The following is a 72,089-nucleotide window of genomic DNA, read 5'->3' as shown; positions in this document are numbered from 1 at the left end:
TATATATATATATATTGTGGAAAGATCAGCTTCAACACAGACAGACACAAACTCACAATGTCCAAAACACAGTTTTCCGTTCTGCACAGCACAGTGCACCAATCATTCACAGTCCTTTCTTTAAATCTCTTTTCCTTTACTTCACTGCCATCTCTCGCACGCTCCATCCTCTTCCACCTGACTGAGTGGAGCGAGGCGGCCTCCTTTATACTGCCCCCAGAAGTGCTCCAGGTGCTCCCTGATTAACATGCAGCAGCACTTCCACGTGTGTTGGAAGTGCTGCATGTGAGTTCAGCTCCTCTTCTGGCAGCACGTCTGGGTCTCCACAGGGTTGAGCTCTTCAGTTCCATATCTGTGGCTGTAATGCAATCCAGGGGTGCTGCACCCCAGGGAAGATATTGCCCCTCTCCCGGTCCTTCCCTTCTCTAGGCGTCCCGGTGGGGTCGTCTGCCACAACATACATTAACATAACAGAGACATGCACAATAATAAATAAACAACACAAAATGACATAAATAAATCACAGAAAGAACAAAAACAAAAATGTAATCAATGTATATACAATAAACAATATGCACCGTAATATTCAATAGGCAATGAAAACATTCAATTAAAAGAAAAGTTCTGAATCTCTGGCTGAAACATATCAAACGGTGATAACATGAAAAACAAAAAATTGCACCATTGCAACAAATAAATAGAATCCAAAACATTCAGTTTCCAAAGAAATGCTTTTATTAACTATGGTGCATTTCCAGACCATCGTAAAGGTCAAAGCTGGGTTAAAATTACTTCTAAAATTAGCAATGTTTCATTATTTATCACCTTCTGAAATCAATAGTAAAAACTGCTCTGCGGAAATTTGTACTGCTGATTTCTCTCACATTAAGTGCGCATAAACATGATAAGATCTCATAATTCTTAGGAAGCAAATCTTAAAGTAGATCATCCAGGTCAACTTGCTGATCAGTGGAAAGTCATTATCTAGTGTATATTTTGCAAAATATTTGTAGAGAAAAGATAGCATATTATACAGCCCATTTGCATGAATTAATTCTCGTATTTTCAAATGTACTTTTTTTTTTACCAATGTCATAGACATGAAACCAAAACGACTTGAAATATATGCCTCAGAAGTAGGAGCACAAAAGCCCAGCCATTTGTTTAAGAAGACAATGTAAAGGAAGACATTGGCTCTGTTTAAGAAATCAGTTAGCATGAAAACCTGCTTTTACATTGGGCTGACCTTAAAAGCAACTACAGTATCTTTATGTCTTAAAGATAATGCTGACAGCTCTATTTATAGTTGTGGGCTTGTACATTATAACAGACACAGACAGTGATACTATATTAACAGACTGCTTATTCAGATCAATAATGATATAATTCAATGCAACACTGGATACAAGAGCAAAAATGGCTGGCAATGCCATATTCATACCATAGAGTTCTGCTGCCAATAGTTTGGGCCACAAAAGCTCTCTTGTGCTGCTAAGGTGTATGTTGTAATTATAACATAAAGTGTGTGAAAGCTTGGGGACACCAGAAAGCCCTAAATGCCAACACACCAAGACAGTCCTGGATTCGAATAAATGGGTACCTATTATATAAAAACCTCACAAAAGTTATTTCTCCTCCTAACACCTCTCCTCTCTCCATCACACTACCCTCCTCCATTTGGGTGTTGCTCATCCTCCTCCCAGCTCCGACTCGCCTGGACAGGGGAGTGCAGTTACTTTTATTGAAGACCCGGGAGTACTTCCAGTGAAAGGGCTGTTGCCTTTTGGACTACTGGTTTCTGAATGGGTGCTAATGTCGAGGGCTGCTGCCATCTAGCGATTGGGGGGAATAAACACCCCCCAGGGACAGTCCTTCCCTGTCCTTCTGTTTTATCCCGGCCAAGGAAGGTACTACGCACATGTCTAGTTAGAATGCCTGTCCATTTGTCTGAGGCTTCCCGCCCAGATAAAGAACCATCTTCTTTTCTGGCTGGGATGTCCATCCATCCATTAGGAAGCCTTGCCTGGGGCGACATCCTTCCTTCTCTCGACCAGGAGGACTTTCTGTCCACTCGGGACCTCCTGTCCGGGTTAAGGTACCTTCCCAACTCCTTTCCAGGGTGCCAGTCCATCCTGTGTACTACCTACAAGTGACTATAAAAAGTATTTACCTCTTGCAAGTTTTCACTCTTTACAGTTATTACATTAAATCAGAGTGGATTTAATTTGGCTTTTTTGACACTGATCAACAGAAAAAGACTCTTTAATGTCAAAGTGAAAACAGATCTCTGCAAAGTGGTCAACATTAATTACAATTTTAAAACATCCAACAATTGATCACAAAAGTATTCATTCCTATCATGTCAGCATTTAGCAGAAGCAGTTTTGGCAGCCATGACAGCCTTGAGTCTGTGTGCTCAGGTCTCTATAAGCTTTACACATCTGGATACTGCAATTTTTCCATGTTCTTCTTTGCACCATTGCTCAGGCTCTCAGCCACAAAATGGCACTTATACAGGCTTTTTGTAGTTTTCAGATAATAACATTACAGCTTCACCACAAAGATAATAATAATAATAATAATAATAATAATAAATTGTCCATGCTATCAGAACAAATGACATGACAAAGTCTAAATATTCGATTCCAAAAAGACTCAAACATTCTCCTCCAGCCTTAATCTGAATAGTGAACAGTTAACTGAGAAGACAGCTAATATATCTATAAAGGAATCACAAAACCAACAGCATGACATACAGTAGCTGAAACAGGAAATTAATGCACAGACAGATTTCAAACTGTGGTGAGAAGGCACACGTTGATATTAAGGGGTCATTCAACTGGATGAAATGGCAAGCTATCATGCTGTCACTTGAAGCCCGTATTTTTGCCATCCAAGATGAGTCGGTGAAAACTAAATACTCCATAGGACAAATCCTCAAACAACCAGAAGAAGATAGTTTGTGTCACCTATGTAAAAAATGCAATGAAACCATCCATCATATTGTCAGTGCTTGTGAAACACTGGCCAATACGTCCTGTCTATGGTGTCACAACAATTTGGTAAAATATATGTGCCATGCCAAGGCAATGGTGGAAATAAAATCCTGGAAAATCCTACATCTAAGATTCTCTGGGAGCTCCCGGTTCAAACAGATGTCACGGTCAAAGACAGCCAACCAGCCATCATTTTATATGAATCTATCCACCAACAAAACTTTTTGAATAGATATCTCAGTGCCGTCGGACTCTAACATCGGTCCAAAAGAAGAGCATAAATTAGAACACTACCATCAGCTCCAAAACAGATTAAAGGACTTTGAAAAACAGACAGCAGAAGTAGTCCTTATCATCCTAAATGCTACTGGGATTATCATTAAATCCATCAAGCGATATACTGAAAAGATCTTGACCAACATCAACATTTCTATTCTATAAAAACAAGCAGTGATATGCACGGCGTCCATCGTTGGAAGATTCCATGGCATAGTGAGCAGTAATTAATAGCAGACATTTTCCTTTGAGCCACCCTAACCCTGACTAGACCTAAATTCTAGAATGTACCCCCATCCAAGACTTTCAACTATGCTCTCTCTCAAGAGGTCTCATGCTTGTTAAAAGCCTTTGAGATCCAAGGAACTGAAATATAATAATAATATTCAAAGAAGAAGAGAAAGGAAAACATAATAAAATAGGATACTGCGCTAAGCTGCAAGTAATTGTTGTCACAACATCAAGAATATTGCTGTAATAAGCACTAAGATTGAAAGACCGATATGCACGCACAGATAACAGGCACGTTTATTTAGCAATGAATGATTCACAGCTCTACTTTAAGAAGTTTCACCTTCCTGCTGTTATAGCCAAGGGAAATACCTTGAAAAGTAACATCGATCTCGATAAAATTAGTCTGTTATCGTGAGGAGACAATTAAAAGAAAAATAACGATATTGCACATCCTCTCTTGGCATCCGTAAAATCTTCCAAAAGGATGAATATTTTTTATAGGCCCTGTATGCTGTGATTGCATTGCTATGCTTGTCTCAGTTACACTGGGTACTGATGCATTGCAGATAGACAGTTGAAGAAAAATGCAATAGAATATTCAGTAGCAATCCTTCCAAGAACTACCCTTCCTTGATATCACTGTGGGTGATTACGTAATGCAGCAAAAGGACTTAAGTGGGCTGTGAGATACCTGTGTTAGGTTAACTGCCAGTTCTATTTGATCTCATGTGTGGACGCAGCAATAAGCCCACAGGAGTACCCCATACTATCAGAAAATACCCTGCATCCCTGTGTCTCTGACTTGGACTACACGAGTTTTAGAAGGTTCCTTTAAGTCTATCATTCTCACACCAATGGATGTATTGATTATTGTAATTGGAAGCTTAAGTATATGTTTGGTTATTGCAGCAGAATGGAATTAAAACCTTCTGATCTTTCCTTATAATTGCTGCATCACCCTATAAGTGGTTAGTCAAGAAATACAAAAATGACCTGGTTCAACAATATGAGCATATTTATGCTGGTCAATGTACCATCCTCCTAAATTCCCTCTCTTTGTCTTTAGTATCTATAGTTTGGGTAGGAATATAAATAACAAGCTGGTTAAGTTTACAGATGATAATAAGCTATAAGGATGGTCTTATAATCTCAAATCCATTGAATCATTACAGACGAACATGGACTGCATACAGACTTAGGCAGACTTGTGCCAGATGAAATTTAATGTCAGTAAATGTAAAGAATTACAAATAGGAAGTAGGAATGTTAGGTTTGAATACACAATGGGAGGTCTGAAAATTGAAAGTACACCTTATGAGAAGGATATAGGAGTCATAGTGGACTCTAAGCTATCGAATTCCAGACATTGTTCAGAAGCCATTATGAAGGGTAACAAAATGTCAGGTTATATAGCACCTGGATGTGTGGAGTACAAGTCTGAGGAGGTTCTGCTCAAGCTTTATAACACACTGGTGAGTCCTCATCTGAAGTACTGTGTGCAGCTTTGATCTTCAGTGAACAGAATAACAAAGAAAGAGAATTACCTGAGAATTCTTCAGCATAACCTCAAACCATCAGCTAGAAGGTTGGAAGTTGACACAACTAGGTGTTCCAACCAGGGCAAGTCAACCCATTAGGTGACACCCAAGAGACACCATTTATGAAACCATGCTCCAGAACTGCCCACAACCCCCTACTACCCCACCATGCTATAGAAACACAGTGGCACATACTTCAGACACTAAAGTGGACCCAAAGGTCATCGATGTTTGATAGATAGATAGATAGATAGATAGATAGATAGATAGATAGATAGATAGATAGATAGATAGATAGATAGATAGATAGATAGATAGAATCAGTATTTCCTGTGCTATCCATCTAAGACTGGCTGAAATCTAAATAATCAATGTAGACCTCAGTGTAAGGTTTGAGGAGCACCATGCAATGCATATGTCTCTGTTGTATGCCATGGAGATTGGGATTTATATGGGATTTGTAAAAGCAGTTTAAATGTTTGTGATGAGCCATCTGTTGGAATGACAAAGGTAATGCATTTTATTACTAAAAATGTTTGTGATGTACCAATTTTAGAATGACAGTGATATAAGCTACTGGACGGACACACAGACACTAAACCATTTATTAAGGTGGACATATTTATAGAATTTTAATAATTTTATTAGAACAAAAATTGAATGCACAAATAATGAATTACAAGCCAATTATACAGACACTGCTACATCTTATTTAAATAAAATTTGACATCCTCCAACCTCCCCATTAAGGTGTACTGCATATCTACACTGCAAAGAGAACTATGACTTTTTTTATTATCCCAAACCCTTTCCGTGTGTTTTGTCAGGGTAGAGTACTAGGCTCCAGCAGACCCCCGTGACCCTGTAATTAGGATATAGCGGGTTGGATAATGGATGGATGGATGGAGTTCTAGAGTGACCCTGTTTTCCCTTTTAGACTCTTTATTCTGTAGATCTGAACCGAATGTCCCAGTTCTATCTGCAGCCTCTGTAAGTTTACTCTCACCAGCCTGGTCACCATCAGGACTGACTGCTGTTGTAGTTCATCACTTTGAGCTACTTTTTGTATGAAAATGTTGTATATAAATAAATGTTGTTGTTGTTGTTGTATTACTTCCACTTTCTTTGACATCTATAATCCCGGGCAGTTAGACAGACCACCAGAACAGGCTGGAGAGCAAGTTACTTTTTATTCATAGAGTAATTTAAGATTTCTAATTGTGGTTTAAATCCAAGTGGTGTAAAAATGTTGTCAAAATAATACAGCTTGAAATTAAGTAGTTCATTTTAGTGCTTAGTCTACCAGGTGGCAGTCTATCTTAGTATGTTGATTGGTCTCTGGTCAAGGTGGTCCAGAACGGTCCTTGGATGAGTTGGGGTCTGTTCATGTCATGTCATGTCATCTCAGTCACCAGCCTCCATCGTTGGCCTTTCATCTCAGTTCATGTTCTGCTGTTGCTTCTAAAACATGTCCTCCATGTAGAGGCTCATAAATTCTACAACCAGATTGATGCAAACAACAGAGCCCACAGCAGCACTTAACAGAAGTTCTCCTATAATCCTGTTGGGTCATAAATGTGCCTGGGTAGCTACTGGCTCATCCAGCTTCCCTGCCAGGTTTCCCATTTTAAATTTACATGTTAATAGAGATTAATTAAAAATAACTTTTATATTAGATATTGGTTGGCATGGTAGTGCTGTAGTAGCGCTGCTGCCTTGCAGTAAGGAGACCTGGGTTCGCATCCCGGGCCCTGCCTGCGTGGAGTTTGCATGTTCTCCCCATGTCTGTGTGGGTTTCCTCCAGGTGCTCTGGTTTCCTCCCACAGTCCAAAGACATGCAGGTTAGGTGCATTGGCGATTATAAATTGTCCCAGGTGTGTGCTTGGTGTGTGTGTGCCCTGTGGTGGGCTGGCGCCCTGCCCAGGGTTTGTTTCCTGCTTTGTGCCCTGTGTTGGCTGGGATTGGCTCCAGCAGAACCCCATGACCCTGTAGTTAGGATATAGTGGGTTGGATAATGGATGGATGTTAGATAATACCCTCCATTACAGAATACTTACATTATTATACAGAAAACTTCTTTTTAGTTTATAAAATAAGACAGTTGCAGTATACTGGACACATTAAAATCTGTTATTCCAGCACCCCGTGCTCTGAAGGGCTCTTAGTGTTTCTGCACACTTGCAGTTTCTATTTTGCAACCCTGTATTTTTTATTTTTTTGCTAGTACTATTTATGCACTTGTTACATTATCACTAGGCTCGATGGTTCATGATAAAATAGAAACCACAGGCTGATAATGCAATTACAAATTGTTTCAGCAATGTCTGCTTGTTTGCTACAGGAAGGGGATTATTTCCGTAGTTGTTAACAATTGGTGAAAAGAGTGTGGCGCATTCTGTTAGCCTTCCATCCATCTGTGTTCTAACCTGCTTATCCAGTTTTGGATGACAAGAGATGTGCCTATGCCAGTGACACTGGGCACAAGGCAAGAACCAACATTGCAGGACCCGCTGATACACTCAGCCACACTCACTCATACTGGGCTAATTTAGAAATGCCAGTTAAATTAACATAAATGTGTTTGAGATTTGTGAGGAAACTGGCAGAACATTCCAGGCAATGCCTGGGAGCTGAATACCAACCAAGGACTATGGAAATGAGAAGCAGCAGCTCAGATCACTGCATCACTCAATTCAGTAACACTGTAAGAATTTTTATTTCTCAAACATCCATAAGATTTCTTTTTCTCAGCTACATCAGAGTTGAATTGTGTCATTTCAAATGAATGCCCCTAATTTTGCTGTAAATTTGACTGTGAACATAACTGAAGGTGAGGAGGAGTCAAAGGAATGTATCACACATTTACTGTAGATGTATTGCTTTGTGAAGTCGTGCATTAGCATACTGAAATTAGCCATTAGACGATGGGTAACGCGTGGCTATGAAGGGATGCACTTGGTCAGCAATAATACTCAAATAGGCCAAGCAATGATTGATTGGTATTAACAAGCCAAAAGTGTGCCAGGAAGACATTCCCCACACCATTCCATCACCAGCAGCAGCCTGGATTGTTGACACAAGGCAGGTTGGATGCAAATTCTGACCTTACCATCTGTGTCCCTGAGCAGAAATCGAGATTCAGCAGACCAGGCTACATTTTCCCAGGGAGCACACACACACTCCTTTCCAACAACCTCATGTCCCCCCAATGCTCTCCCAATCCTTCTACTGACTTCACAGGATGAGTCACCAGACTCATGAATGTCACTGCCAAGGTAAGTAAACCTCTCGGCAACGTCAACACTCTCTCCGCAGACATACACACTGCTGATGGCTGTGCCCAAGAGGTCAGTAAAGGCCGGGATGATGACGGTGATGTAAAATTTCAAGTTGAGCCAGGCCACCTTTTGCAAGAGTGTATTTCAGAAAGATATGACTTCCATTAATCTTCTGAAAATCAAATGAAAGGCCCAGTTCCAATGCTGTCTCAGATTACCCAGAGGGGTATTCTTCTGAAAGAATTCGTAGAGTTTGAAGATCTTACAGTAGTAAGAAAAAGTATGTGAACTTGGAAATGACCATACTGTATTTATGTATACATTTGTCTTAAAATATCTAATCTTGATCCAAGTTACACTAATAAGCATTTACAGTTTATTTTATTCATACTGTATTGTCTTTTTCTTGTACATATTGAATACATCACTAAAACATTCACAGTGTAAGTTGGAAAAATTATGTGAACTCCTAAGCTGATGGCCTCCACAAAAGCTAACTGGAGTCAGGAGATGATAAACCTGGAGTCCAACCAATAAAGCAAGATAGGAGATGTGGCTTAGAGATACTCTGACCAAAAAAGACTCAAACATGTTGAATTTGCTGTTAACAAGAAGTAGCTGCTAATGTGAAGCACACCTTGCAAAAAAGAGATCTCGGCAAAAAGCTGAAAAGGGTTATGAAGTCATTTCAAAATGTTTACAGTAGATATTCATCAGTCTACAGGGCATACGTAGAGAAGATTTAGTACTGTGGCTACTCTGCTACTCTCCCTAGAAGGGGGAACCCAGCTAAGATGTCTCAAAAGGTACAACACACAATGCTCAATGAGATACAAAAGAACCCTAGAGTAACAGCTGTGATAAAAGGTGCAATATGAGTGCCGACCCAACACAGGCTGACACCGGAAGGCACACGTAAAATAAATAAACTTTTATTTTCTTCATCTGGGGGCTACATCTTCCCCGTATCTACAGACATAACACAAAAGCACACACAAATCTATTCTTCTTTGAATCCTCCACTCCTCTCTGGCAGCTTTGTCCCCCTCCTCCCGACTCTGGCTCTCAGAGTGGTGGCTGTTGGCTACTTAGTCCACCTGGAAGTGCTCCAGGTGATTGATCACCCATTTCCGGTGTGGCTGAAGAAGCGCCCAGACTGGCTCAGGAACCCCTGCAGCATTCCCTGGCAGCCACCCTGGATTCCAGCAGGGCTGTGGAGAACTCCCTCACCCAGGGAGCCCTACGGGTATCTGAGGCACCACTGTCACCCAGGGGCACTGCCCCCAACTGTTCTGGGGGAGGTACTGTGCAGCCCATGGCTGTTCCCCCGGACCAAGTACAGAAGGGGCGTCCTGGCAGGGCATGGGCCCTGGCCGTTTGTCACACGGCTAAAGGTTTGAAGGAATCATGGGAAGAGGTTAACATCTCTGTTGATGAGTTTAAGACATACAAAACATTGAACAGGAATGGTGTCGATGGCAGGACCCTGCTCTCCAATAAAAAAAAACAAACACTGCTGAACTCCTGAAGTTTGCCAAAGACCATTATACTGACAGTTTTGTGAACTGATGAAGCTAAGGGTGGGTGAATTGTTCAGGAGGAATATGCAGCACTACACATGGTGTAAAAAGGGCACCACATACCAATTATCATGAAATCATCATCCCAGGGGTGATGCAGAGTGGAGAGGGCTCGCCATCAATGAAGGGAAAATAAATTCTCATGGTTATCAATTGTGGTCGAGTGAGGAATGACAAGCTGGAGAGAATAAATGTTAGGGTGCCAACGAGGTCATCCCTGTTTTATTAAAAAAAGCTTTTCTTAAGGACAAAAATAAACAGGCACTCTATAAGCAGGTATAAACTAAAACAAAAGTAGATCACTGCTTAGGAAATAATAAGGCTTTTCCAAGGTAGCTCATGAGGATGAACCTCTATCCTGCTGGGTCCTCTGATTCTAGAATAAAGTCTCCTTCCTCAGCTGCCCTCACTGGGCGTCTTCTTGGTGCTGTGAAGGGAAAGAAAGAGGACATGGTTAGCATCAGTGCCTCCTCCCACCCCAGGGTGCTCTTACGTACCTTAGATGAGCCCAGAGGGTGTTTCTCTGACATGCATGAGTGACACAAGGTATCCTACAGGATAACGTAAGGGTGGCTGTCTGCCAGCTGAAGATCAGTAGATGATGTGTGATGCAGCAGGACAATAACCCTAAACATCAAAGTAAACCTACTGCAGAATGACTTCAAAAAATAAAATCAACCTGAAGAGGGCCACTCACACCAGACATCCTAAAAATATGGTTGATCTGAAACAGTATTGCAATGAAGCATGGTCCAGAATTTCTCCTGAACGTTATGCAGGTCTGATCTGTAGCTACCCGGATGTGCTTGTTTGAGGTTACTTCTGTCAAAGGAGGTTCAACCAGTTATTAAACACAGGGGTTCACTTACTTTTTGCAAAGTACACTGTAAATGTTTGATGTGTGTTTTCAATAAAGTCATGAAAGATTATAATTGTGTGCTATTAGCGTAAGCATCTCCTGCTTGTCGATACACGTAACTCAGATCACACTTTATGACTAGTTAATGCCAAAAACCACGTCACTCCAAGTGGTTCACACATGTTTTCTTGCCACTGTACCTATATGTTTGTCACAGCTAGTAAGATGGTGAGGGAAGGCTAGGGAAGCTGGCCATGTGTTATTTAGAAAAGTCCATGACTTTTGTTTTGCTCTCTCTTCAATCTTCAATAGATAGATAGATAGATAGATATAGCTTATGTGTGAGCTTTGCCTGTCTCTCAACAGGCATTGTATGCAGTCTTTGCCACTCACCTTAATATGATCATTCGTTTATTGACAATTAAATACAGTACTCTATCGTAACTGTGCCTGGGCTCTGCTCCTGGACCGTTTTCCTACATACATTCTTTGGGCCAGTCCATCTTAGTCTGCTGCTTAGCAATTGTCATTGGGCTGCAATCAAATAATGGAAGTTATAAAAAGAATCAAAGGAGGACATGGGCTTTCCTTCCCCTGCTCTAACATTATTCTTTCTATCTTTACAAATGGCTTATTTTAGTTTTTCCTGTTTCAGGTATTTTGACATACATCAATATTTTAGATGTCATTCTTGCACCACGTGGTTAATAAATATATATTATCTTTTTAGCTCCCTACACTTGTTACTGTTGTGAATGTTAGCAGTCACTGTTGCCCCTTAAACCCAACAGACAGACACTCTGGACACAAGTTAAAAGCACCAAGAAGTATTCTTTTAATTATTTCTTCTTTCCCATGCTCCAAAGCACCTCCACCACAACGAACACAATCAATAAACACAATAATTCAATACTCTTCTTCTTCTTCACACCTCCCAGCAAGCTCTGTCAACTACTTCCCAACTCCAGCTTGCTTGCTGGGTCTCCACCAGTCCTTTATATTGTCCTTGACCTGGAAGTGCTTCTGTCCTTCCATCCATGTGACTCGTCAGCACTTCTGGGTCAGATGGAGAACTGTATTTTTCTTCAGCCTGGAAGTACGTCTGTACTTCTTTCCCCGTGACTTTGGAGTACTATGTACACAGTAGGGACTCCCCAGTCTCCCTGCAGCGTCTCCTGGCGGCACCCACGGTACCCAGCAGGGCTGTGTTGCTGAAAACCAAGTCCCATAGTGCCCTGCGGGCATCTGGGGCACCACTGCAGTCCATGTAAGCTGCCATCTATCATCCTGGTGGATGCAGTATCCCTGATAAGCTGCCCTCCCCCATCCTTCCGTTACTGGGGCGTCCCAGCTGTCCCTTACACCGGTTAATTCTTCAATCTCTGTGCTTTTCTTTGTGTCGCACAATCAGCTCAAAGTTAACTTGTCAAGCAGGCTTAAGCTTGCAAAGAGATTTGAAGAGTTGGAACTGAAACAATTGATAGAGATGAAAAAACTATTAAGACTGCTTATTAATTGATGTAGATAAATACGTATCTACCTCTGGAAATCCAACTAGGGGAAGGAAGAGGGCTTTTTTTTCTGTCAAGGAACTATAAATGTGTGGAGAAAATGTGAGAATCCAGGTCATTGGTGTTGTGATGATGCCTGCTACAAAGCTCAAAAAAGTGAGCAGGCCTCAAAATACACAACTCAACCATCTATTGCAGCAAGGATCTGCAACTAACGAGTGGATCTCACCACCAAAACCCAAAAGGCAGTGTTATGGCCTGCACAGGCCCAAAACTGATCTTTAAAGTCAAAAATATGAAAGGGAGAGTATTTACTCTCTGTATTTACTTTCATGCAGTCTTCTCTTTATGGTAGACTTGGATATCGATACGCCTATCCCCTGGAGAGTGTTGTTCACTTGGCTGGCTGTTGTGAAGGGGTTTCTCTTCACCATGGAAATGATTCTGTGATCATCCACCACTGTTGTCTTCTGTGGACGTCCAGGTCTTTTTGCGTTGCTGAGTTCACCAGTGCTTGCTTTCTTTCTCAGGATGTACCAAACTGTAGATTTTGCCACTTGTAATATTGTAGCACTTTCTCAGATGGGTTTTTTCTGTTTTCGCAGCTTAGGGATGGCTTCTTTCACCTGCATGGAGAGCTCCTTTGACCGCATGTTGTCTGTTCACAGCAAAATCTTCCACATGCAAGCACCACACCTCACATCAACTCCAGGCCTTTTATCTGCTTAATTGATAATGACATAACGACAGACTTGGCCCACACCTGCCCATGAAATAGCCTTTGAGTCAATTGTCCAATTACTTTTGAGCCCCTGAAATGAAGGGATTGTGTTAAAAAAATGCTTTAGTTGCCTCACATTTTTATGCAATCGTTTTGTTCACCCCACTGAATTAAAGCTGAAAGTCTGCACTTCAACTGCATCTGAGTTGTTTCATTTAAGATTCATTGTGGTAATGAACAGAACCATCCATCCATCCATTTTCCAACCCGCTGAATCCGAACACAGGGTCACGGGGGTCTGCTGGAGCCAATCCCAGCCAACACAGGGCACAAGGCAGGAACCAATCCCGGGCACGGTGCCTACCCACCGCAGGACATACCTGTAGTTAGGAAATACCAATTCAATTCAGCTTGTGGGGTTTATTAGAACCTCCCATAGACTATGCACTAATATATTGGCAAACATTTAATATAAGTTACATACAGTAACTAGCAAATGGCTCTTACAAAATATATAAATGGCTTCTTCTCCTTACACACGGGTATGAGCAGTTAACCAGCTGCAGCATTAGGTGGTCCCATCTCCTGAGGCGCCACATAATGAGGGCAGACTAACTAATACATACATTAACATAACAGAGACATGCACATTAATAAATAAACAACACAAAATGGCATAAATAAATCACAGAATGAACAAAAACAAAAACGTAATCAATGTATATACAATAAACAATATAAAACGTAATATTCAACAGACAAGGAAAACATTCAATTAAAAGAAAAGTTCTGAATCTCTGGCTGAAACATATCAATCAGTGATAACATAAAAAAACAAAAAATTGCACCATTGCCAAGCAGGAAGAAAGTAACCCCATGTGGAGTTGAATCAAATACGTTTTAGTGTTCTTGACCTTGTTACCATTCTGCATGAACTGTACTGTTACAGAAGAATTAACAAAAGACTTTAAAGATGATGGGGGTGAAGTGAGTGCAGTTCTTCTTCTAACCCTCCCCTATTTCACTTCTCTTCTTGGTTTCCTCATGTGGCACTTGGTGCCTCTGCTCTACTGCCAAGCTCTTTGCCTGTCTATGGACAAGTCATCTCTGAACATGGACCTCTAGAGTCATCGAGTAGAAGGGTCCTTTCATCAGATTGGTCAGTCTAGCACTGACTCAGCTGTAGAATGGCCAATGGGGGGAGGCGGCTTGTTGGCCGTGGTCTGCAGGACTCTGACTGTGTCAGGATTGTCTGACTCCTTTTCTATAATGTGATGGTGGGTCTTCGATTAGCTGATAGACAGATATTGCTGTTCTTCATTTATGTTAATTAGCTTTTACTTTGTTTTTGACGTATTTCAATATATCTGTATCCCCATATGTGATAGTTCCGCATTTGGTGAATGGCGTAATCTATTCTTGTATTGGGCCTTGAGTGCTGTTGCAGCGCTCAGCGTTTGCACTTGATGAGGAGCGCTGTGTAAGAACAAAGTAGTCTGTACTGATGTATTGTAACCCTGAGGTAGCCATGACAGATCGGCCATCTAGCTCTGTGAAGAGGATGACTTCTGTTCTGTTTTGTGTATTGTACAGGTTGTGAAAGATAGCCCAGACAAAGACAGACACTGAGACTCGTGATGTCCAAAACATGTATTATTTATTTTAATTTCTCAGCTACACACAATACTGTGCACAATCCACAAACTCAGTCCTTTGTGCTTCTTCTTTTCAGCCACCTCCACTCCTCTCTCTCAAGCTCCATCTTCCTCCTCCCAAATCCGGCTCCCCAAATGGAGTGAGGCGGCCCATTTTATCCCACCCTGGATGTGCTCCAGGTGTTCTGTGATGGTTTTCCGGCAGCAGGAAGTGCTGCCCTTGTACCCGGAAGCACTCCGGGCGTACACAGTTCCTGGTTCGGCAGCACTTCCTGGTGTGGCAGAGGTGCTGCCCCCCAGGGCTCAGGAACCATCCAGGTGCCCCCTGGTGGTGGCCATGGACCCCCACAGGGTTGAGCTTCCCAGCTCCGTATCCATGGCCCCTGATGGAATCCAGGGGGGCTGCCCTCTTGCGCCCAGGGGAGTTATTGCCCTTCTCCCAGTCCTTCCCTGCTCCAGGCGTCCCGGTGGGACAAGGTCCCTGGTCATCTGCCACGAGGTATATATCTCATTTTTTGACAACCATTGCATGCCCAACCTATATGTAATTGTGGTGGATTGATTGCTAGCATATAAGTCGACAGATATTTTGTATGTCTTTAAATGTAAGACAGACAAAGCAAATGTAAAATTATATCATGTTTCAGGGGGCATATTTTACTTTATTGGTGAGAACAGAGGTGCTTTGATGTTCAGCTAACCAACCTGCTAACCAGTTTAAAAGATGACACATTGGGGCGGGCATCCCAGGGCAAGGTTACCTACATGGGAGGCCAGTCCATTGGAAGCTCAGACATCGTGTTCCCTACCCTAGCCAAGAAGATGGCTGAAGATGCCAGTTTGGAACTAACTACACTGGCGTCCCAGCAGGGTCAGATCGAGAACAATACCTGGCTGGGAGGCTAGTGTGATAGAAGAACCAGGGGAGACAGCTGGTCAGGGCTTCATGCTCCCCTGATATGTCAGGTGGCAGCAGCCCTGAGAAGCTCTACCTGTATGGACACTCGCAAGGCATGCTGGGAACTGTAGTCCCATGGAAGAGCCTTCTTGAGTTCTGGAGGTGCCTTCAGAGGGTGCTGTGAGGGTTTATGATCCCTACTTTCGGGGACTTCTGCTTCTATTGGGTTATTCCCTAGCACCGGAAGTACTCCTGGATCAAAGATAAAGGAATCCACACAACTTCATCCAGGTGAGTCAGAGTTGGGAGAGAAGCTGGGAGAGAAGCGGGACAACACTCGCCTGGAGGGTGTGGAGGAATAAGAGCAAAAGAAAGAGAGAGGAGAAGAGAATATTTGTGAAGAACCTTGTTGTAGGGTATGTTGGTTTAATAAACCCGTTTTATTTGAACCCAGGACTTGAGTAGTGTGGTTGTGTTTGGGATTTAGGGTGCTGCAGCATCCCCTACTGGTCACACCTGCCAACCCCCTCAACCTTGTCTTCAGGACTGATTGAATGTGAAATTGATGGTGGGGGTGTGTGTATCAGACCAGCTTGGCAAGGGTGACTGTGCCTGGATTTAGAACATATAAGCCACCCCCTGTATGAAGGCCATAAACTGCCTAAACAAAGCAACTGGAAGATGAGTTGTACCAGAGTGCTTTTATTGGTAGATGACCCTGGAAGGGATAGGTAAACTAATTGTATTGGTCTGCAGTATGTTTGTTTATAATTGGTTTTGAATCAAAGGCCATTCTATAGCACAGCACCCCACTGGGTCATGATTTGGGGTAAGAATGGTTTAAAGTTGGTCACCTTGCCTTCAACCCTGCCCCCTTGGCCATGAAGAGAAGACCAGGATGAAGACAACTCTACCTTGGCAGCCATACTGAGACAGGCATGTGGCCTGTTTCAACACTCAATTCAAAGACCATGTGGTAGCAAAGAAAGCCAGACTGAAGATGAGCAGAGAATTGCCTATGGACCCAAGATGCACTGCTGCGTAAGCTGTAATGGTATGGTTTGTCAGCAAACACATTTTAATGTGCTACCTTAATGTTTTTTGGCCATTTCATCAACATTAAATAGCTTAACTCCTGCTTGTTCTTTTTCTCTGTCTAATTGTCTGAGGTTCAGATAAAGAAGGGAAGGGAGGAGGAAGTGCTAAAGTACCTGATCACAGACTGGTAATTGTATGGGATTTAAGACATTTTATTAAGGTGTACATCAGGTGTCCCCAACACCGGTCCTGGAGGGCCCCGGTGGCTGCTGGTTTTCATTCTAAACCTTTTCTTAATTACTGACCTGTTTCTGCTGATAATTAACTTCTTTTGAATTCATTTTGTTTTACTCGTACTTGAAGACTCTGACCCCTTAATTGTTTCTTTTTCCTTAACTAGCAGCCAAACAATAATGAGATACAAAATGAACCAAAACATGACCAGAAAACTGTGCCCGTCATACCTTATCAGAAAATAAAGAAAAGTGAAGGTCTCAGGAATGTTGATCTGCTCAGGTCCCCAAAACATTTTACCAGTGTGCTATTAGGAAAGAGAATATTTTGGAAATGTCTGCTATTGCACAATGAGAGCAGCAACGAGATATGGAATTAAAGAGCAGGTTTAATTAACAACAAGAATCAGCGCCTAATTAAGCAACTGGTTGGAGTGAAATTGGTTGGAGTTTGAGGCCCTGACTTAGTTGGTCTTCTCTTGTCTCACTCACTTCACATCTCATTTCTGTTTGGGTGCTATTTAAGGAAAGAAATGAAGTAATTCAGAGGAACGATGAAGAAATTCAGGGGAACAACTCTTAAAATACAAGTCAATTAAAATTAATTCAACAGAAGTTAATTAGCAGCACAAACAGTGCACAATTGTGCCACCATAGGAGCCGACAGGCCAAAACTGTAATAATTGTATACTTCACTTGCTTAAAACAACATGTCTGTCACCTTAGAAGGAGACACTGCATTTGTCTTGTATGACTGTGGCAATGTGCCATCTGATGGACAGGTGTCTTGCTCTGCCCTGCCCTGGCACCTGTGTCAGTTATACTGGGGTGGTCTGTGGACCTTTTAATCTTAAGCTAGTTAAGTGGGTATGAACAATAAATGAGTTTAAATGAGTAAAAGAAAAATAAACTCAAACTAAAGTCTGTGCTCTCTAAATTGTACTCTCCATGAAGAAATTAAAAAATTCAACAGTTTGTCAGTTGAAGCGCACCTTATCACTCAGTACTAAGCAAACCGAGGAGCTGACAGCTCTTAGTAACCAACTGTGCAATTTCATTTAAAAACTTTCGAGGCATTGCAGTGAGCAGCAGTCATGATGAAGTCCTTGTGAATGAGAACATCTCCACAGAAACTAAAACAACCATTGTTTTCAATCATTGTCAGGTAGGCCATGTAGTGATGACTGTGGGGTCGAGCCTTGTGACCACCAATAATCTTATCTCCGCCTACATTAATAAATATGATAAACAAACAAAGGGCATTGATGGGCAACATTGCTAAAAAGTTCAATTGAACACTGGACAACGATGGAGAAAACACATTCACTCAAGTTACACTCCAGGCCTATTTGGACCTCAGGATCATCCAGGGTTCTTGTCTTTTAACATATTTAAGGTGTCGTGCACCAGAGAAGGGAGACATTCACAAAACAGAGGATATCATGTGTGAGTGATTCCACACTAGGATAAGGGTTTGAAAACATTTTGAACCCAAAGGCCTCCAAAATGTTGGTACCATCTGGTCAGAGCCCCCTAACTAATATAAAGCCAAATCTGCAGAGTGAATCTTGATTACTACTAACAGTGATGACACTGCATGATGTAAGTAATAGTAGACCTATGCATCAAAGCATACGTGACTTACCATCGTATGATATCTCTAGATCAGGGCTTCTCGGCCTTTATTCTTGGCATACCATCTCCAAGAACTGAAAAGTTTTGAAGCACCCGACTCGTCTTAAGTTCAACTCAAAGTGATATCTCTTCATCTCCTCCCACCACTTACCCTCAAAGTGCGTTTGGAGATTTTAACAAGTGATTACAGAAAGTTATTTTTTGTGGCTGTGTGCCTTTAAACTTTTCTTATGTGCGCCAAATATTTTTAAGGATTATTTTTTAGTGTAAGAAAAGTAGTGTGCTTTCATAAAAGAGCTAAAATCAGAAAGTTGAAAACTCCATCCATCCAATATCCAACTCGCTATATCCTAACTACAGGGTCACGGGGGTCTGCTGGAGCCAATCCCAGCTAACACAGGGCGCAAGGCAGGAAACAAACCCTGGGCAGGGTGCCAGCCCACCACAGGGCGTGCACACACACACACTCACACACCAAGCATACACTAGGGACAATTTAGAATTGCCAATGCACCTAACCTGCATGTCTTTGGACCGTGGGAGGAAACCGGAGTACCCAGAGGAAACCCGGGGAGAATATGCAAACTCCATGCAGGGAGGACCCAGGAAGCGAACCCGGGTCTCCTAACTGTGAGGCAGCAGCGCTACCCAAGCTGAAAACTTCCGTACTTTAATTAATTGAATTAAAAAAAACAAATATGAATTTAGATAAAAAAGCTATATGAGACTTCAGTTCATAAAAATCCATATTACTAACCGAGAATGGTAAACCGGATGGCATAGACGCAGGTACACGGCGATGGGACCATGAGACGTACTGCGCAGGCGCGTACAGCGCGCATCTCATAAACCGCACGCGAAGTTGTATCCACCGTGCACGAAGGAGTCACGGCCCAAAAACGAAAGAGTTCAACTGACGTGAATGAGAAATGAAGCAACAACGCGCCCATGGCTAACGACTACTGACAGCCACTCAAAAAAGAGGACTCTGCGCTGCAGACCAAATTCAAACGGAAGAGGCCCCACGGGTCTATAAAGTACGGAAGGCTCAGGCGTCAGCGCCATATTGTGAGTGGCACTACTGCGGAGTGAAGTTAGGAATAATGTGCTGCTTGGGTCGACTAATGTATTTCAGGATACCCAACGCCGGGGGTAGGCGAGCGAAGCGAGCAGGGCCCTTGTATATAAGACTTCAGGTTAAAAAAGAAGAAAAGAACTCCGAGTCAATTGTTAAAGCTGAGCCCTGAGCCCAGACAACTAGAAGTCACATAATGAGACATTGTCTTTAGGCTCTTTAGAGACGAGCTTCACTTTTGTTTGTGAAGTTCAAAACACCTACGTTCCTTATGTTGCTCCATTCTAGGCATTATACTTCCATCGGAGCGTTCATTGACTGTCAGCTCTCCTGCACACGGCCACAGCTAAACCAAAGCCGAAACCAAACCTGTTGTGAGTCACAAACTAGTTGGACTGACATGTCACATGTCACAGGAGTGTGCCACCCACTGCCTCCAATGAAGGCTACAACTGAAAATAGCTGGAAAAGCCGCATAATAAATATAACATGGTCTTAAGTGCTCTGTCTGCACACACCCACTCCTCCTGTACCCCCACCCCCAATAACCCACCCCCATGCTCTAAAGAGCTGCATTTACTTCTGGCTTATCCTGGTGTCCTCCTCTGACAGTCCTCAGCCACCTGTGACCCTCTCCAGTCTGGACCAAAACCATACAACATTAATAACCATAAAATGTTTATTGTATTGTTAACAACTGTCTTTCCTGATTGTATATTCTTCTGTATTAATTCACAAATATCTAAAAATATTATAATGTTAGTTGGACCAGACTTGAGAGACAGAGAGACAGACAAGCTGTGCAGGCTGCTCATGTGGATGGAGGGAGTGAGAAAGATGGTACTCACTGGAGATGCTCTCTGGCGCAAGAATCCCACAGTCTCAGCCTTGGCGTGGTTCCTGGGTGCTCTTGACCTTGGCATTGACGAGGCTCAAAGTAGTGGAGCACGAGAGGCAGCTGCTACCCTGGACTCCATTTGAGCAGAGGGGGAGTTTTCAATTTGACATTGGCCATGAACACATCAGAGGAGACCGAGGCTAGCTGGGAGAGGCAGAAGTGCAGCAGGAGCTCTAGGAGACACAACGATGGAGCTGAAGGGCAACCCAGCGTGGAGACGTCAGTTGGGCAGCCATGTAACCAAAGGTCCTTTTAAGTCCAAATCCTCATCATCGATTTTATTTATTTCTTGTATCCTCAAATACCACCAGATACCTACTGGTGTACCGCACTGCTGGTGAAGTGCTGTCCTAATCTATAATAAGAGTTTGAAGTCAATCAGTTCTTACTGGTACTTCACCATTCTGGCCTTATGAGTTCCAGCAGTTAATGTATGCCTATGGATGAGTACTGACCTGTAATTAGATCTTTTACACGTCCAAGGGGAACCAACTCCCCCAAGTATAGTTTCTATATTTGAGTTCCTTTGACTTGTTCTCTACACATCCGGGCACTATATAAGGTGACATTCTGTTAGCCTTCTTAATGGCTTCCGAACAATGTCTGGGATTTGATAATGTCAAGTCCACTATGACTCCTAGGACCTTCTCACAAGGGGTACTTTCAAATTTTCAGACCTCCTATTGTTTATTCAAACCTAACCTTTTTACTTCCTTCATATTATATTTTACATTTACTAACATTAAATTTCATCTGCCACAAATCTACTCAAGTCCAAGTCACTCTGTAATGATTCAACAGAATCAAGTTTATCTGCCAATCCAGCCAGTTTAGGTAAAATCTGCAGACTTAACCAGCTTGTTACTTATATTCCTTCCCGATATTAAAAATAGCAAGTAATCTACTGTAGAACTGACCCCTGCTGGACACCACTCTTAACACCATCCAGTTCTGATGAGGTTCTTCGCATCATAACTCTTCCTGTGTCTGAGCCAACAATTGGGGTAAACTGAAAGAAGGGGCAGAATATCAGGTCTGTTTAATGTCCTCCTAAACAAATGATTTTAAACAAATGAATGGAGTCAGCTGATGTCAGTAATTTTAGGAGGTCATTCCACAGTCAGGGCGCTATATACAGCTGTGTCACTCACAGAGTGCAGGTTAGTGGGGGGCACAGAATCAGAGGACCTTAGTGGGCAGGTCAATAACAGAATTTGATATTCAATCCTGTGAGACACAGAGAGCAGTGAAGTAGCAGTGACTTACAATAATCAATGCAGGATGTGATAAAAGCAGGGACAAGTTTCTCAGCATTAGAAAGGAGAGGAAGGAGCAAACATAAGAAATGTGACACAGATGGAAGTAAGAAAGTTTCTTAATATTGTTTACATGGGTGAAATAAGAAAAGAAGAAATCAAAGCGACACTGAGATTATTTGCAGTAAAAGAAGGTCTGATGAGATCATCACCAAGAGTGGTTGAAGAGGAGCTTGTTTTCTTAAGTTGCACTTTAGTGCCACTTTGCAGGAGTTCAGTTATGTTGCAATTTCATTTTAAAGAGTTTTGCTCTGTTCAGGTTTTAGTTTTACTTTAATTTCACTGAGGCAGGTTGTGAGCCGAGAAAGCTGTGATGAAGAGTCACTTTTAACACTGAAATAGATCTAAGCATCATCTGTATAAATATGATAATCCAGACCAAAGCTACAAATAACTTGCTCAAGGGGAAGCACAGAGATACAGAAGAGCAGAGGATGTCATTTAATTAATAAAGGGAAGTCAGATGGAGGAACTGCTGTGAGAAATTAAGGCATTAGGGTTACCCTGGACATGACATAAGCTGCATGGCCACAACGTCATATGTAATAACTTTTACACAAACTCGGACAGTAGCTCCTCAAGAGGAAGGTAACAATGCTTAGCACAATAAGGAAAAATGAGCCAGAGCTCCCATCTCAACTGCTGGTCTCACAGAATAGGCCAGTGAAGGCATTAAAGTTTATCTAAACAAATGACACATCCTTGGTGAACAATGTGGTCTGCACAGGGGTAGGAGATGCCATGGCCAGAAATGATAATGGACTATAATGCTACAAAAAGAGGAGTGGAGAATTTAGACAAAACATTACGCTGGATGCTGGCCACAGGCAATTTCTTCAACATATTGAACATCTCAGAAAAAAAATACTTTTGTCATCTCAACAACCTTGAACTGAGACTGGAACAGGGAGAAGGAGACAGGGCCTTCTTGAGGAGCAGGGTAAACCACTGGTGACACCTCACATGCTACTGGGACGACTTCTGCCAAAGACCTCAGCATGTACAGCCATTGTGTTGATTCAACAGTCCAATCCACAGGGGAACCAATGACGGCACCAGTAGGGTGTATGCATGGTGAGTGTGTTTGTGTGTCTCACTGTGTTATTTAAGCCTGCTGAACTGTACAGTTATTACAGTATTGTGTAGAAAATTAAAATATTCAGTTCTGCTTGATATACAAATAGAATGTGATCTGAGAGAAAAGAGTAAACAGGTTGTTTTTTATTTTTTACTAGCCAGCCGCATAATCACACCGCTTTTTTAAATGATTTTTAAGCACAGGGAAAAAAATGAACATTTGAAAAATCCGTAATTTAATAAACCACCAAGAAAAGTAACATTGCAACAATGTACGCTATGAACCAACATACAATTGTCCGTGACTGAAAACTGAAGGACCGCCATCGCGCCTCCACCTCCCAGAGCGAGGGACGGGGCTGGACGGCGCTCGGGCGCGGAGGGCGGAACTGGGGGAGAGTGGATGGATGCCCATTCCGCCCCCTTCGTCCCAGCTCCCCCAGCCATTCTAGTCTGCTGATTTCTTAGTCATCTCTTAGTCATCGTTCAGTACACACTGCCTGCTCATGTGCCCGCCCCCAACTCCTCACCTGAGTCGCTTTCGTCTGTGTACAGTCCACATGCACCTGTGAGTCACGTTGACTGTTCATTTTCCAAACACCGCCTCAGTCGCTTTTGTCTCCGCTACTGTCCACATGCACCTCTGAGCCACGTTGACTTTTCATTGTTCTTTGCGGTTCCGGCTGTCACCCGACCATGGTAGTAGCGAGGAGGGGGTGTGTACAAAGGGCAGGGACGTAATCAGTACAAGCATATGACCCGCACTTACTGGGAATTCCTCGTTCGTGGGGAACAATTGCAAGCCCCGGTCTCCATCACGAATGGAGTTCAACGGCTTACCCACGTCTCTCTGCGCCGGGTAGACACACATTGATCCATTCAGTGTAGCGTGCGTGCAGTACTGGACATCCAAGAGCATCACAGACCTGTTAATGCTCAATCTCATGTGGCTGAAAGCCACTTGTCCCTCTAAGACGTTGGACGCTGACCGCTCTTGGGTCACATAACAATTTAGCAGGCGGGAGTCTCGTTCATTTTCTGAATTAACCAGGCAAATCGCTCCACCAACTAAGAACGGCCATGCACCACCACCCACAGAATCGAGAAAGAGCTATCAATCTGTCAATCCTCTCAGTATCTGGGCCGGGTGAGGTTTCCCGTGTTGAATCAAATTAAGCGAAAGGCTCTACACCTGGTGGTGCCCTTCCGTCAATTCCTTCAAGCTTCAGCTTTGCAACCATACTCCCCCCGGAGCCCAAAGACTTTGGTTACCCGGTTGGCCGCCCGGCGGGTCATGGGAATGATATCGCTGGATCGCCTGTCGGCATTGTTTATGGTCGGAACTACGACAGTATGTGACCATCTTCGAACCTCTGACTTTCGTTCTTGATTAATGAAAACATTCTTAGCAAATGCTTTCGCTCTTGTTCGAATTGTTGTCGGGCGTGGCTCTGTTGTGTGTGTGCCATGGTCGGCTGCTTAGTGAATTGTTGGTGGGCGGGGCTCTGTGTTGTCGGCGGGCGGGGCTCTGTGAGTTGTCATTGTATCCCATGGTCTTAGCATTGGTGGGCGGGTCTCTGTGAGTTGGCGGGCGTGGCTATGTCGTGCGTATCCCATGGTTGTCTTGCTTGTTCTGTCGGCTTAGTGAATTATATATATAGATGGGAGCTGTCAACAGAAAGCATGACCTGCATGCAGATGATGGTCAACTTGACCTTTCTTTTAGGCCAAGTGACGTTTCTCCAATTATACCCTTTAGTATGCGTCAGTGAGTTAAAAGAGTTGAGGGATGAGGACCACTTGTCTCTGGAAACAGAAAAAAAAACGTTTTCTAGTTCAGGGGCTTAGTGGGTGGGGTGGAGCTTTTTCCAAAAAAATGACTTTTTTGATCAGCTTACAATCTCATATATACAGTATTTCTCTTCTGGTTCATCCTGCTTCCACTTCAAAACCGGTCCAGCCCACATGTAGCCGACATGGCATTTCTCGATTCCTATTCGTCTTATCGTGAACACATTCGAGAATACAACTCTTTTCTAGTGTTTGCTTCCATGGGTGCACAGAAAACTCAACCTCCTGGCCACAGACCATACTGTTTTAAAATACACGGCAAATTTATCACCAAATCTCTCCGCTATGCGCTAACACTTCTACCTCTCCAGGATATGGACAGTTGTATGTTTTTGACACGGCGCAAGCTACTGAAGTACGCTTACAAAATAAAGCAAACTCTGCATGCAGCGAAAATGTACTTCTCCAGCTAGATTCCATGCTCAGAACCATCAACCCCTTCGCTAAATCATACAAACACATGCATGAAATCGCTCAGTCCAATCCAACATCATCAGTACAAATGGTTTTCAAGGAAACCCCTAGGAAGGATTTACGACGATACAATGCCCCAACATGTCACACCGATGTTGCAGCGATTTTCGTCAGAGAAGATGGCGAACCGCCTGCCGAAAGGGACATTTGCATCTATCCCATAGGCAACTGCTGTAAACAGATTTCCACGCTCAATATGAATTGCGATCCTATGGTTTACCCACTTTTATTCCCTTACGGAGACATTGGCTGGGACAAAGATTTACAACATGTTCCCGATAAAAGAACCGCCAAGCGAATAAGGCTTACTCGATGCCAATTTTACAGGTACAGATTAGCAATGAAGAATACATTTAGTATTTTGCACTCCAGTGGCAAACTGTTCCAACAGTACGTCGTAGATGTGTATGTTAAAACAGAGGGCGCGCGTCTCAACTATCTCAGATTACATCAACACGATCTGCACATGGAACAATACAAAATACTATCAGACACACTGCAAGCAACCGCTGAAAATAACAACGTACATGTAGGCAAAATGGTCATATTACCGTCCACATTTCCAGGAAGTCCAAGATACATGCAACAAAACTATCAGGATGCCAAAGCCTAATTTATTTATCACTTTCACATGTAATCCTGCTTGGCCGGAAATTCTACATGCACTGTCGGATACCCAAAGACCAGAGCACAGACCTGATATCGTAGTACGAGTAGATCTTTCGACTCATTATCTGTCGTCTCCACTAAAACACCTATTCACAACTGTGTCTTTCAAGAAGTATTTATTTTTTCTTGATTTCTGAATTCCTTTCTCACCGTTTTCCATTCCTATTCTTACACCGCCGTACGCTACGGCGGGTTTCGGCTATTTCCTTTATTTTCACTATGTGTGTTATAAACTTCACTGGTCTAAGGGTTCCTTGTGAAAACTTTCAAATAAACAGAGGTGCAAGATCAACCGTATGATTCAGTGCACGGCCTTGTCTCTTATTGTAATTCTTAGAATACTACGAATAGCGTTAATTTTAAAAGCAAAACCAATGTTTTTGTTTATAACTGAACTACATTGTAAAATAACTAAAAAGAAAGAAACACGATGTTTGATAACAGTAAATATTAATACTACTAGTTGTCAAGAAATGCTGCATCAGTGTTTCATTCATTTTCAGTAATGTAATTTTAATTTGACTTTTGCAAGTTTTATTTATTTACTAGTCATTTAGCCCGTTACAATAACGGGCGCTAGAACAGTAGTGCATAAACATTAGTAGGAACAGACTATATTAAATGGCAAGGGACTTGGACCTCATTCTTTTTGTTGATCGTATTTTTCTTTGTCTTTCAGCCTTTCTTTTGTTGATGTTTACTTGCTGAGCTGACCGTTCTTCGTGTGCTGCCACCGTGTATTGTGTGTCTTTAATTTTCTGTGACAGTAATACTGTCTTGTATTTCCGCTGGCTTGTATGTCCGTAATATACCTTTAATTTTCTCTGGCGGTAATACAGGCGTGTGCGTCAGTAATATGCCTTTCATTTTCTCTGACAGTAATACTGGCCTGTATGTGGCTGTAATATGCGTCACTGTATTGTGTACCTTTAATTTCCTCTCGCAGTAATACTGGCTTGTAATTCCGTAAAACGCCTGTAACTTTCTCTGACAGTAATATTGCGTGTCGCACCGTGCCCCGCGCATGCGCACTTTACCAGAAGACACACACACATGGACACTTTGACGCACACAGGGATTTTATTAAAGAGGATTACTTATTTTTAAAGGCTATTTATACACGGGACATTTCTGGACAGCACATTTTAAAATTGCTTATTATATGTTTCAGAAGGTCTCTTCTAACCTGGTTTTGTCGTCTATCAATCAATCAGTCTTTATATACATTGTTCATTTTTTTATTGAATGACTCATTTAAATATATCATTGGATTTTTTCATGTAATTATTTAGTTGATAATAACATTTTCATTTATTTCACTTTGGTACAAATGGTGTTCCATATTCTTCCAACTGAGATTTTCAGACTAATTTAATACCCCTGACTAAAGCTGGTCAATCTGTTAGGCGGTGTAGGTGCCACCCCAGGGCTCCATCATCTGAGGAGCTCGCGCTCTTTAAAGTCCGCGGTTTACTATACTGTACATACGTTCCGAAAAAACTGCAAGGCCGGACTGATGGTAGCTTATAAATTTGGAGCATCCGGTAGTAATAGCTATTCCGAAAATTAAGAGCACAATTACCGCTCTTAAAAATCCTGGTTCTTTAAAGGCATTTTATGGTTCTTTACTGGGTTGTGTGGTTCCTTGTAGAACTATTGCCAGAGCCGGCCTTAGGGTGAAGCGAACGAAGCGACCGCTTCGGGCCCACAGCTGGAGGGGGCCCACTGCGCCCAATGTTTTTTTATCCTGTGATTTGACGCTGCTGCGGAGGGCCCAATGGAGCAACAGACTCCTTCACTCCAACCTCTATTACTAATTTTTTATATATATAATTCATGGGCAACATATTCCATCACCTAATTACTCCACGTGGACATCTCCACTCGGCACTCCAATCTTCATTACGCTTCACTCAGGCCCGCGCGCCTGTTGCCGCCTCCACGACTCATCTGTGCCTCTGTCCTCAGTAGGCGGCCACTTACGCTTCAGTCAGGGCCGCTCCGCTGCACTGCATTCTCGACAGAGCATAAAAGGGGCCCTTCTCTTCGTAAAGCCATCACTTTCCTTCATATCAATATATTTCCATTTGTTAGAAAGAACGTCTTGTAGATAGTAGTTAGGCCTTGCCGAATTTCCACAGTTTGAAATTATTGTATTCCAAATGTCTTCAGTTCCACCGCCAAAGAAATATAAATCAGGTGCTCAAAAACGTAAAGAAAAAGCAGCGAAAGATGAATTCTTCGCTACCCAAAAACAAGCTTTAAAACCGAATAAAAATATAAAAACAAAATAATGTGGATCTCATCTTCATAAAATAAAAAAATATATATAAAAAATATAAAAAGCAAAAAAAAAGTGCTTGGCCTAGCTATTTACCTCCACGTGCTGCCTGGTGGAAACAGCACAAGCTGGCTAAAATGTAGCTTTATCTGTTAATGTATCGTCACTAAAGACATTTATGCGGGCCCACTCCGACCTCCATCACTCATACCCTTCACTCAGGGCCTTGTATGACAGTCTGCACTGACAGTCTGCGAATTTGGCTCCTGTCAGTGTGTTACGGTTACGGTTGTCAGTGTCAAACGGAAATCGTCAAAACGTGATGGTTGTAGATGCTGGGAAAACGCATTTCTGCAGCTCAGAATGCAGGAAATCGCTTCGAGAGCCCCGGACCCCCTAGCTGCAGGGGTCGGGCCCCGTCAGTTTGCTTCGGGCCAGAAATTGTCTAGGGCCGGCTCTGCTATTGCTTCACCAAGCACCCTTTCGTTCTGGGAAGGGGTTTTGCATATTAAGTTGGTTGTTTGTGCTTTGAAAAACTTTCTAATATGCAGAGAAAAACCTGAAATCTTTTCTGTGTGGTAGGCTACCTAGCAGGGCGCTAACAGATTATGAAAATCTGAAATTTGCCTGTGTTATTGTACGCAGCAAGAGTCCTTTAGGAGCCATTGATATTTCATAAATATCTTACCATCTAGTCATGGTTATTTACTATATGAGGTCTGTTATAAATAAAGTATAAATACATAAGGATTCTAAATTCATAAAGTCTAAATACATAAAGATGCTTTCTGGAACCTTCGCGTGGATTTTTTTTTTCTTCCAAAAATGGTTCCGCCGTTATGGAGATATTTGTGCCCTGTGTCCGTTCTGATTGGGCGCAGGCGCACTGAGGTGTGATTGGCAAGGATCTCCTCTTGTTCGCACCCTGAGCCCAATCAGAAGGGGCACTGAATTCCACGGGGTACAGATACAGTATATTCATACGTCCAAAGGGGAAGAAGTGTACAAGAAACTGTCTATATGCATTCAGCAACTTCTGTTAAGAATACGTAAACTGTATTGTATGTGCAAGTTCAGTTTTTTTACTTTCAGTGAGGACACAGAGACAACAAAGCATCCAGCATTTATGTCGTAGTGTTAGTACGATGTACTGCACGTAAAGCAATGGCAGGTTCGATTGGAACACGAGCCCAGAATGACTCATCAGACTACATATTTGTTACTTTGTCTCCATCTAGCGACAAAAAAGTGATTACATCTTGCCTGAAGAAGGAACCTGAATTGCCTCGAAAGCTTGCATATTGTAATCTTTTTAGTTAGCCAATAAAAGGTGTCATTTTGCTTGACTTCTCCACGAATATAATAGAAACGACTGCTTCATGACCCAGCAGCGCTCTAAACTGAACAAAATGGTCAAAAATTGGATACGAAAGTTACTAAGTGAAAAGTAAGAATATAAATATGTCAATAAGTAACTAGGAAAATGCTTCTTTGAGAATTAAATACAAATACAGTGCCAACAGGAAAGAACCCACGACACGATGCCCGCTGCAAGCAAACACCACACACTCTTAGAAATCCTGGTCCTTTAATGACATTTTATGCCTCTTTACTGGGTTGTGCGATTCCTTGTAGAACTATTGCGCTTGACTGAGGATCATTTCTTTCTGGGAAGGGTTCTTTGAATATGAAGCTGCTTTTTGGGGGGGTGGGGGGGGGTGGGGTGCCTTGAAAAGCCTTCTGATAACTTTGTTACTATTATGTGTATTTACTGTATGGAGCTTGTTTTGGAGCTAAATAAATAAAAGGTTCTTTCTGGAACCTTTGTGTAAATCTTGATTTAGCGAACCAGAAACGTTACCCTATGGCATCGCTCTGGAGGTCCTCTAGTACCTTTATTTACTGGCGTGGTGTCAATCCTATGTGCCTGAAATGCGTTCATTCGGGAAAATGGTACCTGTCAGAGTTATTTTTGAAACGATATTTTTACTTTTATTTAAATAAATTTAAACCGACCAAAATGCCTTTTACTTCGTTAGACTTTCATTTTTTTACATTTAATGTTTTATCTTCCCACTTAATACCAATCAAGTCTCATATACAGCAGCGATCTAGAAATAGCCGCTCGCCTCTAATTCACTCTAATACAATTACAATTGCACTTCCAATTACAATTACACGCCTATTGTGTATAGCGCTCTTCACTAAGTGAGGGAGCAGAGCGCTGTGAACAATTCTCAGTTAACACTCAAGTAGATATTATACTCTAAATATAGGACTAGTACACACAAAATAGAAATTTGTTAAAACAAAAGGAGATCAAGGTAGACACTGATTAAACGAAAACCAAGAATATCTGTCCATCAATTAACTATGACCAGTTGACAACGGAGTGGATTCAAACTGTAAAAGAGAAAAACCAAAAGCGAAGTCCGACTGTCACATGCCGTGCTAAGGACCAATAGCAAAGCCGATCACCTAATCTCCGACTTTCACGAACAATGATTGGCTCTCAGTCAGTGATCGGGGTCGGCTAATCTCATTTTTGACGACATTTTAATGGACAGAAGTTTAAAAGCATATTACGTCTTCTTCTGAAAGATCCAGCTATAAAGTGCCTATAAATGTTATTCATCCCTTTGGAAGTGTCCACATTTTATTGTTATAAAACACTGAATCACAGCGGATTTCGTTTGTTCTTCCGACACTAATCTGCCGAAAAAGACTCTTTAATGTCAAAGTGAAAACAGATCTGTGCTAAGTGGTCTAAATGAATTACAGATATAAAAAACTGAAGAATGTATCACATGCGTATTCCCCCAGCTTTAATATGACACACGGGTGCAGCCACAGCATCAGTTCAATGGAGGCCACTTGCCTGCGGTTTCAGTTGACTGAGGTATGAATGCACCTGAATGTGGAAGGTCCAGCTTGTGGTGAATAGGTATGGTGGTCTAACCTACGGAATGGAGACAAAAAGAAAACTCCAAGTACCTTCATGAAAAGGTGGTTGAAAAGCACAAGTCTTGGGATAGAGGCAAAAAAATATCCAAAGAATCGAATATTATTGGAGTCTAGATAAATCAATCATGAAGAAGTGGAAAGAGTGTGGGACAGCAGAAACCTGACACAGCAGTCCATCCACAAAAAACGAACAATCGTGTGTTTTATTGTATTGTCAGATCACCTGTGACGTGCACCTAACACAAAAAGTACCAAGTAATCTCTTTGGTTCTTTTATTAATGGGAACTATGAAGAAATGTGAAAATCAGCTATTAAACCGTTACATGTGACCTCTTACCTGTTTTACTGTCCTTATCGGACCCCCACATGTTCAACCCGCAGGCTGCTCTCTGACTGGGACAGTCTTTACTTTCACTCCTTTACTTCATCCCATGCAGGACTTCACTAAAGTGTCCTTTGATCCTCCAAGGAATGACCAGTCCAGCACTCTGCAACACTGGTAATCAATCAGAGACATTTATTTTACTCAGAAATTATATTTATTTGCATAATAACCAACAGCACCAAATATAAGCAATACAAATAACTATACAACCTTGATTCACGCAGTCGTCATTCAATCCCAAATGACATTTCCCAGATGGTCGAGTTCCTTTGATGCAGACTAAAGATCCTTAAAAAGAAGGACTTCTTTCCAGAGAGGCAGCGCCTTTACCAAGTGTCCATCAACTTACCAGCAGCATATTTAAGCATCCATATTCAGCTGAGAAGCCCCTTGTAAATGTGATGGCAACCCCAAATGGAGATGCGGGCTACCGCTGCTTGTTTGTGACAGGCTGGAGAGTTTAAACTTACAAGGGCCATTGTGGGGATTTGTGATATTCTGCTCAGGTCTACACAATGAAGGGTCTGAAAGTGACAACAGGGTCACCCAAGGGCCTAACCACAACAAAAACAAACAGTGCAAGGAGTCAACATCTATTCAGGGGGCTGGAAACAGCTGTGAGTGGGAAGCCAGTGTATCACTGGGGACCCTAATTCATAAACACTCCAGTTACAAAGCAATCTGACTTACAGGTCTTAAAGAAGCAGCAGTACTGTTAATAGAATTAAAATATACAATATTAAAATATTAAATAGTGTTAAATCTGTTCAGATTTATATTCAAAGATGGAGAAGACCTGCAAGCACACAGGGAGAACATGCAAACTCCACACCGACAGTCACCAGGCTGTCCACTGAGTTCAGATCTCTGGGTTTGTTGTACACTTCCATTAATCCTTCCTCAAGATAAACAGCACTAAAACTGAAGCTCTTTTAATTGGCACCCCCCATCAACTTCATTCCTCTGTAAGTTGTATTTCCTTTTCTGACCGTACCATTACCCTCTCCCCTTCTGTTACAAATCTGGGTGTCAAGTTAGACTCCCATCTGTCATTTGATACACATGTCCATCACCTTTGTAAAATTGCATTTCTTCATCTCCGAAACACAGCCAAACTCTGTCCCAACCTCTCCCTCTGTGATGCTGAAAAGAAGGTTCATGCCTTTGTCTCCTCCAGCCTGGATTATTGTAATGCACTCCTCATCGGGATCCCCAGCAAGAGCCTTCAAAATGTCCAACAAATTCAAAATAGTGCTGCAAGAATTCTGATGAAGGTGTGGAAATATGAACACATTTCACCAATCCTTCGGTCACTTCATTGGCTCCCTATTCACCTCCGTATCGAATACAAACTCTGCTTGCTCACTCATCAGTGTATTCATGGAAATGCTCCACAATATCTTAAAAACTCCTTATACTACAGTCCACTACAAGAAACTTCCATTTTGCAAATACCTACCACCTTCGCCCCACTGTGACCAAACTTCGTACAATGGGCGACCGAGCCTTTGCAGTCGCTGCTCCACGGCTCTGGAATGTCCTACCAGAGAGCCTGAGAGCACAGCAGATTGTGGGCTGTTTTAAAAAACAGTTAAAGACTTTTCTATTTAGGAAAGCTTATTAACAAGTATGCTATAATTATTGTTGTTTTATCTCTGTTTTTATCTTGCTTTGCCTTTGCTTAAACGTTTTTATGTAGCACTTTGAGATTTACTACTAAAATGCCCTATAAATAAAATGCATTATTATTATTATTAATCACCATATGCTGCTAATTTTTAAAATCTGAACTTGCATAAGAATCAACACCTACAAATAAGAAGGGCAACTGACATCAACACCTCGTAAGTTGGGGGACTTCTACAGGAACAAAGTACAGGAATCAGGACCCTAAGTGTGGCATATGCTTACTGTAAGTACAAGGCTGCTTTGGGGAATCCATCCTTACGCACAGCACATGTTTTTTGAATTTCCCCTTGGGATTAATAAAGTATCTATCTATCTATCTATCTATCTATCTATCTATCTATCTATCTATCTATCTATCTATCTATCTATCTATCTATCTATCTATCTATCTATCTATCTATCTATCTATCTATCTATCTATCTATCTATCTATGTTCAGCTTTAAATAAGCATGTAATGGTGAGTTTAGATTTGAAGAAACTTTATCCGCCAGGGAAATAATAATTTTAAATCTAAAATTACTTTAAAAAATACATGTAGTGTAAAATAATGTGATACTAAGAATGACCACCATTTTCCTTTCATCCTCTGTCAGTAAGCAGTTAAGAAATAATCTTTTTTAAATTGCTGAGCGTTGCACAATTAGTCCATCCTGTGTTTTCAATCTTATCACAGTTCATCAAACCCAGAAGTGCACAGAAAATCGAAAATAAAAACTGATAGCATGCAGATGCATGAAGGAGGCTGAGCTCAATAGAAGAGAGACACTGAAAGGCCATTAGGCTTCAATGGTGTGTTTTTGTCAGGCCTTCTTTTGTTCTCAGGGGTCTGCAAATTCTTTTTCAGCATTCATCTCCTTTCCAGCTGCATAATGGCTCTTATTTACTTTGCACTATGGATGCAAAATAATGCATCAGAAAAGAGATATGTCGTAACTGGTTGAACATTTTCAAATCCATTTTCAAAAGTACCATCATTACCTAACAAAATCCAACCATAAAAGAGCATTCTCAGACCCACTGAACCCAATCCAGAGCCCACCCTGACTGCATGAGGTGCAAAGCGAGAGTCAGCTATCTGAGAAAGGTTCTGTGGTCTAATGAGAGCAAAATGAAGCTGTTTGGTCATCAGAGTAAATGCTCTTTTTGACATAAGTCAAACAATTCACGTCATCAAAGACATATCATCTCCACCATGAAGCATGGTGGTGGCAGCATCAGGCTGATGCCCTGGAAGGCTTGTGAGTATAAAATGAGTTCAGCAAAATGTAGGAAAATCCTGAAGGAGAACATGATGCAGTCTGCAAAAAAAACCCTGCACCTTGGAAGAAGATTTGTTTTCCTGCAAGACAACAACCTCAAGCATAAAGCTGAAGCTACACAAAAAAGACTTCAAAATAGCAATGTGAACGTCCTGCAGTGGCCGAGTCAGAGTCCAGATGTCAATCCAATTGAGAATTTGTAGCTGCACTTGACGAAAGCTGCTCACTCACAATCAACATGCAGCCTGACAAAGTCGGAGCAGTTTTGCAAAGACAAAGGGGGGAAAACTTAGCAGTGTCCAGAAATGTGGAGCTGGTAGAGAACCGTGGACACAGACTCAGGGCAGGCATGGCTGCCAAAGGTGCTTCTACTAAATTATGATGCGAAGGGGTGAATTGCAAATAGAATCTTATCAAAAACCCAGAATTTAAAAATACATGTGAAATGGAGGGATGCTTAATATCTTTTTGTAGGTGGAGGTTGAGCTATGGTTTTTCATAGATTTGTAAATTAAATGCCAGTCCAGAGACATATGCTGATGTGGACTCTCAATGTGTGGTTTCAAGATTCAAAATATGGACCAGCCATGAGGGCTTAGCCCCCCAAGTGAGGTGCAAACTACCCCGACAGGACTATTTGTGAAAGTTTGAGAAGTCTCAATCATAATTTAAATGATCACTCAGTAAGTCATTCTTTACATTAGTCCAATTCAGGGTCATGGGGGGCTTGTAGCAGTGTCTCCTCTGCAGGAAAATCCGAATTCAACGAATGTAAAAACCTGCATAGTCAAAGGATAGAGTTGGCCTCCATCTTATATGCTCCTCTCCTGCTCTGTTCTACTAGTCCTGCATTTCAGGAAAAGAGTGTGCTACATGACACCAGTGCAAAGTGGTCAGGATTTCAGACTGCACTCATTTTATAGCCTTCATTTTTATTTCAAACACTAATTATCCAATATTCTCAAGTTTCAATGACCACTACTTCTCTGTTCTTGATATCTCAGCTTAAAATAGAATTATGGTTGATCTCCAGCTTCCATTTTCTGCTGCTTCTAGCAGAACGCCGATTTTAATCATTTTTAGTAAGCAGTTTGTTTTCCACACATATTATCAGAAGTCAAGGGGCAAAACAGGGACCGTAGCATGTTAGAAATTTGGGGAGATATTTCTGCTGAGGGCAAGCATTTTATCTTTATCGTTAATCTTAAGCATTCATATCTTTCCTTCTTATCTCACCCGCAGTACAGTGCCTGGTGTGTGGTAGGTTAAAATGTTCCTTTATCTCTGTTTAGCCCTGGCTCTTCCTCTATATTAAACTGAACCAGCTCTGAGTACCCGTGCCATACAAGAAGGAAGCCATGGATGGACTGCGATGGACTGCCTTCATGGTGCTCTGCCTTGGACTTGCAGGTAAAATGCACCCTCGCGCGTTGTCACTATAACAGCTGCACATGAACTCGATGAGATGCTGAATTAGCTCAGGTGGGCTCTGAGGAAAGAATGATTGAGGTGTGACTTAAAGAAATCTCTCTATTATATAAAAAAAACTTGGGACGAGCATGAGACCTTCTCAGAAAGACAAAAAACACTTTCACGTCCCACAAGACTAGACTTTGTGCCAAGAGATTTAACTACGCCCAGGGCCGGAAAAAGACAAAGAGCAGATGACAAAGTAGAACATAGTTAAGAATTCAAAAATGTTGGCGTGATACACATGCAGAGCAGGTTAGAGATAATGGAAGTAGGAAAATTCGAAAGTCTCAGAAAAATAAGAGTAAAGATCGCATTAGTGCAAACAAATGGAAAATATAATTCGGTGAAGTAATGGAACAACGAAAAGAGATCGCATTGTGTTTGAGGATGTCTGGGGGACAAGAGAGACAAGGTAGTGAGACGAAAGGACAGGTGCTGTACAGGCTTTCAAACGTTCAAAGCGCCGCACAAGATGCAGATCACACAGCATGGCAGCAGCAGCAGCTGATTGAGCAAAGAGGAGCTTAAAAAAAAATAACTTTATTTGTTTCCCATTGTATCACCGTTTAAGAGGGGCTTTGGAGGAGCAGCTGTGTCTCCTTGGGGTGCATTCAGCCCCCCTTTCACAGCGGCGCGTAGTGCAGGTGGTTAGGCGAGTGAAGCCCCCTAGTGGAACATAAATATCAAAACATGAATGCAGTTATTTATTTCCTTTGAGCAAAGTCAATCTGAGCAAAATGAATGAAATCCTTGCGACATTTGCTTTTCATTATTTTGTACATTTCAGCCAAAGCCCTTATATAGTCATGGTGTATAGAGTATAGTGGAATTCTCACTTGCGTGTGCTTATTACCTTTATAAAGAAACTCTGGACAGCTTTGGACTGAATGTTAAAGTCTCTGTGCACATTCAAATGTGAGTTGTCCAGCAAGCGTAAGCGGAGCAGATCTAGTTAAAAAAATGAGTGATAAACTACTATATCTCAAATTTAAACGTACACGTGAAATGGAAGGATGTTTCTCATCATGTCAGCTCTTTTGTGTGCTTTGGTTTGTTGTGGACGTGTTGTGTAAAGTAAATGTCAGTCCAGAGGCACATACTGATCTGGACTGTCAACTCAGCTTCAACTTTATTGTCATATGTACTCAGTACAATGAAAATCTTATTCTGCGAGTCCTCCAGCAATAACAAGAATACACAGCAACAGACAAGAATATACTGTACAACACTAAACAAAAACACCTCAGAAGCAAAAAAAAAATCAAAACCAAACAGAAGAAAGAGTGCATGTGCAAATAAATAAATGATTCAATGTAAGCTCTACTGGTATATTGTCTCAAGATGGCCTTCCATCCTCCAGACACAAGCTATTCTGCAGTGCTGAATGGAGGGGATTTATTTACAAGCCTGATGGCATAAGGGAGAAAATGACTTTTTAGCCTTGATGTTCTTGCTGTTATGCTCTTATAGCATCTCCCTGACGGTAGCAGTATGAAAGGCACATGTTGTGGGTGGGTCGTGTCCTTAATAATGTTATGGGCCCACCTGAGAACTCTGGTGTTATGGATGTCCTCTAGTGCAGGGAGTGCTGTTCCAATGATATTTTGTGCCGACTTTACCACCCGCCATAGATCCTTGTGGTCCCATGCTGCACTGTTCCCAAACCAGACTGTGATGCAGTAGGTTAGGACTCTGAATGTGTGGTTTCAAGATGCAAAATATGGGGCAGTCACCCCGCAAGTTAGGTGTGAGCTACCCTGACAGGACTATTTAAGAGAGTCTGAGAGAGTCAGTACTTTAATCTAAATACTCTTTCAGTCATAAATTCTTTAAGTTAGTCCAATTCAGGGTCATGGGGGCTTGTAGCACTATCCTCTCTGCTGGAGAATCTGGGTTCAGCAAAACGACTTTAAATTTACCAGGCTGATGATTTTTTTTTTTTTTTACATTTTCCCATCACAGAAATTGATGAAATATTAAATAAACAATTTTGAGTGTGCTAGCTTTTGAATGTATATTTGGGCCAAGAGGTATTTTAAATAACTAGAGAATTATAATATTTTGGTCTGCTGTATTTTGTGTGTATCTTTACCCAGCTGTTGAATTTGTGCTTGCAGGACTGGAGTGCCATTATACTGTGCCAATAAAAATATTAACATCCTGGGAAGTTTTCACTTTTTATTGTTATACAACATTGAATCACAGTGGATTTATTTTGACTTTTATGACACTGATTAACAATAAAAGACGCTTTAATGTCAAAGTGAAAACAGAGCTCAGCAAAGTGACTAAATTAATAACAAAGTAATTGATCTCATAAGTATTCACCAGGTATTATTGGGAAGTTTGTGAAACTTACCAGGCATGTTTATTGGATTCACTTACTCCTGCCTTTGAAGATTAACACACACACAGATGCGCACACATACATATAGAGATCCAAAGTCCTGGGTGGTGCCAGTCCCTCCACAATAATCCACATGAGATTCTCTACACAGGGACTCGCTATCACCGGCATTAACAAATATTTGAACAGCAGAACAATCTGGATGAGAACAGGCCATTCAGCCCAACAAAGCTCCCCAGTCATATCCACTTAATTCTTTTAAAAAAACATCAAGTCTAGTTTTGAAAGTCCAGGAAGTCCTGCTGTGTACCGCACTACTTGGTCACTTACTCCAAGTGTTTGTGGTTTTCTGTGTAAAGACAAACTTCCTAATGTTTGTATGAAGGTTACTTTTAACAAGTTTCCAACTGACATGCGACTGTCACCGTGACACACATAAAAGCACAACTCTTCTGGTCATATGGCACTTGCTAACCAAACAATGTCTTACTTTTACAGCAGTTATCCTAATTATTGAAGAGAGACCACTATAACCTTAATAAACTCTGTGGGCAAGAAAGTGGCAATTTTGCCCACACCTGGGGCCTCATGTATAATGCCGTGCATAGAATTCACACTATAACATGGCGTACGGACAAAACCTTACGCACAAAAAAATCCAGATGCATAAATCTGCGCGAATGCCAACTTCCACGTTCTTCCGCTACATAAATCCTGGTCAGCGTGAAAAGTAACGCACGTGCACGCACCTGCTGTCCCGCCCCAACTCCTCCCAGAATTATGACTCTTTGAATATGTAAATCAATATAAATAGCCTTTAAGCTCAGCCTTCTGTGAAAAGATAATGGCAAAGGCACGGAGGAAAATAGACGAATTTCAGCGAATACCAAGTGGAGGCAAGGAAACACGTACTATTTGTTGGTTTAAACAGTGATATAATCAACAAAAGGAAGTTGATTGAGTGACATAGCGTGTCGGAGAAACCCGAAAGCTCAAGTTCACAAAGTTGCACAGTGCCCGAAAATAAAGAAGTTGTCAGATATCAAAGTCGCCATGAAAAGGTGAATTGTAGGCCGCCGTCTGAGTGTCATATGAAAGCTTATTAGGGTACAGAGAAAAAAATAGGCACACAGTGGGAAAAAAAGCATAAAATGTCAACTTTAATCTCGAAATTTCCACTTTAATCACGTAGTTTATTTTGTCATTAAAGTAGAACATCATAAACTTCATCTTAAAATCATTTAATTTACTAGCTTCTCAAATCCCATTGTAACTAAAGTAGTACGTTAAATGCTTTGTTTTGTATTTGATCTTCTATGTGCTCTATGTGCACTACCTGCTTCTTAAACGGGCTTTCTCTTCCTCCGACAGGGCACAGAATCCATTACATTCATAATATTACAGCTCTCTGAATAATTAAAACACTGAGATGTATACGTGATATCATTTTCATGATGACAGAAGTTAAAGCATGTTATTAAACATGGGAACACGATGGCTCAGTGATAGTGATGAGCAGGCACCTCGTCCACAGATTGTTCCTGCTTCCCGCAAGATACTTGCTGCGCCATGCGCGACCTTCAATGAAATAATTTATTGCAGCAGTACTGTCTCTTTCAAACATTCCTGTCCTTCCTTTTCTTTTTCCAAGTAACAAATCGCAATACAATCAGCTCTGTAATAGATGTTAAGCCATCTGTAAGCTTAGAATGCAGATTCTTCAAAACTTTTAAGGAACATTGAAATATCTTTGTTGTACATGTTTAATTATTCTATCCATCTATCCATCCAGTGTCACGCCAGCCACAGCAAGAATACAGCGTGAGGCAGGAACAATCCGTGAACGGAGCGCCAGTGGAGTGTCCTCACATGTTTAATTATTAAAAATATGGATTATTTAAATGAAGTTAAAGTTTTATCTGTATAGTATAATAAACATATTTTGCTGCATTTCATCTTAAAAATGATATTGTCATCATATGTAAATACACATTTTATAAAGTGGCGCAGGTTATGCAATATTATAACTGTATCGCAAGTTTACAGTGAGGTAATTGTACTTGTAAGTACAAACAGTTCTACAAGGAACACTTGATGGATTGATTGAGTGGGCTTATAGTTCTTGGGATGAAACTGTTTCTGAACCACGAGGTCCGCACAGGAAAGGCTCTGAAGCGTTTGTCGGATGAGAGCAGTTCAAATAGCGAATGCCTGAGGCAGTGTGTGCTTGATTCTGTATACCGATAATTCTCTTTCCGATCAGCTGCTCCGAATGGTGCAGTGAGAGTAACAACGCTAAAGCAGTTATAGTATTTGGAATAGTTTGGCCATTCCGTGGACCATTATATTGTTACAGGTCAATTACAATCAGATTCCTTAAACTAATAAACAATATGCGGTTAACTTCAGTGTATTTATAAAGCCGCGTCAAGGATGTGGATCTGAAAAAGAAAGGAAAACCATACTGGAACAGTAGCACTGCTTTGACACTGGGTGCCGCCAGTTTGCAAAACCGAGCAGAGAACTTGCGTATGCAAGGGTTGGAGCTACCATGAAAATGTGCGTGGCTTTACGCCAAGTTTAGATTTGAGTGATTTGAGCATGGAAATGGGCTTACGCAACATTTTTATGCGTACGTACCATTTATGCATGAGGCTCCAGGTGCCTAATTATTATTTAAATTACTATAGATAAAAGGCAAAGTATAGAAAATTTAAAAGCACCGTGGCATTTATTAATGTATAACAATACCAAATAGAAGAAAGCATAATATAAAATAAAACAGATAGCAACGTCTGGGTATAGCAGTCTTATAAAAGTGGATGTTGTCCTGGGAGGATTTTGATGTAGCTATCGGTGTTCTTCATATATTACCTTTTCTGACATCCAGATGAAATAGTCAATGTGTCTCGATTTCTGATGTCGCTTCCTCTGTCATCATCATCTTTGGTCCCTCAGCTGAGCCATATTTATGTTAAGATGCACATGTGGGCTTTTGGGATATGTGACATTGCACACATCTGATTGGCTAACTCATCCTGATGACAAATGACTCTCATCAAAGTTTTTGATTTTTTAAGTTCCTCCGCACTCCTTCCCTTCTAAATCTGTAATCTGATTCTGTAATTCCTAGTCCTATGGCATCCATCCATTTCCAAGTTTAAATTAATTAAGGCAGGTTCTATGGCATTTGTATTTGTTTCCTATTCGCAGGTCATAAGCTAATTGAAAAAGAAACCGAGTGGAACAGATGCATAAAGTACTGATACAATACAGGAAGCTTGTACAAGAAAGGCCTGCAATGCCTGTAATTAAAGCACTGTAAATTCAGATCATCCGGGCTCATTTGGCAAAATAATTAAAGATTAATATAAACAGTTGACAGTTCAAAAGTTGAAGATTTTCCACACCAGGACACTGCCCCTGCATGTTTTGTAGATGCGCCTTTGGCAGCCATGAAAGCCTTTAGTTGATGTATACAGTTCTCCATTAACTTTGCACTTCTGGACCCTGACATTTGTTCTCCCCTTTTTTGCAAAAACCTGCTCAAGCACTTTCAGATTTCACGGGGATGGTAAGTGAACAGGACGGCACGATGGTGCAGTGGTAGCGCTGCTGCCACACAGTAAGGAGATCCGGGTTTGCTCCCTGCATGGAATTTACATGTTCTCCCCGTGTCTGCATGGGTTTCCTCTGGGTGCTCCGGTTTCCTCCCACAGTCCGAAGACATGCAGGTTAGGTGGATTGGCAATCCTAAATTGCCCCTAGTGTATGTTTGGCGTGTGTCCTTTGGTGGGTTGGCACCCTGCACGGGATTGGTTCCTGCCTTGTTCCCTGTGTTGGCTGGGATTGGCTCCAGCAGACCCCTGTGACCCTGTGTTCGGATTCAGTGGGTTGGAAAATGGATGGATGGATGGTAAGTGAACAGATTTGTTAAGTCTGTCCACAAATTGTCAGTTGGCTTGAGATCTGGGGCCTCATGTATAACGGTGTGCATAGAAATCACACTGAAACATGGCATAGGGACAAAACTGGAAATGTGCATACGGACAAAAAATTCAGATGCAGAGAACTGTGTGTATGCCAAGTTCCACGCACTTCCCCTTTATAAATCCCAATGAATGTGAAATTTAATGCACATGCGCATGCCTACAGCCAAACCTTGATGACTCCCAGAATTTTGCATATTTGAATATGCAAATAAATATAAATAGCTCCTTCTGTTTAGTATTTGTGCAAAAGACAATGGCAAAAGCACATGGGGAAAAAAAGAAGAAGTGGCGGCAAAGTCAAATGTACTATTTGTTGGCTTAAACAGTGGTATAAGCAATGAAAGGAAATTGATTGAGTGATACAGTGTGGTAGAGACACTCAAAAGTTCCAGCTCAGAAAGTCACATAGTGCCAGAAATAAAAAAGAAGTGTTCAGATATCAAAGTCGACATTAAAAGCAAGTCACAGCCCACCATCTGTTTATTCTGTTTCAAACAATATTACAAAGCTGGCCCCAGTACCGAAGATAAGACTCCAGGTACTGCTGTACCAAGCACATCTTCAGACACTGGCTGCTCACACACCTCTGCCTTGGTAACCATCTGGCTGTGTGCTGACAGACTGTTCTGGAGTCACAAAAGGCAATAGTGGATGCTATATGGCCAATGAACTAAGGCATATAAGGGCTGTACTATGTGATACTGACCACAAATTAAATGAATTGGTAAAAAAATTAATGCTGCATCTGATTACCTGTTTTCACATTCTGCTAATTACATTCAAATGAAGTTGTAATGCTTTCCCATTTGGCTGATCATTTGTAGGTCAGGGTCAGGTGTATCAAACTGCATCTCTTCAGGTACAGGCAAGCCATGATTGTATGGCACATTGTGCAGGACATTACATGCTTGCACAAAGTGACACACTTTCTGTTGACTATAGAGCAGCACATTAATAGAGTGGAAATGCTTTCTATTTAATAAGCAAATTCATTCTCTGAAGGCGCCTTTATGATGTAGCATTGACACCAAGTGGCACAATGGATAGATTTTGTGCTCTTTACATGGTTCTTTGAGGTGACTCACTATCCTTAAAAGGACTGCTTGTCTTTTGCAGCACTAGTTGAAAAAAGCACTGGTGACTGTACATAGCTGCTGTTTTAATAGGCTCTCCTGCTATAGATGATGTTATGCCAGCTCATTCTTTTGGTGATTCATCCCTGGCTGATGTAACTTGTCCTGTAGCAATGTGCATGCAGTTGACCACTCCGCTTACATCTGGAAAGCTGGATGTTGCTGCAAATTGTGCTTTGATGTTTGTCTGTACAACCACAGTGTAAAGAAATCTTATATTATCTGGATGACAAGCAAATAATACCATCCTATACTGCTGGCATGGCGTGACTCAGTGATGTTTGTGAAATACCCGATTGGTCAGCAAGTTCACGCTGAAAAGCTCCTGTAGCTAAAAACCCGAAGGAGGACAGAACTTGCAGAGGAGCAGGTACAGCACAACTCCTCAAAGTCTGCCTTTGTAAAGCCGGCACCAGTTCAGCACACAGCACCAAGAAGATAGCTCTTGGAAATCGAAATTGACTTAGAAACTAGTTGTCATCATCTATGAATAATATGCATTCTCTTCTAATTCTTCCATTTGCAATGTATTTTAGCAATGCTAAAGCAGCTATGGTAGTTGAAGTACAGTAGTTTGGACATTCTGTGCAGCATTATATTGTTACAGAATGATTACAATCAAGTGAATTAAATTTGTAAGCAATATGCAATTAATTTTGGTGTATTTGATAAATCCTGCATCATTGATGCAAATCTGAAAAAAGGGGAGACCACACAGAAATAGTAGCACTGCTGCAACACAGGGTGCCGCCAGTTTGCAAAACTGAGCAGAAACTTGCGCATGCAAAGTGTGAGGCTACCGTGAAAATGTGCATAGCTTTACGACAAGTTTAGCTTTTATACATCTCAAAGTGTGGATGGAAATGGGTGTATGCAACATTTTTGTGCATACCGTGTATACATGAGGCCCCTGGACTCTAACTCTGCCACTGCAGGGGTCTTATTTACAATGCTTAGTGTGGATTCAAGTGTGAAAATACGCATATGCCAAAAAACAAGAAAATGCATGCACCAAAAGAAAATCTTATTTATAGAACCTAGCATATGCACGTTTCTATCATTTTACCTTTTATAAATCACAATTATCTTTTAAATGTGCATACATAAACACACCTCGAGCCCCGCCTGATTCAACCCTGAAACAACCATATATGGACTATGCTATGACCTCATACACATGCAATCACAATGCTGTTCACTTTCATTGGCTGGTAGAGCTAGATCTCATCTGACACATCCAGCAGCCATCAATCGCATTTGAGGAGTTCTATGGCAAACTCTGCATGGTATCATAGTGCCTCTCCTCTGCATTCTGGGGGTCCAGGAAAGATGTAAGGTGCCAGAGTCTGAGCGGGTAGCCACTATCATCTGGTAAATGTAATGACATGACTGTTGTTTCAATGAATAGTACAAAGCGTGAAAAATGGAGGGTTCCACTGATTACTTTGCCAACAAAGCAGCCATCACATACAGCACCTTCAGCAGGTCATCCACTTACAGCGTCTTTCTTGGTTGGTGCCCTCACTGCAGAATGAGAGCCATCAATTGATTAGGTTAGGAGAACCAGACTATGAGGCAAATTTCAGTTAAGTGGGTATGTACAACTAAACTATACAGAAACTAAATGTGGTGCCTCGTCAGTCAGTTTATCATTTCCAGCACAGCGGGCATGAGGTAGCTGAAGCTTGGCTGAGATATTCCTGACATGTCGCCAGTTCCCTCTGGTAAGCGCCTGCTGCTAGAAAGCTGACTGTTGTTAAAACCTGCATATGAACATCTGTAGGCTGATTCCAGGCAGTCAGTCTTTCTAATGCCAGGGCCGACTCAGCACATACTGTAGCTCCAAGAGAAGGGCTTCTGAAAGTCTAAAATCGGCTCATAAGACATCCTTCATTATGGGTAAAAAAAAATCTGAATGGTCCCAAAGGCTCATTTCCTTTGTACATGGCCATTGCATAGTCTTCAAGCACTGCAAGCAAGCCATGTTGTGTCAAACCATTAGACTATAAATAGGCTGTTGGACATGAGATTTGGAGCTTTGTGTATGCAGGGAGTGAATCACATCTGTGTTTTTACTGCCTTTTGGTTTCTATTCATTAGGACTGACAACAGGTAGCTGATATAAACTAATGAAAAGCAAGAAAGTTCTTCAGTGAAAATACACAGCATTGGTCCTCTTTAAAGGGAACCATAATTGACTGTGTGCATCATAATTGTCATAATTATCACCTTTGAGGTATAATATGTCTGCTATGTCAATGCACATTATAATGACAGCTCTGTGACACGAATTATTAAATACGTGAGTCATCATTTAACTTCTTTGGCTGTACTTCCCTGCTTGAATATTTTTGAGTTTTTCTGAAATTCTTTGTAGTGATGGGTCAGAGTTGCCATAAATACACACACACTCACCCGTCGAGTTTTCATTTTTACATCCCAAAGTTTGCATTGAAAGCCGAGTATACACATTTCAATCCTCTTTCTGTGAGGACACATACAATAATTACATTATATACACATTTTATAAATCTGACCCCAGCACAATGGCATTGTTGTTTGTAAGATAATCCTGGTGTAGCATTGGCTTTCTGCTTGGAGTTGTTGTCTTGCTAGAAAACAATTCTTCTCCTGAGGCATACGTTTTTGCAGACTTCATCACATTTTCTTACGGGGGATTTTCCCCGTATTTTACTGCCAAAAAGCTCAATTAAGGGATCATCAAACCATAGAACCTTCTTTCCGGTGACTTCAGAGACCCCATGTGCCTTCTGTCTAACTTTAGCTGTCATTTCATGTGTCTTTTTTTTCACTTTGCCACTCTTCCATAAAGTTGTGGCTTGTGAAGCACCCGGGCAGAAATGATATCAGCCTATGTGGCTTGTAACTCCATTAAAGTTCCCAGAGCTCTCTCGGTGGTCTCCCTCACCAGTCTTCTTCTAGAATGATCACTCAGTTTTTGTGGACGGCTTGCTCGATCAGATTTCCAGCTGTTCCACTGGACCTTGAGGGAACTTCAGTGACTTGGAGATTTTCTTGTCTCCATTCCCTCAGTTGTGCTTTTAAGTCACCTTTTTGCAGAGTTGCTCGGTGTGTTCTTTTGTTTTCATTGAGTAAATTAGACCACCATACTGACTCAAAAAGTTGGACCTTCCAGATACAGAAGTGAATTTATACGACAATCAGTTGAAATTCCAGACAGGTGCCCTCCACTGAACTAATTCTGGAACTTCTAAAACTAGTTGGCTGTTCCAGGTATGGTTTAGGAGTGTTGTATTAAAGGGGTGAATACTTATGGGAACAATTATTTTGTATTTAATATTTATAATTAATTTAGACCACATTGCAGAGATCTGATTTTGCTTTGACATTAAAGAGTCTTATTCAGCAGATCAGTCTCAGAAAAACAAATGAAATCTACTGTGATTCAAAATTATATAACAATAAACTTCCAAGGAAGTGGATGCTTTGCATAAGCGCTGTAGATGATTTAAATTTAGTCCAATGGAGAGGGTGAAGAATCTGAAAAGACCTGATCTGGGCATCACTTATCAGAACACCCAAAATCTGGTAAATAATGGTGACTGTTAACAGTTCTTTTAACTAGATATATGCAAACACTGACAAGGCAGTGCAGATTTGAAATATTATTTTTGTCTGAGATAAGCTAGCTGTTCTCAATGTGTTAATGTTATTAGCAAAACAGCAAAAGCACTGTGCGTTATCTAAAATAACCTATAATAAAATAATCTAAAATAACTGTGCCACCACCACCTGATCAAAGCACCATGATGTCCCTACATTGATGGATTAAAGGCCAGAAGTCCACATGACCATCATCATCAAGTTCTTCCATGTGAATCCTGAATACAATGAGGACTGATTGAGGTCATTGATGTTAGGTAGAATGCCTAGAGGGGGCTGGGTGGTCTCGTGGCCTTGGAACCCCTGCAGATTTTTTTTTTTCTCCAGCCATCTGGAGTTTTTTGTTATTTTTTCTGTCCTCCCTGGCCATCGGACCTTATTTTTATTCTATGTTAATTAGTGTTCCCTAATTTTAATTATTTATTTTGTCTTTTTTCTCTTTCTTCATCATGTAAAGCACTTTGAGCTACACTTGTATGAAAATGTGCTATAGAAATAAATGTTGTTGTTGTTGTTATTTTTCTTTTTCTCTGCTGTTCTGTGTATCTTTGCAGCTTTTCTTTAGCTAAATATTTTAAGGTCAGTTTATTGTAGTGGATATATGACTTTTTAATTTATTTTAATTCTTCTTGAAAGTGTATTATCTCATTCCATAATTAGAATTAAAATTGCAGTAATAATACAAAATTAGTAATAAAATAAAATTAGGGAGTGGTCTCCCCAAGACTTTCTCGTATACTCAGATATGGGGATGGATATTTGAGGTGTAAACTGCAAGACAATGATTATATTGTTATATTATGTACATTAAAGAACCATCAACAACAAATCAAATCAAAGTAATAGTATTTAAACAATTATTATAAAAGTAGAGTTGAATAAATCGGACTCACCAGCTGGGTATCCGTCAATAAGGGCGCGCACATAAAGGCGACCTTCAAAAGGGCGACCTCAATTGGGCGCGGCGATTAAAACCGCACATAAATAAAAGCGATCTTCAAAAGGGCGACCTCAATTGAGCGCCGAATAACTGCGCGCATAAATAAAGGAGTGCTTCAAAAGGGTGACGTCAATTGGGCGCAGCGAATAAAGGCAAACGCAACAAAATTACAGAAAATTTATTAGATAAAGGCAATGATTGAACGTATAAAAAGGTGAAAGCAAGAATATTAAAACATCCAATTAATTAATGCATGAACTTCTAACGAACTACTTCTAACGAACTATTTCTAAAGCTCTCTATATTTCCTTGTTTTCAAAATTACAGAAAATTAGATTAAGGCAATGACTGAATGTATAAAAAGGTGAAAGCAAGTTACACTTGAAGCTGTAGATTATGTGCAATGCCACGTAGATATTCGAGATGCGGTCTATTAGCATAATCAAGGACAATTAATTTAATTCGCTCCGAAGGTCATCCTTTTGAAGCTCGCCTTTATTTACGCACGCCTTTATTCGGCGCTCAATTTAGGTCGCCCCTTTGAAGATCGCTTTTATTTATGTGTGCTTTTGTTCTCCGCGCCCAATTGAGGTCGCCCTTTTGAAGGTCGCCTTTTTGTGCGCGCCCTTATTGAATAGAACCCTGCAGCTGCATGAATAAAAGGTAAAGTACCACTTTCGGTTAACTGAAATAGCCCAAAAGTTGATAGAAATCTACGTTTTGTACCTAATACTTACATGCAAAATTTAGTTTACCTAAGTGAAAACGTACTTAAGTTATCGTGTTTACATAAACACACACAACACACATGCACACGCACGCACACGCGCACGCGCGCACACACACACACACACGCACGCAGACAGACACACACACAAACATAATTCCAAAAGTGGTATTTTCGGACTCAGGGAGGTCTAAAACGTTGAGATTCATCAAAATCTCGACATCGAAATTTTGGACGATTACAATACTTATACAATACATATACAGTACTTCGAATACGAGAAAGTAAAAATGCACTGCAAACAGGACTCTTTTGACATCGGTGCACCATCTACTGGTGGCTGTAGAAATAGCAATACATAACAATTAAAGCAAGGTCGGAGCCATGACAAAGTAGGTTCACTCGAATTTTTTAGACTAGAACAATAAAAAGGACATCTCACTCAAAGAATGAGGCACTGATGATGAAACGTACTGGTACAAAAACCCTCAGGCATTGATTGGAGTTCCCCATGGCCGAATTTGGGGGCCACTGGAGTAGACCATTTGTCAGCAGATTCACTATCAGACTTTTAAGTTTTAGTATAAATGCTTCAGGATTAATCTATAAAACAAACTGTACAAACGAATAGCCAATGTGAAGGGTGCTGGCTGATCTCGTTCAGAGACGTGGGCGACTTAGGCCTACTTTTTTATTTCAGTGGCCTGTTCTTGCTGTGATCAAGTAGTTATTACAGATTTCAGCCAGGAGAGGGCAGCAGCATCACAGTGCCCTCCAAAGATGCATTTTTCTTTGATTTCCCTCTCTGCTCCACAGTTTAAAATTACAAATCAGACATTTCAGACGTGATTAAAGTGCACATTGCAGACTTTTAATTAAGGGTATCCACATACATTTCTGTCACAGCATGTAGAAATGACAGCACTTTTTCTACACGGTCCCCCCAATTCAGGGCACCATAATGTTTGGGACACAGCAATGGAAGATCTATTAATGCCATCATATTTAGGATTTTGTCACATATCTTTGCATGTAGTGACTGATTGAAGTCTGCAATTCATGGACATCACCAGGTGCTGAGGATCTAATGCAGCCATCTTCAGCTCCTGCTTGTTTCAGACTTTTTTTCTCCTTAAGTTTTCTCTTTAGCATATGCAAGGCCTGCCTGATTGGATTTAAATCGGACGACTTCTTGGCCATTCAAATTTTTTTTATCTGTAGCTGTGACAAACTCCTGTGTTGCCTTAGCAGTATTTTTTTTATCATTATGTTGTTGTAGGATGAAGTGCTGTTCAATGAGTTTGGAAGCATTTAGTGGAACTTGAGCAGATCAGATGTTTCTATACCCCTCGGAACTCATTGTGCTGCTGCCATCAGCTGTTCCATCATCTATGAAGAGAAGTGTGCCAGGACCTGTGGCAGCCATTCATAAACCATAGTACCCCCAGCACCACCATGTTTAACAGATGAGATGGTCTGCTTTGGGTCTTGGGCAGTTCCTTTTTGTCTCCACACTTTCCATCACTCTCATAGAGATTCGTCTTTCTCTCGTTTGTCCACAAGACCTTTCTCCAGAATTCTGCAGGCACTTTTAAGACCTTTTTTCACAAACTGTAATCTGGCCGTCCTGTTTTTGTGGTTTGCATCTTGCAGTCCTCTGTATTTCTGTTCATGAAGTCTTCTACTGATAGTTCTCTCTGACACACACACATCAGTTGTTTCTGGTCAGTCAGACAGGCGTTTAGGACTTTTTCTTTACCACAGTGAGGATGCTTCTGTCATCACAGTGGTGGTCTTCCTTGGCCTACCAGCCCCTTTGTGATTTCCGAGCTCACCAGTGCATTGTTTCTTCTTAATGATATTCAGGAAAGTTGATTCAGTCATCCTGAGGTTTTGCTGAGGTCTCTAATGATTTTATTCTTGTTTTTCCACCTCATAATGGCTTATTTAACTTTCATTAGCTCTTCTCCTCATGATGAACAATGGCAACTACTGATTCCAAATGGGAAAGCAAGCCGATGTATCTGATGAAGCAATGAAACCCACCAGAGGAATCACAAACACAAGTGATGCCAATTGCCCTGAACATTATAGTGCACTGAAATATGGAGGCCATGTAGAAAAAATGTTGCCATTTCTACACGGTGCAACCAAAATGCATGCAAATAACCGAAAATGAAAGTCTGCGATGTGCACTTTGGTAACGTCTGAATTGTTTGAAGCAGAGTGGGGTAGATCAAGGAACAACAACAACAGCAACATTTATTTATATAGCACATTTTCATACAAATGATGTAGCTCAAAGTGCTTGACATGATGAAGAAAGAGAAAAAAGACAAAAATAAATAAGAATTAAAATAAGGGAACACTAATTAATATAGAATAAAAGTAAGGTCCAATGGCCAGGGAGGACAGAAAAAACAAAAAAAAAACTAAAGACGGCTGGAGAAAAAAAATAAAATCTGCAGGGGTTCCAAGCCCACAAGACCACCCAGCCCCCTCTAGGCATTCTACCTAACATAAATGACCTCAATCAGTCCTCATTGTATTCATGTGTCATATGGACTTCTGGCCTTCAATCCATCAATGGGACATCACAGTGCTATGATCAGGTGGTGGTGGCACAGATCACCAACACAGAAAACCAGAAAAAGAACACTAGAGAAAGTAGGGGTTAGTACGGATTATGGAACCACCATGAATAATAATGATAATTAATTGAATATACAGAGCATCAGGATTAAACTAAGATGAAACTATGAGAAAGCCATATTAAAGTAATGTGTTTCCAGGAGTTTTTTAAAACGATCCACCATATTAGCCTGGTGAATTTCTATCGGTAAACTATTCCAGATTTTAGGTGCATAACAGCAGAAGGCCGCCTCACCACTTCTTTTAAGTTTAGCTCTTGGAATTCTAAGTAGACACTCATTTGAAGATCTAAGGTTACGATTTGGAGTGTAAAGTGAAAGACATTCTGAAATATAAGATGGAGCAAGATTATTTAAGGCTTTGTAAACCATAAGCAGGATTTTAAAGTCAATTCTAAATGACACAGGTAACCAATGTAGTGACATCAAAACTGGAGAGATGTGCTCGGATTTTCTTTTCCTAGTTAAGATTCTAGCAGCTGCATTCTGCACTCGTTGCAATCGATTGATGTCTTTTTCTGGTAGTCCTGAGAGGAGTGCGTTACAGTAATCTAGCCGACTCAAAACAAAAGCGTGAACTAATTTCTCAGCACCTTTCAATGTTATAAGAGGTCTAACTTTTGCTATATTTCTTAAGTGAAAAAATGCTGTCCTAGTGATCTGATTAATATGTGATTTAAAATTAAGGTCAGAGTCAATAGTTACCCCTAAATTCTTTACCTCTATCTTGACTTTTAATCCTAATGCATCAAGTTTATTTCTAACAACCTAATTATATCCATTATTGCCAATCACTAAAATTTCTGTTTTCTCTTTATTTAGTTTGAGAAAATTACTACTCATCCATTCAGAAACACAAGTAAGACATTGCGTCAGTGAACCAAGAGAGTCGGGGTCATCAGGCGCTATTGATAAATACAGTTGTGTGTCATCAGCATAGCTGTGGTAGCTCACATTATGCCTTAAAATAATCTGACCTAATGGAAGCATGTAGATAGGAAAGAAAAGAGTCTTTGTCCCAGATATTATGGAGGGCACTGTAATTGTTGGGCCTGGAGGTCCATGACATTGTTTTTTTTATCTGTGCCATTTATAAGAGGTAGGAATGGGGTGGAGGGAGGTATTGGTAGGCCACACAGACTGAAGAATCCTTATAATGGTCGCTCCGGCCCTGTATGTGCCTCTGAAAGCTCTCAAGAGAGGTTGCCATGCTAGTGGAGATACAAGTCGGTGGGGCTGTCAGTAACAGTTACAAGCCTTTATTGGTGGGAGTTGCTTTCTCAGTGAATCAGAGAAAAGCCTCTTTCTGTTTTACTTACTTTTATTGTCTCCTGTCATACTAGTATGGTAGTCTTGACTTACCACCTGCACCACTTTGCTGCCAGTGTACCCAAGAAATGACCTCAGTCCCAGGGCACAGGTCTGCTTTCCCTTCTTGTGCTGCAGATTCATTCTGTGCAGCCATTGACCTCTTTAGACACTATGTGTTGTCCTTTGTATTGCGCTTGTATATCAAACTGAAATGCTAAGCCCAATCTGCTGCCAATGCTGCCTTTCTGGACTGGCAGGTTGTGTTTGGAAGTTTCCCCGAGTGTCATGGCCTTAACACATGGTTCTTTCCTTCCACTGTAGGAGCTTCTGAAGTCCAGATCATCAATGGACATGAGGCCAAACCACACAGTCGACCCTACATGGCTTACCTGAGCATTGAGATGGAAGATGGCAGTGGTACATGCGGAGGATTTCTCATTAATCCAGATTTCATCTTGACGGCAGCCCACTGCAATGGCGAGTACGTCCATAGATCCTTAATGCAAGAAGGTGAAGGTAGTGATTTGGTGGAAAGAGGCAACAGAGGTGGACAGTTGAATTAAAATACCTAATGTTCAAGATTGGGTGAAGCTATCAGTCTAGAATTCCATCCCATGGCGGCTGGCAGCTGTGGGGTGAAAATGGAAAGAAAAGCAAGAAAAGGATTCTCAACAGACCATAGACGTTGGCACTAATTTAAAGCTAAGGGGCTCTGATCTCTGCCATATCACTATCTCTCTTTTTCTGATCCTTGCCTCTCAGTGATTTACCAACTCTTTAAAAGCACCACTCAGCTTTTGATTTCTATACAAAATAGGCACTGCAGACTAGAATCACAATGTCCTCTGTGCCATCCCACCACAGACCCACTGGGCCACTGGGTTCATCTCGATGTGCTTATGCTTATCTCTGTAAAACTGTGGCACTGAAAGTGAACGACAACAATATAAAATTAAGGCTGATTGGTGTTCTGTGATTTGATTAGTATGTTGGGGTCCCTTGAAGTGGGGTGCAAATGTGTTTAGTCCCACTATGTGATAGTGAAAATTGTTTAACCGAATTACTAATGGTAGCGTCTGCCTAGTAGGTATACAGTTACAGTCTATTAAAGAGAACAGCCAATGGACAGAAATGTGAAAGATGACTCATCACATAATGGGGTCTCTCCCATTGCTCAGGGGTCCTGGTTTTGTGCTCCTTACACCGGGCTACATATCTCTGTGTGCTGGACACGGCTTGGCCATCAATTTCAGCTCTGTGACGCTCATGACATCCAGTTTTTCTTGAGACTGGGACACACAGGACTTTACTCAGTTCTGTGCTCATTTTGAGGTGGAAGTTTTGTGGCATTTACTAACAATGCTGTGAGGTGCCCATCTAAACCCTATTGGTGAGCATCGACTGTTAGCCAATGCAGGTTGTCCATGTTTATCATATGCAGTCATTATTGACTCATGAAAGAATTCTGAAATTTTTGTGACAAATGTCTCCACTCACTCTTTTGGCCTCTCTGGATCTCTGTTAGTTGCCTTCCATATTCAAATGCAAACTACTAGTACTCTCATAGGAATTGAGTACTTCCTATTCATGAGGTGCTTCCATTATTGCATCTACCCCTGCATGTCATCAGCTAAATAATGATTAGCAGTCATTAGTCACTAAGTGGACCTGTTCTGAAGCCATTAGAGCTCGGTAACATGTGGCCGTGAGCCCCCAGGGACCCCTTTCATCTCTTCCTGCAGAGCCTGGCCTTAGTTAAATTAGATGAGATTAGGTTTGATAGACTGTATTAAGGCCAAGGGGAAATTCACATGCATGCAGAAGCAGAAACATAAAATACAAGGATACAGACTCACAGGGCAAATAATACAGCCATTCAATCAAGAAGTAAATAAATACATAAAAATAAACTTAACAAGTACATTGGATGGAATGCTTTGAATTGCCTGAAAGCAGTGGGCAGAGAAGACCCCTAGTGGCACCTCTTAGCACATCATGGTGGATTGAGTGTGTGGCTAAAATACTCCAAGAGAGGGCCTCCTGGAGAGGAGTTTTCATGTTAGAAGCACCCTGTGTGCTTTCTATGGTTCAGCGCCCCCCACTTCACAACCTCTGTAGTGTCTGTAAGCCTGAGCCTAATGATAATTTGAGTAAAAATGATTTGTATTAAACACGATAGACTGATTATAGACGTACAGGTGGGTTTAGCTCATTATTAAAGCTCTAATGTCATCTAACGTGTCATGTCACTCACAGGTCCATTACTGTGGTTCTTGGAGCTCACAACATGTCCACGAGGGAGACGTCATGGCAATTAATCCAAGCAGAAAAGATGATTCCTCACCCCGACTACAACTCCAGCACCCTGGTAAACGACATCATGCTGCTGAAGGCAAGTAGTCTGTGATCTGTGACTGCACGCTGAATTCAGCTGAAACTGCCATTGAAGTCGTTGGTTTAAATACACGCAACGGGCAACTTCAGAGTAACTCCATAAATTAACCCCGCATGGTTTTGGTTTGGAATGTGGGAAGAAAATACTTGCTGAAAAAAAAAACACACACCCACACATAAGAATATTGTAGACGTCAAAGACATTCTCATTTAGGTTTCATTTCAGAATTAACTTTGTCTCAGATGTTTTTCCTAAAATTCCTTTAGATGAAATAGCTTAAGACAAAAGGAGACATGAAATAGAACTGAGGTTAAAGGAGTCAAAATTGAGAGTTTGGATTGAAAAATGTGCTACTTTGTGAGGTCTCTTCCTAGTCTTGTTTTAATCTCTTTCATGACTTTATTATCGTAGAACTGAGGTCTTTATCCAATGTCACTCACAACATTTGAGATACAATCGGTTGGAGCACAGAGAGGTGAAGTGACGTTCTTGTTGTCACACAGGTGTCAGTAGTGGGATCTGAACTTACAATCGCAGGGTTTTAGGTCCAGAGTCTGCCTGCCTTTTCTTCTATCATGAGTATGATCTCATCAGAGCACCACAATATAAATTAGAGCAACTAATAGTCTTAATCAGAAGCAAGAACAACAGTTTTGTAATTGCAGTAAAAATAAGGCAAGAAACTACTTATAAAATTTGAGCCCATCATGTGACTTTGCTGAAATGTCTGCTTAAGCTCAAGAGGAGACCCTTGTGAGAATACCTGGGGAATTTTGTCTCAGGTGAAAACTCTGAGAAGCAGTTTCTGATCCCATTGCTGTCTAGGAGAAACCAAAAAGATATTAAGGAGCTCTCTATTTTGATTTCTCATGGGTCATGGATCATGGGAAAATGTTTAAGAATAATCATTATACTTCAGTTTCATTGAGTTCATGTCTGTAGCATGTGTGAAATGTAGATGTTTTTGGAGCAGGGTTGCCAGATTTCCAAAATGACAGATTGGGACAGTAGGGTGTGTAGTCCATGGAGCTGTGCCAATTTTAAATAAATAAATAATGGATGCATTAGCACTGGGGACTACTTGTGCTTGCAGAGGGTCTGATTGTCTCATTATTGACCTGAAAGAAAGAAAGAAAGAAAGAAAGAAAGAAAGAAAGAAAGAAAGAAAGAAAGAAAGAAAGAAAGAAAGAAAGAAAGAAAGAAAGAAAGAAAGAAAGAAAGAAAGATTAATCGATTGATTTAAGTGTGAGCAAGAGGGAGAGAGAGCAAGGCAGGAGGCAGGCAGCTGTGAGGAGAGCCCCTCCCCGGTTGGTTATTGGGCCGTCATGGAGGACTTCTCCTGCTGAGAGAATTAGGTGGTAGAGGTGGCTCGCCACAGAAGTCCGAGAAGTTCTGCAGGACTCGGCAAGGCTCGGACTGGGAGCCCCATTGTGAGTGTCACAGCCTTTGGGGATCCAACTCTTGGGTCCACATTGGGCACCCTGTTAGAGCCATAGAGGGGCAAGGACCTGGACCCCTAGAAGGATGGTAGGTGCCTGTCAGATAGCTGTCTCCTTGGCTGCAAGGTCCGGGTAGGATAAGTTAAGGAGAGGGCTATTTTAAAGGAGTGCACCAGGGCTCATGTTTTTAAAGACAGTTTCCTGCCATGTTTTAATGGCTTTTCTATTTATTGGATTATAACCTCCACAGAACACTATTTTATTGGATTATTTACTTATTGAAGACTTCACACTGCACTTTTTTATCACTGTTTTGTTTGACTGTTTTAATAAAGGCACTTAGCACTCTTTTACCATCCCCTTGCTTTGTGAGTTTGTCCTTCCCTGCCAAGCTCATCCTGGTCATGACTATTGATGGTGCAGGTCAGCTCCACACTTCCTTACCTTCGGGAGCCTCTTGAACCCGACACCACCACAAATAGCTCCACTTCAAACAACCAAAAAAAAAATACTAAGAAATACAAAAAATAGATTATTTTAATTAAATTATAATTTTAGATGTATGATCTAAACATACAAGTATACATATAAAGAAGAGAACATATATAAAATAGTTACAGAAGTATGGTAAGATGTTTTATGTTTCATATAATACATGATATATGTAAATAGCATGCAGATATGACCTACCTTCTTAGTCAGAGTTTTTATCAGTATCACTTCACTTTCAAAACTAACTACACATGAACACGAGCGGCCATGATGAGCACAAGAAACTCACAAGCAAATGACATACAGAAGCACACACAATTCAAGCACTCAGATTCAGCTGACAGTTACAGACTTTATTCATACAGAGTGGTAGCCCAGGCTGTCTACAAAAATTTAACGAGCCTCTTTAATGAGATATTCAACGTAAAAATTAAATTAAGATCTTTTTTTCCTACATACAATTTTTGTTCAGTTGGGATTTTCAGAGGCAATGAGGGACTCGGGATTTATCTTCTGAATTTGGGACAGACCCGATCAAATTGGGACGCCTGACAACCCTATTTCGGAGCTACCTTGGTAAGATTTTTACCTAAATTATTTCTGTCATCGTAAGATACGGTGCCGTTTAAACAGAGTTGCAGGTTTTCAATAGAGTTAATAAACTAATTTGATTAGGTGACAAATTTTATTTTAAGAACTTTTAAATATAAATAAAACCTGCTGAGACATCCTAATTCCTAAGTGTTTTCCGAAATGGCACCTCTCAAGCTCGAGTACTTGTCTGAGACTGTCTTGAGAACAAACATTACTCTAAGAAATCAATCACCCCCCTCGACATTCTCAATTGTAAATCCAAACCCTCCATATTTTGTTCTCTCCAGTTGGGTCTCCTTTTTCATGTCTTTAGTTTCCAATGTCCAGGAACCACACGTATAAACGGTGCGTACGCACAAAAATGTTGCGTACTCCCGTTTCCACACTCAAATCACAATGTATAAAACCTAAACATGGCGTAAAGCCACGCACATTTTCATGGTAGCTCAAACCATAGCGTACGCAAGTTCTCCGCTTTTGCAAACTGGCGGCAACCAGCGTCAAAGCAGTGCTACTGTTCCTGTGTGGTTTTCCTTTAGTTTTTGGATTCACATCCCTGATGTGGCTTTATCAAATGCACTGAAATTAATCACATATCGTTTATTGCTTTATGGCATCTCATTGTAATCAACTCATAACCATATAATGGTGCACCTAATGGCCAAACTATTCTAAATTCACTGCTATTCACTGCTTTAGTGTTGTTATTCCCAGTGCACCACTGAGTATTTAACCCACTGTATCTGAGTGTGGAATCACAGCTGTGCAGCAGCTGATCGGATTATTGGTATACAGCATCAAGCAAACGCTGTCTCAGCCATGCGTGCAATTCCCATATGGTAAACGCTTCAGAGCCTTTCATAAGGACCTCATGGTTCAGAAACAGTTTCATCCCAAGTGCCCTACACGCACTCAATCAGTCCATCTATTGTTCCTGGTAGAACTATTTGTACTTATAAGTACAAATACTTATACGTATCACCTCACTCTAAACTTGTACTACATTTATAATATTTCACAACCTGAGCCACTTTATAAAGCGCATATTTACCTATGATGATGACTGGCTTCTAAGTTGATTTAGATTTCCAAGCGCTTTCTTCTTGGAGTCCCTTGATATCATTTTTAAGATGAAATGCAGTAAAGCATGTTTATTACATTATACAGATAAGTTTTAAACTTCATTAAAATAATGTATATTGTTAATAATTAAACATGTGAGGACATGGTGGTGCAGCGCTTGCAACGAGCTGGTGCCCATTCAGGGATTGTTCCTGCCTTGCGCTGTATTATTGCTGGGACTGGCACGACACCGGATGGATAGATGGATGGAATAATTAAACATGTACTATGAAGATATTTCAATGTTTAATAAAAGTTTTGAAGAATCTGAGTTCTAAGCTTACAGATGGCTTGGCATCTATTACAGAGTTGATCATGTGGCGATTAATTATTTGGAGAAGGAAAAGGAAGGACAGGAATAGGAGGTTAGTACATTTGAGAGAGACAGTACTGCTGCAGTAAAATTGCTCACGACGCAGCAAGCATCTTGCGGGAGGCAGGAACAATCTGTGGACAAGGCGCCAGCTCATCACTAGTACAGCGCCACCGTGTCCCCATGTTTAATGCATGCTTTAATTCCTAACATTATGAGAATGATATCAAGTATACATCTTAACCCTTAAACCGCCTGAACCGGCTATAGTCAGTTCCCAATGCAATTTGCCAGCACGCCAGAGCCGAGTATATTTGGCGACGTATATTCATTGAATGCTCCAACCGGCTATAGTCACTTCACAGAGCAATTTTCCAGCACTCCGGAGCTGATCAGTCAGTGCCGTATATTCATTGAGCAGCCAGCTCATGACCACTGCCATTCCCTGCAGCACTGAAGTATCACTGTCCCTGGGATTCAGCTGCTACACTAGACTAGCCTGCAAGCATCAGTGCTTACCTGTGTGTGCTTGTGTGCAGCCAGTTCAAGTGCAGTTGACTCAGTGATTTACTGAATTTCATCAATGGCGTCAGTTGCACCTTGTACATATAATAACTGATTGTTGCAGTAGTTTTTTAAAAGTTTTTACAGTTCATTGGCAGTGTGTAAAATGATCAATGTTGCAGTAATTGTGATGCTCTTTGCATGAAAAAAATGTGTTCCATTAAAATTTCACATTTTCTTTGTGAATTGCGACGTTAACTTAAAAAGTGCAGCAAAAAGTATTTGGCATCCGGGGTGCATTAACCCCCAAGTACAGTATGTGGCAGTTTAAAATTGTTCAGAGAGCAGTAATATCATGAATGTAATGTATTCTGTGTCCTGTCCGCAGAAGAGAAAGCCAGTTTAAGAAGCACATAGTGATTCACACACATAGAGCACATAAAAGAACACACAGAAAGAAGCATTTAACGCACTACTTTAGTTACGATGGGATCTGAGGAACTAGTAAATTATTATTTTTTTTTTATTATTTATTTATTAATTATTATCGTAATCATTCTATACAAACAGATCAATTTATAACCAAACAAAATTGAAGACAAATCAAACCCCACCTCTGAGAAGGAGAGCTTAGCCGAAGGAGAATTGCTTAGGGCTTTTTAATAAGGCAACAATAAACAAAAGAAAGGGAGAAATAAATATATATGTAAATAAGAGATGGAGAAGGGAATTAAATGCGGTAATAGTTATTTCTCTTATTCTAAAATAATATTGATTAGATCCTGCCAGGTTTTGAAAAGATTTTGTACAGATCCTCTAACTGAGAATTTGATTTTTTCCAATTTCAAATAATATAAAACATCGGTTTGCCACTCACTTATCAGAGGAGAATTAGGATTCTTCCAATTTAATAGAATAAGTTTGCGTGCCAAAAGTGTTGTGAATGCAATCACCGTTTGCTTGTCCTTCTCCACTTCAAGCCCGTCTAGAAGAACACCGAACACAGCTGTTAATGGATTAGGAGGGATTGTGACCCCAAGGCTGTCTGAAAGGCACTTAAAAATTTTGGTCCAAAATTATGTTAGTTTGGTGCAGGAACCAAAACATGTGACCCAGTGAGGCAGGAGCTTGGTTGCAGCGTTCACAGGTTGGATCTTGCCCTGGAAACATTTTGGACAGTTTTAAGCGAGACAGATGAGCTTGATATATAATTTTTAGTTGAATAATTCTATGCTTTGCGCATATGGAGCTTGAGTGAATTCTCTGCTTTGCTACCTTCCATTCCTTTTCTGATATATTGATTAAGAGATCTTCTTCCTAATGACCTCTTGGATCTTTGAAAGGTAGGGACTCTAATAGGATTTTATATAATGCGGAAATGGCGTTTAATTCCTCGAAATTGAGCAGTATTTTTTCCAGCATTGTGGAGGGTACGAGTTGGGGAAAATCGGGCAATTTCTGTTTAACAAAATTTCTAATTTGAAAATAGTGAAAGAAATGTGTAGCTGGGAGGTTGAATTTTGAACGTAATTGTTCAAAAGATGCAAATATGTTTTCTATATAAAGATCTCTGAGCATTGTAATCCCAAAACTTTTCCAGGTATTAAAAACTGGATATGTTTGAGAGGGTTGAAAGAGGTGGTTCTCTTGCAGAGGAGCCACAGATAAAAGATTTTCCATCTTAAAATGGTTTCTAATTTGGTTCCATATTCTGAGTGAGTAAAGCACAATTGGGTTATTAGTATATTTGCAATAACTTGCATTTATTGGAGAGCAGAGCAGGGAGTATAATGCATTCCTACAGGATTTTACTTCTATTGCGGACCAGGCCTGTGTATGTTCATTTTTTTGTGTCCAGGTTTTTATGGCTTGTATGTTTGCTGCCCAGTAATAAAACTGAAAATTAGGTAAAGCCATGCCACCTTCTGCCTGAGGTCTTTGTAGGGTCGCTCTTCGGATACGTGGGTGTTTTGAGTTCCAGATGAATGAGGTTATTGTTGAATCTAACTGTTTAAAAAATGATTTATTGATATATATTGGAATGTTTTGAAATAAAAAAAGAAGTTTAGGAAGGATATTCATCTTAACAACGTTAATTCTTCCGGCTAGAGTGAGATGAAGGGTTAACCATCTATCCAGGTCTTGCTTAATTTTTTCCATACAGACGGCAAAATTTTGTTGATAAAGAGCTTTAAGTTTACTTGTGATATTTACCCCTAGGTATTTAAACTGATCTGCTATGGTAAAAGGTAGGGTGTCCAATCTAATATTATATTCTTGTGAATTCACTGGAAAGAGTATACTTTTATTCAGATTAATTCTAAGACCAAATATCTTTTGAAATTCTGTTAGTGCTATTAGAACTGCAGGGACAGTGTTTTCTGGGTCTGATATATATAAAACCATATCATCTACATAAGGAGAAATTTTCTGTTCCAGTCCTTCTCTGACAATCCCCTTTATCTGATAAGAATTTCGGCAGTGAACCGCCAGTGGTTCAATGGCGATTGCAAACAGCAGTGGCGACAAGGGACATCCTTGTCTGGTACCACGTTCTAGCTTAAAGTAGTCTGAGCAAATGTTATTAATACAAACTGAAGCTTCTGGATTGGTATACAGTAGTTTGATCCATGCACAAATATTCGGGCCAAACCCAAATTTCTCCAATGCAGTGCAAAGGTAGTTCCATTCAATCATATCAAATGCTTTTTCTGAGTCTAATAATAGTAATATCTCTGTGGTGTTTGATTTTGCTGGTGAATATATAACATTAAACAAGTGTCAGAGATTGGAAGATAGGTGTTGGCCTTTAATAAATCCAGTTTGATCCTATGATATTACAGAGGGCAACACTTTCTCCATCCTTCTAGCTAGAATTTTTGAGAGTATCTTAACATCATTATTCAGGAGTGAAATTGGTCTGTATGATGCACATTGTAACAAGTCCTTATTTTGTTTAGGAAAGACGGTGATTAATGCTTGACATAATGTTTGAGGTAGTATTTGGTTGTCTGTAGCTTCTGTAAATGTTGCCAATAAGAGGGGAGCTAGCTGAGTGGAGAATTTCTTATAAAATTCTACGGGGTAACTATCAGGGCCTGCTGATTTCCCGCTTTGAAGTGACTTTATAGCATCTAGTAATTCTGTTAGCATCAGAGGTTTATCCAAACTAGTAAATTAAACAATTTTAAGATGAAGTTTATGATGTTCTACTTTGATGATAAAATATAGTACATGATTAAAGTGGAAATTTTGAGATTAAAGTTGATATTTGGACATTTTTTTGAACTGCGCCTCTATTTTGTTTTTCTTTTCTCTGTACCCTAATATGCTTCCATATGACACTCAGACGGTGGACTAAGACTCACCTTTTCACAGCGACTTTGATATCTGACCGCTTCTTTTTTATTTCAGGCACAGTGCGACTTTGTGAATTTGAGCTTTCGAGTTTCTCCGACACTCTATGTCACTCGATCAACTTCTTTTTGTTGATTATACCACTGATTAAACCAACAAATAGTACGTTTTTCCTTGCCTCCACTTAGTATTCGCTGAAATTCTTATATTTTCCCCCATGCTTTTTCCATTGTCTTTTCACAGAAGGCTTAGCTTAAGGACTATTTATATTAATTTGCATATTCAAAGAGGCATAATTCTGGGAGGAGTTGGGGCAGGACAGCAGGCGCGTGCATGTGCGTTACTTTTCATGCTGACCGGGATTTATGTAGTGGAAGAACGTGGAAGTTGGCATTAGCACAGATTTATGCATCTGGATTTTTTTGTGCGTACGAACATTTCCACTTTTGTCCGCATGCCATGTTATAGTGTGAATTCTACGCACGGCGTTATACATGAGGCCCCAGGTCTGGCAGCGATGATTCCACTCAAAGCGAAGGGGGTGCCGGAGTGCCATTTACAGCTTCACTTCAGGCCGGCCCTGAACGTGTCTTGTTACAGGACCTAGGCTACTGTTTAATACAGTAATCCCTCCTCCATCGCGGGGGTTGCGTTCCAGAGCCACCCGCGAAATAAGAAAATCCGCGAAGTAGAAACCATATGTTTATATGGTTATTTTTATATTCTCATGCTTAGGTCACAGATTTGCGCAGAAACACAGGAGGTTGTAGAGAGACAGGAACGTTATTCAAACACTGCAAACAAACATTTGTCTCTTTTTCAAAAGTTTAAACTGTGCTCAATGACAAGACAGAGATGACAGTTCAGTCTCACAATTAAAAGAATGCAAACATATCTTCCTCTTCAAAGGAGCAAAAAAATCAATAGGGCTGTTTGGCTTGTAAGTATGCGAAGCACCGCGGCACAAAGCTGTTGAAGGCGGCAGCTCACACCCCCTCCGTCAGGAGCAGAGAGAGAGTGAGAGTGAGAGAGAGAGAGACAGATAAAAAAAATCAATACGTGCCCTTTGAGCTTTTAAGTATGCGAAGCACCGTGCAGCATAGTTAAAAGCTGCACACAGAATGTAGCAACGTGAAGATAATCTTTCAGCATTTTCAGACGAGCGTCCGTATCGTCTAGGAGTGCGAACAGCCCCCCTGCTCACACCCCCTACGTCAGGATCACAGATAGTCAGCGCAAGAGAGAGAGAAAGAAAAGTAAGTTGGGTAGCTTCTCAGCCATCTGCCAATAGCGTCCCTTGTATGAAATCAACTGGGCAAACCAACTGAGGAAGCATGTACCAGAAATTAAAAGACCCATTGTCCTCAGAAACCCGCGAAGCAGCGAAAAATCCGCGATATATATTTAAATATGCTTACATATAAAATCCGCGATGGAGTGAAGCCGCGAAAGGCGAAGCGCGATATAGCGAGGGATTACTGTATCCCATATGGAAGTAAGGGATGGTCTTTACTGTTATTAATTCCCCAGAAAAGTACAATGAATGTTTGTGAGCTGGTCATAGAATTAATGCCATGATGACATGGAATGTACTATAGTTGTAATATCTGTGTAAAAGCCGTACACATTTACCTTTTATAAAATGGCAGCTTGTTATGGTTATCAGGCACTCTCGACTTTTAAACCATATCAGCGATTTATAAAATGCTTCCCAAGTACTTCTAATGTCCTACTCCGGGGCAGGACACATCCTTATCCTAGTCAGACTTTTAGTGCCATTCCTCACACTGGTTCCATTCCTTCTGAACTAGCGTGGTGCTGAGGTGTTACCCATTGCATGACTGCACTCAGATCCTAATCTGGGATCCTGAGTTGGTTTGTCATGTGGTGGGTGCAGCAATGCGCTGTATCAGCGTGTGCTCCTAACCCCCCTCTAGGAGTAAATCTGAGGCACTTGGTTACTATCAGCAAAGGCCTACAGGTCCCTGCACTTGAGTCTGTAACTGCACTTCAAGAGCCGGGTCTTCTGCTCAATCAGAGGACGCCATTGTCCTACTTATTCTCCTCCTCTGTGTTCATGTGTCCTCTAGTAGCCAACATGTGCTTCCATGTATGTGTTTCCCCAGACGCTCTCTGTCTATCCCTCTCTCTGTCTTGATGGACACCTCTATCCACTGCTTGGTCCCCTGCCCTTGTCATTCTGGGTGGTCATCCTATGCTTCTACCAAGGCCACCAGTGCCTCATACAAGGACATGCAACACTTATGATAACCCTCAGGTCTCTATTCTCTCCCACACCTCCTTTTGCCATTGTGGCCCCCTTTCATTTGGACAATTGAGCTGGTATTTAGTTCAGCCCTTTGCTCTCAGCAGCCTCTTGCCAGTCAGACATTCACCCATTCCTGATTATTGGAATGTAACAAGTAAAAGTTTCAGAGAGCTGCTCAATAACCAGGTCTTATATCTTGTCTTGTTTTCTTACAGCTGGCACACAAAGCCAAGCTTAAGAAGCAAGTGAAGCTGGTGGAAATTCCACAGGCTGATGATGATGTCCAGCCTGGTGACCTCTGTTCGGTGGCAGGATGGGGAAACACAGTGACTAACGGTGATGGCAGCAACGTGTTGAGAGAAGTGAACGTCACCATAATTTATTGGGATACTTGCAAAAAATCCTGGGATGCAATGATTCCTGAGAATACCATCTGTGCCGGTGGCTACAAAACAACCAAGGGATTCTGTCAGGTGAGTGATGGGCTGATCTCCCTTACAAAATTTTGCATTTAAAACGCAAAGTGCATTCCTTTGATTATTTTATCTTTGTGGTTTAATTCTTTGACTGTTTTTTACCTCTTTCCTCTTTCCTGTATGGGCCGTGTTAACCATCTTGCTCCAGCTCCAGATACTCAGCCAGGTAGTTGGCTGTGTGCTGTCACAGACTGGCGTCCAACCCAAGTGCTTTCACATTCTCAGTTCAGTGCTACCAAGATTACTTACATTTTTACTTCTTACTTACACTCAGACCCCTTCACTTTTGTCACATTTTGTTATGATGTAGCTTTGTGCTAAAATCGTTTAAATTACTTTTACCAAATAAAAAGAGTCAAGATAAGCAGAAGATGAGTGTCCTGTTTAATGTCCACGGTTGCTTGCAAAGAAAAAAATACTTCAGAAAGCAAGATTCTTGAAGTGAAGTCAAAATGATGTATGTTTGGTCTCAGTTATGTAGAAAGGTCCTCTCTTCATGAACCCCTGGTCTGATCTGATGGCAGTCTTGTGGTCAGGTGACTGTATATAGAGAGGCTGAAGTGGAAGGGGTGGAGCAGTCCTCTGCTCAGGTGGAAGTGACATCACAGTTCTTCTGGATTGCGCTCCACCACTCCAGGTCAGGTTGATGAGCATGTGCTGGTACAGCACATTGCCGCATCCACCACACAACGAAACAGCTTGGGATCCTGGTTGGCAACCCCCCAGGCAGACACGCAATCCAGTCCCACCCTCTGGAAATGACCCTCTATCTGTCTCAGGCAGGTGCTACATGTGCATCCCCTTGGCCTGGTCCAGGTGCTCAGGTCTTCATAAATGAGGATCATCCGAACCAGATCAACCTTGGGCAATCATTCCACATGGCCATAGTGCTGTAACTGACGCTACGTCACAATGCAGGTAACGTGCCTCATTTGGGACTCTGTGAGCAACAACTCATGCAACACAAAGTCAAACCAACGGTACCCAAGGATTCTCTGAAGAGACACAGTACTGAAGGCGTCCAGTCTTTGTCTCAGGTCACCGGATAGCGTCCATGTCTCACAGCCATATAGCAAAACAGGAAGCACCAAGACTCTAAAGAGTTGGACCTTCGTCCTCTTGCAATGATGTCAGGAGCACCACACACCCCTTTCCATTGACCTCATGACCCCCCATGCTCTCCCAAATTGTCTACTGACTTCATAGGGAGAGTCACCAGAATGACACTGAATGTCACTGCCAATGTAAGTAAACCTCTCAATGAAGTTGACATTCTCTCTGCAGACAGACACACTGCTGATGGCCGTGCCCAACAGGTCATTAAAGTTTAGAGTGATGAAAAATCTTGTAAGTAATGAACAAGGAAGGTGAATGATTTTGATATTTAAGATAGATGTGTCCATGAATAACTGAGGCCAAGACTGAAGAAATCATTTTTGTTGGTCCTGACCTGACCTAAACATCTCTTTGTTGGGTCGACAACTGATTTGTACTCCTTACTTTTGAGTCCTGGACCCAAATGCCAGTTCTTTAACCTAATGAGCCTATTTAGCTCAGCTGTCCCATTTGCAGGACTTGAAGAATCTGAGCTGCCTTCCTGGTAGCAGGGCCACCATTTTTAGATCTCTGCAGATGTTGTACTGGATATGAGAAGAAATCACAAAAGTAGGCAATTGCAATAAACTGACGTGTGGTAGAAAGATTATAAGGTCATTTTTGTGAACAGTAATCCAAAAGTGTTCAGGAAGCAAATCCTTCATTCTCCATGTGTTTTGGGTAGGTGTTGTGATGGACGGCCGGCAGCTAAACCCAGCCAGGATGCCCAAAGAGTGGAAGGATGGGGGAAGGCGGTTACTTTGGGACACTGCCTCCCTGCAGCATAACAGTGCCCCAGATTCCCACAGGGCATCATGGAATTTAGAGAAGACCTTGAGACTCTTATTTTCTACATAGCCTGGAAGAACTTCTGCGCTTCCATTCCCATGACCTTCTAGTACTTCCAGGCTATGTAGAAAATAAGAGTTCCAAGGTCTTCTCCAAATTCCATGATGTCCTGCGGGAATCCAGGGTACTGTTATGCTGCAGGGAAGCTGCCATCTAGTGTCCTGGGGGAGGCAGTGTCCCAAGGTAGCCACCTTCCCCATCTTTCCACTCTTTGGACGTCCCGGCTGGGTTGACCTGCCAGACGTCCATCACAGCATTTAAACTTCAATCCATCAACACTTTTACTAAAGACTAGCTGTGCTTCCCATCTCAAGACGGGTTAAAATTTAAATAATCGATGTAGACCTCAGGGTAAACATTTGCAGTGCAGTGTGTTCGTCTGGTTGCTGTGTCTCTGTTACATACCATTTGGTACAGGATTCATAAAAAGCAGTGCTAATGTTTGTGATGTGCCATCTGTTGGATAGCAGAGACATAGCAACTAGATGGATACACAGACAGAGATACAGACCTTTTTATCATGGTGGATATGAAACTGTTTTCTTTTACCAATATGAAGTGTTGATTCAGCCCTGTGATGAAGTGGTGCCCACTTCAGGGGTATTTCTGGCCAGGATAGGCTTTGGCCCCCTCCCTAGTGAACTGGATTAGGTGGGTTTGAGAATGACTGACTAACACAAGCTTTTACTCACCTGGAAGCTTCAGAGGCCATATGATGGAGATGGTCACCATACTGTTCTATTCATATCAGACCCACTCTAGACCCTCTGGAGATATTAGCTGCTTATTTTAAATGTATTTTACTTACCTTTTCTGTTCTTCCTCAATAAAGCATTACTCTTGTAAAAACATAAGAAATTTGACAAACGAGAGGAGGCCATTCAGTTCATCAATCTCGTATCTTTAGCTAATAGCTAAGCTGTCCCATATCTCATCCGGATATGTCTTAAAGGTTGCTGAGGTTTCTGCTGTCTCGCAAGGCTGTTCATCTTGAAATACTCTATACATAATGGACTCCAACGCCTGCTTTTAATTTGGGTTGTGTTTTAGCACAATCAGATTACTGTTCCATGGGGTGCTACTATATATAAACTGCACTGAAGCAAATAACAGTGTTTGCAGCATTTCATGGAGTCAATTATTTTTTCTTTTCTTTATTATTATTGATATTTTACTTCACCAATACTGCCTATATGAAGTGCTGTTTCTAGGAAAATTATTTCCTTTGGTACACAGTAAAAATGTTTGCACAAGTCAGTCCTGAAGAGGTGTATATTTTAAAGACATTGTCTCCAAGTCCGAACCCTTTTTTCGTTCATTCTGTCATCCTCACTCTGAAAAGCGTGGACCAGGCGTTTATACAACAGCAATTTGGGTTACGTCTGCATTAGGTTAGGGTTAGGGAGATTTTATGGTACTAGTGGGAGATTTGTTTGCTGCAGAAAAGTATAAACATAATAATAATAATAACTAGGGAGCTCTGCCCCCTGCTCGCTTCCCTCACCAATCCCCGGGCAGGCGCTACACGCTAGCCACTTTGCAGATTTGCCGCTAGCGTATGGGGAAGCAGATGTACAATTTAAATAGATTGTTATTTTCATGGGAATTGTTACATATTCATAATAGAACTAACTGTTGCATTAGAGGTATTCGTTACGTTATAAGTTTTCAGTCTGTTTGGCTTTGAAATTAACATGCAAATACTTTTTAAACTTATACTTTTACTGTAAACCTTCAGTAAAAACAAATTTTTGAATTAACTTTTTGTCAATATCGAATTGAACTTTGATTCTGTGTTTGGACTTACATTGTGACAACGCCATGTATAACTGCTCGTGAGTGAATATCGTTTCTTTCTCTAATAAATAAACCGGCTTTTTCGAATGTTTGTCCCTGTGATTTGTTAATTGTCATAGCAAAAGTTATTCTAATGGGAAACTGTACATGTTTTAATACGAATGGCATATCAAGATCTCCTTTGGTGTCACATGTTATCTGCGGAAGATGTACTACATTACCTTTCTTGTCACCTGTTAAAATTTTAAATGTCGGAATTGTTCAACCAATTTTGAATACAACTGATCTTGTCCTATTGCATAGCCCATCACTCAGACATAAATTACGCAATAACATTACGAGACATCCTTCTTTCAACAGTAACTCAGCCGGTGGAAGACTGGAAGGTGTTAACGGTTGTAGATATTCTACCTGATATTGTAAGTTGTTGTTTTCATCTTCTGCACCATCACCACCATCTGTTTCAGCATAGTCTATTGATGCACATTTAACCAATTTGCCGTGTAACCAATCGACAATTTTCACGTTAATTCTTTTGACTTCATCATTTCTCGATGCTAGGATTGCCCGTGTACTCAATTCTTCTGTTGATAACCCTTCAGGATGAAATTCTTCAATAAGATTTGTACATAATAAATCTTCTTTTATTGGGAACTTAGTGAGGAAAACGTAAAAATTTATAAGAGCTGAGCGCACAGGAACCGTGTCTAACAAAAGCATTAATATGAATGAGAGGTGAGAGGACCGTGGGTGTGGGCCGTTAACTGGAAATGGTTGAGAGGATGGCGGGACTTGAAAAAATCCCTTGAAAATAGTCTTCTCTCATCTCGAGATTTACTTTTATAATTGAGAGATTTGTAGTTGTTGATCCTCTCTCTTTTTTTTATAGCCATCAAACTGAGACTAGAGCAACAAATTATTCGAGATTCAGTCATAATGTAGTCCCACCTTGCAGCTAATGTGAAAGGACAAAACTCTAAAATACTTAAAACTACAGTCCCCTTTCTCTGCTACCCTTATTTGATTATCTTGTCTTCCCATTTTAGCACGGCCCGAAAAATCTCTTGGCGTTCATCTCGTCTCAAGATTTTCTTTTATATTAGAGAGGTAATATCTTATTTATATAGCACCTTTCCCATGTTCGAGGTGCCAAGACACCATTGCACAAATACAAGAAAATAAGCAACGACACCACAACTGACAAGCCATTTCATTGTCAGTACAATACACACAAGAGTTCATCACATAAGAGTGTGATAGTCTGGGTTGGCTGCAGCATCCCAGTCACTCTTGAACCCGGGACCATTGATAGTCCTGTACCGAGAATTACCAAGGCACTGAGGGCATAGAACAAGGGAGAATAAGGTATAAAGTGCAATAGTGCTTATATTTTCATAATCCAAACAATGTGCAACAAGTGCAAGTTCTTCAATAAATAATTGATCCACTAAAACAGATGTTTATGTGCAGGTTAAAAAGACTAATTAATAAGTAAAAAAAAAATACAAAAAAACATGCAAAACTGTATAGCAGGTTCTTTTCTGCTCCTGCCATCTCCCAAGCTGTACCCATTGGGTCTTCTCAGCGCCAGTCCCTTCCTCCAGTTCTCATTATGACCCCCTACATCAGCGTCAGCCATAAATCACTAAATTGGACCTGCGTCTTCCACACACCATCCTCAGCATTTCAAGGATCACTAAGAGTTTACCTGACCATTTCCTGTTTCCCCCCTTGTGTTCAGCTGGGAACAATCCACCCCTGGAACGCTGGCCCACTCACTCCTCTGGGGGTCTCCGACCGCCTGCCTTCTCATCACTGCACTGACTCGCACTTCCCGGCTCTGCCCTTGTTTACCAATCTGATCCTCCCCACTGTCCTGCTCAGGCGCCTTTCAAAATGATAGCTGATCACAGACCCCCATTTGACTGCCTCACATGTCCAACCATGAATGCCAACTGCCCACCAGCACCCCAGAGCTGCTCTGCCATGCTACCACTCACACCTACATCCCTCCATGTCTGAGCACACTGTTTTTATTTAAAAAGATGGTGCTTCACCACAAAGAGCAGTCACCTTGAAAGGCACACAATAATATGATTTCAGAAATCAGCAGGCCTGACCTTTAGGAGCACCATATTCGAAATTATATTTGTTTTTTAAACTCATCAAATTCGGGATCCAGACAGTAACATGTCAGTTTATTTTTTGTTGTAGTCATGACAGTGACAAGATGCTTTATGTCTTTCAGGGAGACTCCGGTGGTCCACTGATATGCAACAACAAAGCCATGGGGATTGTGTCTTTCAACAGCATACTAGGGTGCAAGTATCCAAACCTTCCCAACGTGTACACCAGTGTGGCGCCTTACCGGGACTGGATCAACAGCGTTCTGCAAAAGCACTCGCGCTCCCCTCTGTAAATGAGGCAGCATAAGCTTACACACCCGCTTTCCTTTGTTCCTCTAAAATGTCCATTTTTTTTTATAGTGCCACGTGCAACAAAAATGTCAAGCTAAGCTTCTAGCCTGCATAAATAAAGCAATCAAAAATCAAGCATCTGACTAACTCATTACTGGAAACCGGAATTGAGCCTTTTAGCTAACTTGTGTACACGGTGTGGCCTCCTCAAAGTTCCAAAATGGCGGACGGGGAGACTTTATATTTCATTAACATTTCTAGCCAAACTGTTCTTCTCTCACTTTCTGGTTTATTAAAATATTTACAAGAAATGATCCTTAACAAAATTCTATGTGAAACACTTTAAGAGCTAGGCTGT

At 41.2% G+C, this 72,089-nt stretch overlaps 1 protein-coding gene across 1 annotated transcript; it reads left to right on the top strand.

Moving 5' to 3' along the window:
* The first annotated feature begins 35,686 nt into the window (after nt 1-35,686).
* On the top strand, nt 35,687-71,866 carry LOC114662632 (mast cell protease 1A-like). The gene is made up of 6 exons (XM_051935410.1): nt 35,687-35,803; nt 52,934-53,093; nt 54,869-55,004; nt 56,782-56,869; nt 65,284-65,570; nt 71,563-71,866. Exons 1-6 carry the CDS (start codon nt 35,752-35,754, stop codon nt 71,731-71,733), a joined length of 894 nt encoding a protein of 297 aa, XP_051791370.1. The 5' UTR covers nt 35,687-35,751; the 3' UTR covers nt 71,734-71,866.
* The last annotated feature ends 223 nt before the right edge of the window (nt 71,867-72,089 follow it).

The sequence above is a fragment of the Erpetoichthys calabaricus genome, chromosome 12 (assembly GCF_900747795.2).
Source record: "Erpetoichthys calabaricus chromosome 12, fErpCal1.3, whole genome shotgun sequence".
In the NCBI taxonomy this organism is placed as follows: domain Eukaryota; kingdom Metazoa; phylum Chordata; class Cladistia; order Polypteriformes; family Polypteridae; genus Erpetoichthys; species Erpetoichthys calabaricus.
Note: the sequence above shows the minus strand (reverse complement) of the source record. Positions and strands in the feature narration are given on the sequence as shown.

Excerpts from the sequence above, each read along its gene's own strand:
- LOC114662632 (XM_051935410.1), top strand. The coding sequence starts at position 35,752 with ATGGATGGACTGCGATGGACTGCCTTCATGGTGCTCTGCCTTGGACTT. Across the intron at positions 53,094-54,868 it reads GCAGCCCACTGCAATGGCGA|GTCCATTACTGTGGTTCTTG; the intron begins GTACGTCCATAG and ends TGTCACTCACAG. Across the intron at positions 56,870-65,283 it reads CATGACTATTGATGGTGCAG|GTCTTATATCTTGTCTTGTT; the intron begins GTCAGCTCCACA and ends CTCAATAACCAG.